General features: G+C 33.2%; 1 protein-coding gene across 1 annotated transcript; it reads left to right on the top strand.

Moving 5' to 3' along the window:
• The first annotated feature begins 14,188 nt into the window (after positions 1 to 14,188).
• Positions 14,189 to 52,212, top strand: LOC118196618 (serine/threonine-protein phosphatase PP1-beta catalytic subunit). Its single transcript, XM_035368088.2, has 8 exons — positions 14,189 to 14,328; positions 23,921 to 24,052; positions 30,590 to 30,820; positions 34,421 to 34,525; positions 39,143 to 39,214; positions 39,300 to 39,451; positions 44,804 to 44,938; positions 51,017 to 52,212. Exons 1-8 carry the CDS (start codon positions 14,277 to 14,279, stop codon positions 51,113 to 51,115), a joined length of 978 nt encoding a protein of 325 aa, XP_035223979.1. The 5' UTR covers positions 14,189 to 14,276; the 3' UTR covers positions 51,116 to 52,212.
• The last annotated feature ends 18,414 nt before the right edge of the window (positions 52,213 to 70,626 follow it).

The raw sequence follows: 70,626 nt of genomic DNA on the forward strand, positions 1-70,626 counted from the left end.
TGTTTGTTTTGTTTTGTTTTTACTTGGCGCAGCCCTTGTTTGTCATAAAATCTTGTCGATTAGGTGGATGGGGCTGCGCCCTATTTGTACCGTATATACTCCCTCTTTTAAGGGTGACTGACGGTTAGCGGATCCGGTCGACAAATCCTGGTGGTGACGAATTATTGTTCACCATATTTTAGTTCGGGAGTCATTATTATTGTTATTATTATTATTTTTATTATTTATTTTTTTTTAAATTTTATTTATTATACTTTTTATTTTTTATTTTTATTTACTTATTTATTTATTGTTGTTGTTGTTTTATCCTGGAGACTTGAAAAATTGGCAGTGCTCTCGTCGGAACTCGATCATGGACCTCTAGAATACCACCCGAGTGTGCTACACAACCAATGCATGCTACCGTTACACAACCAAAGCATGCTGGACCAAGGACCAAGGCTTTGGGTTACGGAGTACCTTTGCTTAAATAAGCAATTACCTTATAAGGTACTTCTCCCAGTTCCCTAAGGCGCCTTCGTGGTGTAGTGGTTCTGTACGCTGGGCCGGTACTTCAGAGGTCCGAGGTTCGATTCCCGGCGAAAGCGGTTGCTATGTTTCATCTTTCCTGCTTCCAAAAATATACCTAATGTCACTGCAGTGGCGCCCGAACTAAAAGGATGTTGGTTGAGGTTTCTCGACGCCTGGCATTTGGCGATTGGGAACCATGTAGCCTTATTGTTTAATTTCATGATAATAAAGTTTGTTTTCGACGAAACTGATTTTATTCTGTGAATAATCACCGAAGTTATAGTTTTTAAAGGACAGTGACTGTTTTAAAACTATGATGCGAGCCTTTAATTAAAGCTACTTGATGCTGAAGTGTGATTTATACTTGTAAGTATTGAAAGCTAGAAAAGTCGGTTACTTTTTTCTTATAAGCTTCAACAACTATGCCTGAAAATAACTAAACAGTCAAGGATAAACCTTTTTATATAAACAGAACTTAAAACCTAAATGCACGTTCCACGCTCTTGTTCTAACACTGTAGAGACATTAGGTATTTTGGAAGCAAGAGAAATTGAAAAATTAGCTACCGCCTTCCCCGTGAATCGAACCACGGACCTCTGGAATACCGGCCCAGCGTGCAGAACCACTACACCACGAAGGCACGCTAGGAAGGCGGGAGAAATACCTTATATACTTCCCTTTTTAAAGGGCCCCGACTGGGCGACTGGTTTTTTTTAGGGGACCCAATCGCCAATTCCTGGGTGTGGAGAATCCTCGTCCAACCCCCCTTTTAGTTCGGGCGCCACTGCAGAGACATTAGGATTTTTGGAAGCAGGCAAGAAATAAAACTAACAAACGCCTTCGCTGGGAATCGAACCACGGACCTCTGGAATACCGGCCAAGCGTGCAGAACCACTACACCAAGAAGGCACGGTAGGAAAGTGGGAGAAATACTTTATAACACTATCAACCACAACTCGTGATGACATAACTAAACGGAATAGTTAAATTCAATTTAAGATGTAAATAATAGTCAAAGTCTACACAATTAAATCTACTCTAAGGTGGCTCAGTAATTTAACAGAAGCATCAAAATCAAAGTTTCGGTAGCGATATAACGCAGAGGCGAATAATTACAACTTTTCACAGCTGGTAGGAACAAATCGTAGCATGCGCGAGCAGGCCAGACACATGCTCATTCATAAACTTCAGAAATCTCAATACAATTTAACTCATTTACATTATGGTGAAAAAACGGAAGGGAGAATATACGTTAAATTATAAATACAGGTTAATTTAAATAATAACCTCAAAAAAGGTAAATTAGAGTTTTCCCCCTTTATGATAGCATTATTATACCTTATTTCTCTTTTTGATAATTATTTATTATGCAAAATTTTTAATTTATTTAAAATATGTTTTATTTAAGAAATTTTAAAAATTTTTACAGACTGCTCTGAAATAAACAATGAATTCGGAAGCGCTTTCGTTGTATCGTTTCATGGGACTGAGACTGGCAATAGGAAATTTACATTAGATGGACTAAACAGTGGCGTAGCGAAGGTGGGGCAAAGGTGGGCATCTGCCCCCGGGCGCAGCATTCAGGGGGCGCCAAATTGATGTTACGAACTTTTAGAATGAAATTTTTCCGTTGTTAGCACAGAGAAAGGGGCGCAAAATCTTCAGTTGTCCCCGGGCGTTGAAAACCCTAGCTACGCCTTTGAGACTAAATACTGTTTTTCAAGTCGAATTGAGCGCCATATTTTATGCGTTGAGATAGTTAAAAGAAAATATGGGGTTATATGCAAACTATTTATGTGTGCTCGGATGCTATGCCTACTTTACAAGTGATTTCCAGTGGCAAATACGATAATCTGATTAAACAAATTAAAAACGATTTTAGTGATAATGGCAACATTTATTTGCATTCGATTGTAGGGATTTTATTTTGTTTTGCTAACAGTTATTTTTATTTTTGAACGAGCCTTTACTTTATCTTTTTAATTTCCCACCTATGTTTTCCTACTAGAATGAGTTTTCGGTATTACACTTTATGGAAACAAGGTAGAAAATAGCATTTCAGCTGAGATCAGGATTACTGAGATTGTGTTCTGTCTTTCGGCCACGTTGCTGCTATTAGCTAAAACTTGCTATTAATATTTGTGCTTAATACTTGTCTGCTAGAATACGCCGATTATTCTTAAAGGCCAACTACGAGCGTTTGATTCTGTGCAGTTTCGGCTGATTTAGTTTATCTAGCATTAGTTTAGTTTATATTTTCTATTATGACAAGCAAACCTTCTCTCTTTTGATATCAGTTTCCCGGAAACCCCGATTTTTCTTAAAGGCCAACTACGAGCGTTTAATTCTGTGCAGCTTCGGCTGATTTAGTTTATCTAGCATTAGTTTAGTTTATATTTCCTATTCTGGCATGTAAACCTTCTCTCCTTTGATACTGATTTCCCGGAAACCCACACATTTTCTGAAAGCTTATGTCACAAGTAGAAAAACTGTGAAATGTTAGGGGCAGAGGGCCAAGCGCTTAGGAGTTAAAGGGACCAAAACGTATCAGAAAATGTTGGAAACATGACACCCAAAGCCGCTAAAATGCTCGTTTCACGTGTTTGTTTAACTAATAATATGTTAAGAAGGTTCTATATAGCGGAAGAAACAAATCGTTGAAAAGAAACATTATACGTTGGAATGTTGAACATGTGACTTGTTCTTGACTTCAAACGAAACCTATTACAAGAGACAATAAATGTGCAATTCATAAAATAAAGAGTGAGACGGGAAGAAAGACAGTTCACAATGGGCACATCTTACAAAAGTGATAGCCTCACACTTTGCACACTCATCATTTGTCAATGAATCAAAGCAATAATCCATTGGTACAATCCACATTTCAGGTTCGCCGTCCAAGTAATCTGCCCTTACAAAAAGCATACTTAATCAAATTCTTAAAATGAGGAGCCTGAACTGATATAGTGAAAAGAACTACAGAGCCAATAACCTATCGGGATGCCAAATGTGCTCCTGCGTCTCAATAATCATTGTGTCCTTAATGTAACGAACAAAACATTTGTAGCGTCTGAAGAAATGAATATCCAGATGCTGGATCTTCCTCGTAAATTCTCCAGGTACCAATTCCTTTTGAAGGACTTTACCACCAGGTACTTCGGAAGCAGACAATGCATGAACATACAAGAAACTGAGACGTCATTGGAGGAAATATGTCCACCTATACACACTTCAATGATACTTTGTGGGTTCTGTAACTCCTAAACGCTTGTCTCTCCCTAAAACTTCACATTTTTTCTACTTGTGATATAAGCTTTCAGAAAATATATGGGTTTCCGAAAAACCGGTATTAAACGAGAGAAGTTTTACTTGTGAGTTCAAGCCCAAGTGGAAGACTTGTACGCCCAAGAGGGGTCATTTGTACATCTATATTGAGTTAGAATAAAAGCGAATTTTAATCCTTCTTTGGAGTTATTACTTACACAGCAATAACTCAGCGAATAGTTGCTACATAGTTCTACCAGTATTCTAGCCGCCAAAGAGATATATTTTAGTTAGGATATTACAGGACTAAAAGCCACATGGGATGTGCTGGAAATCTGATTGGACACACTGGCAAAAGTACCAGCCCTGGGTCGTACAGATCAAGACCTGGACTTATTATATTCTAGAAGAATTGTTGCCTTAATGAAACGAGAAATTATTGAACACTAGAGAGAATGCTAGGAATTGTTCAAAACAATGGTTACAATAGTTACAGAAGAAGTTCAGAGATCAGTCAAAGAATATATAACAAAAATATAACAATACCGACGCTAATCAGATTCTTAAGTTCTAATCACATTATGTTTCGTCTACGCGGGACTGAACGTCGAAAGGGACAATTCTCAGAACCCGCACATTTCCAGGAAACCCACGTAGCTAGGTTATCATTTTCACTTACTACAAAGATTTGAACGCCAAGCAGTAATCAATTATCGCTCAGATTGGGATCACATGATCCTTCAGAAGCAGAACTTTCTTCCTATTGGTTGATCTCTACCCGAGACAGGGGTCCAGCCGAGACATTTCCCGTGAGGTTTGAAAAAATCCGGCGTAGCCGCAACATCTTTAAGCTAAGCGGGACTTCGCTTCCAGTAGGGCTCTTTTTTTCTAGGTATCCTCCCGTTTAAACCAGTGCTACCGGAATCTCGTTTGTCAGAAAAGTCCCGTCTGGCAGGAACTGTTGCTAGAAGTGATAACCTCTTTACTGGTTACGGAGGATTCCCGGCCTGCTTATGTTGATTTAAACTTCAAGGAAATGGAAACTGTAAAATGTGTAATAGTAACAGGGGTAATACCATTTCATCAAGATCCGTCAGGCAACTAATAATGTCTTGCAGAATAACTCGACCCCTCTCCGGGACTCGAACCCTGGACGCCTATTCTATGGTCACTGGATCTGTCTACAACTTAAGCGAACAATATTGACTCAAAAAAACCGGTATAGACAGCCGTCACAACTTATCGGAGAAAGCCATTCTGTGGTCCTCAGTTGGTGGGCGGGTGGGTCCATTTGACTTTACTGAAAGGGGACAAGGCTTCAAGGAGCTTTAGACCAATCGCAGTACAGACGAGTGACGAAATTTATAGTGCGCGCTGGCTGAAGTTCTAGGAATACTCTCCCATTATTTCACTAACTCACACGCTGTATTTGTAATTCGAAAAAAATTGCACAAAACAGTATTATGACCAACATGCAGCAGAATATGCTGCTGTCTTATGTGAAGGAAAATCCCGTTTTTTAAGGGGAAAGTTAACGCAGGAATTTAGAGCTAAGAAATAAAGAGTGATATGGGATACCACGAAAGCAATGGTAAATAGATAAGAGTAGATGAATTAAGCTTACTTCAAATCCTTTTAGAAATAAACAATTTTAATCATTTAAATTTATAATATGATTAATTTGCATTACAGTCTAATAGCAAACTAAGTTTCCCCCTCCCCATGCTTACATTAAAACTGTTTTCCCGCAATTTATTTTACAGTTACTATTGGAAAAATATCTCTTTAAATAAGAAATTATTTCTTTCTTAATATTTCTTCCCTTTTTTTATTTTATTTTTCTATGAAAATTATTTCTTTCAGGAAAAGAAATAAAATTCATTCACTATGGCCGATTGCTGCTGCATTCAACTATCACACACGCATCAAAATGCTTTATTTTAAATAATTTATTCTATAATTAACATGAAAGAAAATATTTTTTCAATATAAAATATATAACCAAAATTAAACTAATCTATCCTGTATGTGTGATTAATTCGTTTTGCAATTTTTGTCACACAATTACTAATACCTTTTTTTTAATATTACATTGCTGTTATTTTAATTATATATATATATAAGAACTGCTTGCTCAGTTTAAATATTCTTCCTTCTCAAAAGATTTTATTCTGTGAAAATAATTAAAAGATAGTAATATTTTCACAATGCAGGTACTAAAGTAAAAATAATCAGTGTAGGTCTCCTGCAGTTGAAGTCCTTGTCAAACCAGCGTTTCGACACATTTTAAATAGAAAACTAATAATAATCAATGTAAAAATGAGAATGCTATGAACAGTAATTTTTTTTTTTTTTTTTTTTTTTTAAGTTTGCAAAGAAACAATGATTTTTGAATACTATAATAGGTTACAAAAGTACTATTCCATGAAGAAAACCCCTCAGTCTTATAGCATTATTACTTTATAGCATAATGCAATAATAATTCTACTAACAAGCCCACCAGCCGCCGAGCGGTAGAGTCGCTGAACGCAGGTAGTTTGGTCCGAGGTTCGAATCCCGCGAACGAGCTGGCCGGCGTTTTCGTGGCTTTCCCCATGTGTAACGTGTATAGGAGCCAGTTTCCCTTAGAAAGTCCTCACTTAGGAACCAGTTTTAAACATAATAAAATTTATACACACACACACACCCAAAAAAAAAAAAAAAAAAAAAAAAAAAAAAAAGTCTTAAAGTCTTCAGATTTTATATTACTGAATATTATATTTATATTACTTCAGATTTTATATTAAGGTCCATTTTTTAACTTTTTGCGTGTTACCTTTATTTATTAAATATCATGTTTTTCGCACTTAAACCATAAAATTCAATTCAACAGCAATATCATATAATTTTAAAAAAGCATATCTTTAGAATTTCCAATACATAGTCTCGCGCGCTAGAGATGAAAATGCTTTTTTTCCTCTTTTTTTTTTTTTTTTTACCCCCGTACAATGTTGGCATTGCTCGCTTTGAAATCGCTGGGTTTCTTAATCAAAAACTCATAAATGCTTTAAAAAATATGAAATAGATAATAAAACAAATTCCCAGTTCCAAATATGGGCCTCCAGATGCCTACATTAGGATGGAGGATTATGTTATTCAGCATTTCATGGCACTAGGTACCGTTGTTTTATCACAAACATTCATACATTCTGCAGATTCCTCATTATTTAATTTCTTTAAATATAATAGAGTGCGATAATACTTGGTGGCAACGATTTGAAAAGTGAAGCGCCACAAAATGGCAAAACGAAATTAATAGGCCCTCTGTGCTAAAACGTATTATTAAAAGTATCACACTAGTAGTAGTACAGCTACTGAAAAAAATATTTTAAAGCTATTTTATAGTTTTATAATTTTTTATTTTTATTTTTATTTTACAGTAGTGTGAATTTCGCGTAATGAACGACATTCCTTTTTGTGGTCACAGTATTATTCGTAAGGTATTCAACTGTTAGATTTTAAAGTAAACGTAATTCTTGCTGTACAAGAAGCTTATCGGATGTCTATATTTGTATTAACTGAAGAAGGTTTGTGTGCTTGATAAACTTGTTATCTTCTACATTTTTAAAGCATACAATTACAATTTATATCTATAATTTCAGGAACAGCATAACCTTTCTTTCAGTAGAAATTGCGTTCTTGTTTTCTGAATGTGGCTGCAAATACTTTCTCAGTTCATCGCAAATTAAAATAACTATAAATTTTGACAACCTGAAATACGCAATGAAAACATCTTTTGGCAGAGCAAAAGCATCAACATATTTTCTATAAATTCGCCACCGATTCAGATATCTACGACCGTATTCTTCGTTTAAATATGAAAAAATCAGCGGCGAAAACACATACAAAGCCATTGTCTACTTAGTACGTCAACTGCACAACCCTGATTGACGACGCGGCAACACTTTTTCACGCGCTTTCGACAACTTCCGTACTCAGAGAATATAGGATGTCGGGCAGACCTGTTTTTTACTAGCAGCGACATCTGGCGGCCCACAACTTGCTGTCGACTCTCGTAGCGTAGAATAACCGTCCTGGACCTCTCGAATACGCGTTGAGTATGTTTTCAATTACACCATGAAAAAGCATGCAGAAAGAAGGGAGAAAATATGCTATGTACTCCCTCTTTTAAAGGCGACTTGGGATTAAGGGACACAATCGTCAAATCCTAGTGATGAGGAATTATCGTCCAGCACCTTTCTCTTCGGGCGCCACTTGTAGAGTGAGTAGGTTTCTTGATGCTGGACCCGTGAAACTGAGCAATGCCCTCACCGAGACTCGAACGTGGAACTCTCGAATAGACACCGAGTGTGCTACCACACGACTGAGTTACACCACGAATGCATTCTGGAAAGAGGAAGAAAATACCTTATATCCTTATGTATCTCTTTTTGTAAATGTGTAACCAATTTTGCTTGAGTTTATTATTTTCGATTTTCTTATGTGGATATTAGATCTGATATGTTCATGTTCACCAGTCAAATTTTTTAAAGTTTTTATATAACTTTTTAAGTTACATTGTGGCTGCTGACTGAGCTATGGGTTTTACGGTAACGTAGGTTTGGCTACGTTAAAAGGTATTTCTCCCGCCTTCTTAGCGAGCCTTCGTGGTGTAGTGGTCAGCACACTCAGCGCGTAATTGAGAGGTCCGCAGTTCGATTCCCGGCAAAGGCGGTTGCTAATTTTTCATCTCTCTTGCTTCCAAAAAAATCCTAATGACTCTACAAGGGGTGCTGGGGATTGCGCCCCTTTTAATTACTAATTACTTTGTTCAAATAGTTGAGTCATAGATCAAAGAGGATTTATGCTTTTTCTCAAAAATTTGAAATTAAGAGATATTATAAAAAATTTTCGCTTTCCGCACTGCGTGCTTTCTTGGTGTATCGGCTGGTAGTCGAGAGATACGGAGTACGAATTCTGGCGAAAGCGCAGTGGAGGTTTCATTCAATGATTTCACCGAGTCGGCTGAACTTTCACCTTCTCGCATTCAGCTTGTCTTTGCTTTTTTAAATAATATCTTTATTTTGAATTTGATCTCAATCTGCACAAAGCGACATTTATCAACAAACCACTTAACAACACTGGGTCACATTTGTTTTCGGACGCCTTTTTAAAATTTATTTGCATAGATCTTGAACTAAATATTGAAACATGCACTCCTAATGTTTTTCTAACATACAATTTTTTTCTCTATTTAAACCTTGTTTGTTACAAAATAAATATCATCAAAATATTCTTTGTAGTAAAATAATATATTCATTCTGACACTTATATTTCTGAAATTTATTTGCTCAGATCTTGTGTACGAGACCTAAAAATTTTGAGTCTGTGGTTAAGCATGAATTCCACATTTTCCCCCATGCGTTATATTTTCTCTATATTAAGACTTTTTTTTATAACATAAATATCGTCAAAATGTTTTCTGGCGATAAAATAATTTATTCCAAAAGTTTTAATCAGTAACTCATAAAATAATAGTTAGACACTCGATAGTTTTGTTCGAATTCAGTCCGGGATTCGACGATGTTATTTATGTTAATTCTTAATTCCCCGAATTAAAAAAGCAAATTCTTATCGCTCCACAAGTGGAGACTGAAATAAAATAAATGGATAATAAATCGTCGGCACCTCGATTTGACTACCAGATTGTTTCTTTCCCAGTCGCCCTTTAAGGGAAAGATATGGGAAGGCTAGGGAAGAATGTAAGGTATATTCTCCCTCCATACTCTGCGTCTTCATAGATTAAATTGGAAGCACTGTAAATTGAAAGTTGTGATTACGTTTCACGATTCTATTTTATTCAAAAGTTGGAGAGCATCAATTAAATCGAGAATACACGAGTACATCAAGAGTGAATACATTTATTCCAGGAAAATTCTCACGTAAAGGATTCAAGCAACTCAAGAATTAAGGTTCCAGTTGAAAACAGTAATATTTAATGAAGAACTTATTCACCCCCTTTTTTTCCCACTTTTGGTTTGTTTATGGTATAGACTTGAAATATCGGTTTGAAATTACAAATTTGATCGCCAATGGACATACTAATTTTTGTAATTTCTGTATCCGTCTTCAGAGGTTATAAGTAGCGCGTAATAATAGGTGAATATCCTGAATAGATGAGTGTAGATATTTAATTTATTTACATTCAGTACGCATTCACAAAGAGTCAGAAATAGCTGCGGCTGCTGATATGTGGGCCAACTTTTCAGCAGTCGTATCCTACTCATGACTGACGAAGGGTCGAAAAGAACTTGCAGAAGATCATCGCAAATGAAGCGTTGTACATTGCTTAAAATAGTGACAGTAGTGCGCTGTCGAGAGAAAACTTCAGGAATGTTTCCATAAGAGTTGTCAGATCTTTAGTATCAAAACTTCAAAGATGCACTGCTGACAGCTTAAAATAGTGACAGTAGTGCGCTGTCGAGAGAAAACTTCAGGAATGTTTCCATAAGAGTTGCCAGATCTTTAGTATCAAAACTTCAAAGATGCACTGCTGACAGCTTAAAATAGTGACAGTAGTGCGCTGTCGAGAGAAAACTTCAGGAATGTTTCCATAAGAGTTGTCAGATCTTTAGTATCAAAACTTCAAAGATGCACTGCTGACAGCTTAAAATAGTGACAGTAGTGCGCTGTCGAGAGAAAACTTCAGGAATGTTTCCATAAGAGTTGTCAGATCTTTAGTATCAAAACTTCAAAGATGCACTGCTGACAGCTATAGTATCTGAGGTACGAGAGGGCCATGAACAAAATAGTCTCTCCTGAATCAAATTAATATACTGATGCTAGAACCACTACGACGTTTTGCAAATGTAATTGGCAGATAGCATTCCACACTGTAAAGAAAAAAAGCTCCAGCTGTCCTGGCCCTAGAGACTTCATTGAGAATCCTTGGAAGAATCATTCATAAAAAGCAATACATAAAAAGCAAAGTAATCATTCATAAAAAGCAATATAATCCTTTGAACATGAAAGCCCTAAATTACATTTTATAATTTGCAGAGTAAAATATAGTGAAAAGAATCTAATCTAATAATTAGTGAAAAGAATCTAAATATTAATTGAATTTTAATTAATAGAATATTATCTACATTCATAAAAATGTGTACAAATAGTTCTGTGTCTGTATCAATCTTGCTTTTTAAGCAAGAAGATGAGGACTTTGGCGAACGTCGTTTCCTCCAAATCCGTGAGGATTAATACTGAAATTAACAACAAACGTTTTTACAACTTTTTATTAAACATTTACAAACATCCATGCCTTCTCCTCGATTCGAACCCGGACCTTTCGCCACGGCAGTCAGCAACGCTAACCACTATACCTGTTGGGCGGAAATTTTGTACATATAGTTATAATCCAACGCATAAAAACGTAAAGCTTCCTCTTCCACTGCGAAGCTTGGCTTCCTCACAAGGCATATAAATGCTTACATTTGAAATAGCTAAAACAAAACTATAGCGCCATATAGTGATTGCGACATTTTTGGACCCGTTTGTCTACTATGCAGTTTCACCTCCTTCTTTATAATCCGTACTCCATGATTAAATCAGTTGGTGAATCAACTTCAGTGTCTTTCTGCACGGTGGATCAAAATTTAACTTTCAGTTGTGTGCACCGAACCTTTTGTCTTCTGTCACGCTGGCCAAATTGCTTGTTTGGGAATTCTAATTTCTCTAGGATATGTTTAAATCATGCTGGCTGATGTTCAACTTCCTTAAAATGGTATGTTCGAAAATTGTAAGAAAAATGACAAAACACTTTTAGATTGGCCAATAGACACTGAAATAGCATTCATGAAAACAGCTTTTGACTCATGTACCCAGCTTTTCTGAGTCATGTAAAGAGCTTTTGGCACAAGTCACAAATTTAGAGCATCCAGAACCAAAAACGATAATTGCTCTTATGTTCGACATCTCAGTAAAAGCTATAAGCACTTGCGTCCACAGCTTAACGTACTAACATGTTAACCACTAGGATACTTTTTGAGAAAATTGAGTGATACTGAACAGAAATGTAGTACGCATGGTAGAGAGCTTTTGACAATATTTACAACTATTAAATACCTCAGATATCTGCTTGAAGATACGAATTTTATAGTGTTTATAGATCATAAGCCACTCGCAAAAGCATTTTTCCAAAAGTATGACAAGCTCTCCCCAGAACAAGTTAATTAATAAATTAAATTAATCAACTTAATTTCATACGTCAATTCAGTACTGATATTCAGCATGTGAGTGGTGCAGAAAAGAGACCAACGGATCCACTTTCCCGTATCAAAATGATTACTAATGTACCTCCTATTAACTATGACTCGATGTCGCAAGCACAACAGAATGACACAGTACTCTAATTCGTTTTAGACAAAGAAAATTCATTTCTGCAATTAAAGAAGATAAAAATGCCTGAGAGTACCGTAGAACTATTTAGTTACATTTCAAATGTAAAATGCGTCTTTTTTTGTTCCAGACAGTCAAAGAAAAATTGTCTTTTCAGCTCTGCATGACCTTTCCTATCCTGGATCAAAAGCAAGGCTGAAAATGGTAAGTGACGGATTTGCCTAGCCTGGAATTGTCACGAGTTTCACTAAAACTTGCATACAGTGTGAGAAGGTTACAGTATCTCATCATAAACACTTCTCTTTAACTACTTCCGAAGCGTGTTCAGATCACGTCCGGGTCACCAGTTTGCGTTTTTAGATGATCATTAAAACCTAATTTATAAAGAATAAATTCTTCTAATAAATAAAAATGTATACATAGTGTTTGAATGACAGTAATATCAGCTCCTTCTAAGTACGCCTCATCTTACTTGTATCTTACTAATTTGAGCGTCGCCACTGGTGTAGTCCTGAAACATTTCATCGAGGACTTTTTCCTCTTCCTACACTGTTCCTGATCGACGTGATGTCTACTTAGGAAACTCTATAATTGCTTTTCCCTACGAGTTTTTCAATCTAAGGTTCTCCCTCTTCTATACTCGGGCACATTACAGATCGAAAATCGTCAACATGGTTAGCCCGGAATAGCGCTGCCGCGCGGGTGCCTTATATTTGTGAACTGCGCTCGCCTGAGCGTTAGAAGGGAGAATTGGGATACGACGTCAACGTTGAAGAAATTTGAGGGGGGGGATGTAAAATGCCACACTTATTTTCGTGCAGAAACTTTAATTTTAATTGCAGAAATTGTTTTTTTAATTGTCAAATATATTTGGAGTTTTATGTTTTTATGTATTCGCCAATTTTTAGCGAAGATGCTTCGAGTTTCTATATATTTTTGTCTTGTGGTGAAGTGACAACTGAATTGGTTGAGTGAGAAATATGAAATTCGAGGAAATATATTTAAATGAAGTGCAGCAAAAAATGTATGTATTTAATAGGCTGTACAAGTCATGTGATGTTAATCTTAGATATTTTATTTACCGTGTCCAATATCCATTCACAGTGCCTCGCATGCTATTTGTATACTCAGCTGAATTTGCATTCTGCGTAACAAGCATCTTTTCCGTTAAATCTTCAGTACATCTTCGAGTTATAAGCAATGTGTAACTATATTTTTTATACATACTCCATCCAGCCCAGAAGCTATAAATTTAGCTCTACATAGACAAACCCCCCCTGAGAACGGTTCCAAAGGTTTAACCTCTTTCTCCGATCTTTGGAGAGAGGGGTACTAATGTCAATACGCCGACACTGGTCATCTATTTGCTACCGGCCAGTCGCTGGGGCTCCCCGTCGCAGAGGGACATTTCCCAACGAAACTGGGGCGCTACTCCCGGGCAACTAGAGCCATCCTGCTCTAGGACTCGCTAGAACCACGGGATGGCCAATAAGTGACCTTTTCGGGGCCTTCTGAAGCGATAGGTTCATAAATTTTATACCCTGTGGCAAAAACTGCCTAGGTACAGATCCTTTGCCAGTAGCTTCGTAGAGTTCTCTACGTCGACCACCGGAGGGGAGAGATGCAATGCGTAAGCTCAATATGAGACTATAGTTTAAAATATTGAGCTAGTAAGAATACAAGCAGAATTCTAAATACTAGTATGCAGGTCCATGCTAAATTGTAATATATTAATGTAAGAGCAATGAACACAAACAAGTAATCGCTTATTCCTAGTCTATCCTGAGGCTACAATTTTTAAAGAAGTCTTCTGATATAATACAAATTAAAATATAGATAGATAGCTTGCAAAGTTTTATACTTTTCCCTTTCTTGTGGTCTGCACGAGATTTCCTTCTAGTCAAATCTGTAAATATTTAGATGGTAGACCAATAAAATTAAAAAAAGAAGAAATTCAATGGAAGACTTTCTTTAGTAACGTTGTAAAATTAAGACCGAGTTTGTGAGCCTGAGCATGAATTTTTTTTTTTTACACCTGTCAAAATATTTCACCCAGCGGGTTACTTTTACACTCATCATTTTTCTAAAATGGCAATGGTCTTACGTCCACTTGTCGTCATCATCTGAAAATGGCGGAAAGTGAGTTGAACGTAGATAGTATTATTTCAAGGTTATTGGAAGGTAATGTCATTTTATAAAATCTTAAAATGATGTCATTAAGTGAAATTTATTTTATGCATTTGATAACCACATTATGATATTAAGCATCCTTTTGTAGTTTAATCTTTTCGTATGTTTTTACTGCATAGTAAACAAAAATGAAGGAAGACAATGCTTTTAGTGTATTTGTTACATGTACACTTTCGTGAAATTTTCCGTACTTTCATATGATGCTGTTCAGGGAAATGCTGACTAAGTTAGTTTCTCGGATTATCATGTTTACACTTTTCCTGTCGATATGCTTTGTGACGCAGCTGTTAAAACTGCTGTATGTTGCCGAAATGTTAAAAGTCTCGGGCGTAGAACTAACAGCGAATTCTAATGCCTTTCCATGATTCATGTATATTTCATTTAAAACTTTTAATTTTTACGTTTTCGGATTTACTGTTTCGCTTACTAAATTAAATGTGATTTTGTTTTGTTATTCTGAATGCGAACATAAGCAGAGTATGTTTTCTGTTTGAAAAAGAAACCCTGGTGTCACTTTGTTTGGAAATGAGTTGGGCATTTCTCTAAAATTAGCTAATGTTAAATTTGATTTTTTTTAATGTTAATATACTGTATTATTTATCATAGAGTATACTTTTCTATTATACTGACCGCATGAAAAAACATTGCTAAAATATGTAATAATGTGAAGTTACCAACAATGTGATCAGCTGAGACATCTTAGTTTTTTGAGTGGAATTGAGCCAAATATTCATATACAGTACAAAGTCCGAAATCCGGATGTCCATTATCCAGAATAATCTAAAATCCGGACCTCAAAACCAACAATGTTTTTCTCCTTTTCTCCAGATTTAAACCCCCCTCCGCACATAATAAAACATCTGGAAAGTCCTGATTCTTAATTTCACTTCGACACTAAATAAAGTACCTTGTTATTGAAGAAACAAGTATTTTAGCATAAATTTGTACGATCAGTAATTTGGCTCCGTTGCTGCATATCTGCTTTTTGGCATGCATCTCAAATCAAAACATTCCACATAGATACGTTGTTGATCTGATGCCAACCTGACGAATCATTATTTATTATACTTTTCTTTCATCACTGCGTGTTTATATCAAAACATGACAACTTGAGTAATGACTCGTGTAGTGATGCCTAAACAATTTTTTATGTTAATAATTGAATAATAAAGAAGTATGGTAACTTTTTATGTTGACATTATGCTTGGCGATGATTACAGAATTAAGTTAAAAGCGCTAAAAATGTTGACAAGGAAAAATTTCTTTGCATATGCTAAAAATAGATTTTGTTGATGATACTCATAGACCCAAAGATTACATTTAGGGCTATTTCAATTAAGAATAACTGATTTGTCATGCACATAAACCCAGAACCAGCTCCAGGGCTCGTATGGCCGCAAGGAGTCGCATACTTGAGGACCCACAGAGACTGCCCCAGGCGGTAAGATATCTAGTTCAGAAGTCAAACAACAAAAATCAGCGTTATATTTATAAAATTTTCACAGGACTAGTTTCGATGGTTTTACCGAACCACCATCTTCAGCTGCAAAACCGCAAATGAACAAGATAGGAAATAATGATTAGATAAGATAAGAAAGCCTGGACAAGAATAAGCATGTGGCGCCATCTGTTGGTGAAACCAGAACTAAAACATAATTTCTTTAAAGGCCGAAGGCAAATTTGGATTGGAATTAGGATCGTTAACTAGAACAGAAAGATTTTTATGAATGTGAAATGCCTCTAGAAAATCCAGTTCTCCAATGGAAGATGTTTTTTAAGAATTTTGGCAGCAGAAAAACTGAAAGTGTGGTTTTCGGACCAACAAAGTTGAGCAACAGAAGACTTCTGTGTTTCCTTTTTTCTAACATGTGCCTCATGTTCCTTGATGCGAAATTTTGAGGCTCTCTTAGTTTGGCCAATGTAAATTAAGCCACAGTGGCAAATATGTGCGTTGCACATATTTTGCAGAAATTTAACTTTCGGGTTGTTTATTCTCCCATCAATGAAATTCCGAGTTCCATACTCAAGGACCCTATTCCGGATATGAATTCCTGGGGTATTTATAGGATTCCTTGCCAGTGTGGTTTAATTTACATTGGCCAAACTAAGAGAGCCTTAAAATTTCACGTCAAGGAACATGAGGCATATGTTAGAAAAAAGGAAACACAGAAGTCTTCTGTTGCTAAACATTGTTAGTCCGAAAAACCACACTTTCAGTTTTTCTGCTGCCAAAATTATTCAAAAAACATCTTCCATTGGAGAACTGGATTTGGCTGATCTTTACAATATGGTAACTGGTAGTTTGGCGACATTTTGGAGGCGATAAAGGTTACTACCTGGGACTTTGGTAATAATGTGAGCAGTACTCAGTTATGATTACGCATTATTTTGTGTGAGGGAAACGAGAGATCATGGGATATGTCATGTGATATTAATGGACAAATTACGGTTCTTTAATCGGAAAAGGGGGGAAATCGGGAAAAAATCCGGATTAATGACTTTTGACTGTATGTTCTTTTTCCGGGTTTAAAGATTCAGAAAATTGTTATGCATTTTCGTGAAATTTTTCTAATTTATGAGAAAAAAGCAGTGTACATGGATATAATGAAAAGTGTGCGCAATGCCATTTTTGTGCAATTCTGGGATGTTTTTTTAAGTAAAAATAAGTCGACGTGTACATGGTTTAGTGATATTTTAATTAAATGATAGTTATTTTGTGAATTTTATGTTTGTAGGAATTTGGTACACGTTTAAGTTGAAGTAAACGTGCATGGAAATAATTTAAATATTTGATACTAAGTATTTGTAATACTTGCAGTATGAATTCGTTCGTGACGTGTATAATATAATAGATGATTTAGAGGTAAAAGTTTTTGGATATTTTATTTATTTTATATGTGGAAATGTTCATATTTGGAAAGGGTATAAACTTTTTCGCGATCAGGTAATTTCATATATGTTCTTTTTACCGGGTTTAAAGATTCAGAAAATTGTCATGTATTTTCGTGAAATTTTTCTAATTTATGAGAAAAAAACAGTGTACATAAATATAGTGAAGAGTGTGCACAATGCCATTTTTGTGCAATTCTGGGATGTTTTTTTAAGTAAAAATAAATCGGCGTGTACATGGTTTATGTGTACGTGTTATTTTGAAAAACGCGTAAGGAGTATGGTATTGTGCACTTTTTCCCAATTTTGCAGTGAATATTTGTCATGATTAAGCAGTTTTGTTAGATAAAATTTCTAGCATAAGTGTAATTCGGCTAGTAGATTGTTGGAAGATGTGTTCAGTAGATAAAAAGAAAAGAAACATGTCTTTACTTCGTGAAGACAAAATGGCGGCGGGAAAAAAAAATAGAGGGTTGCTGGAGAGTTGGTCGCCAAATTTTCGCGAAAAAAACGCCAAGTTACCATAATGTAAAGATCAACCCTGGATTTTCTAAAGGCATTTCACATTCATAAAAATCTGTCTGTTCTAGTTAACAATCCTAATTCCAATCCAAATTTGCCTTCGGCCTTTAAAGAAATTATGTTTTAGTTCTGGTTTCACCAACAGATGGTGCCACATGCTTATTCTTGTCCAGGCTTTCTTATCTTATCTAATCATTATTTCCTATCTTGTTCATTTGCGGTTTTGCAGCTGAAGATGGTGGTTAGGTAAAACCATCGAAACTAGTCCTGTTAAAATTTTGTAAATATAACACTGATTTTTGTTGTTTGACTTCTGAATTGGTATTTGTTCGGCATGTTATTGTGTCTTAAGATATCTAGTGCCAGCCCTCAATAAGGCTTAAGTATATGTGGAAATTTATTTAGTCACAGGTCCTTAATTTTGGCCCAAATCAGAAGGTCCTTAATTTTAATCATCTGAAATTTCTGTCTGTTTTTACGACTGTCATTTTGAGTGTGAATTAGCATTTTGGAGGAATATTTTTGGTGATTCACTGCCATATACAGTCAAAAGTCGTTAATCTGGACTCGTCGGGACTTCAGCGATTCCGGATTATAGATCATCAGTTTAAATCTGGTAAGATGGCATGCAGAAGTTATAAAATTTAAAATATGAAACCGTAATTTATGAAATAAAGAAAAATTATGATCTAAAGGGTATCAAAATTTACAAAAAAAAAAAAAAAAGCTTAATATTTATTTGTTTGCTCTATTAAACATTTCTTTCAGTGTAAGTTGTTTAAGTTGCTTCGTTTTTTGTGTGATAATACATTCTCTTTAATTCTATAAACAGACATAATTTCTTGTTCAGTTACAAAGTTCCGTTCAAGTCTTATAATTGCTGTGTCGAGAATACCGACTAATTTGTCAATCGAAATTTTTTCATTTTCAATAACCTCTGTTATTTTTTTCGCTGTCGGAAGCGAATTATAATGACGAGGAATTTGATTTAAATCATATCAAAGACGGAGTACATCGAGTTGAAATACTACACTTAGTAAGGAATTATAAGCCAAATAAAAATAAAAACATCTGCCCAGAAGATAAGGATAGTGCTGACAGATCAACTTCCAATTCATTACGCGCCACGGTGTTAAAGATAAACAAAGTTTAGATAAATAAATGTTAAAGTTTAGATAAACAAAGGATATGCCTTTATCCATTTTTTGCAGCAATTCCACTTTTTGTTTAATGGACTTCGAAACATACTTTCGCTTTGTAGATCCTTTACATATTAGTAAATATATATCAGAAATTCTTTTTGACATAATCGAAAGTTCAAGCTTACTTTTATAAAATTGCTCTAACAGTCTGCAAAAAATAATAAGCCGAATCCAATTCGAAGATTAAGGAACAACGCAATCTGCAACATTTACTGAATTAGATAATTTTAGCTTAGCTTATACCGTCCGTTATATATGAAACGTGCATTCGTAAGCGCAGAAAGTTTGTAGCTTTGAGGTCTGAATTATAGATCATTCCGGATTATGGGTGTCCGAATTAACGACTTTTGACTGTATATGGTTATTTTTTCAATGGGTTCATCAGTTATAATTTGTTTTTATTTCTAATATAAATGATGGGATACTCAAGTTTCTAAGCAAGAAGTGAAACGTAAGCATTTCAAAATTCATTTTTTCTAATAAAGAGCTCTTAAACAAGTTTTCACTTTTGGGGATGTGAATTCTTTTATTAAACGGTCCTAAATTTGGCGACTTTTCAGCATTTGGCAATTTTAGGATTAGTTTCTGTAGAAACGTTTTAATTCCAGGATCTGAGAATTTTTCGACAATTTTTTTTTAAACATCGTAACATTGATAAATTTCATTAAAACAATGGTAATATATTGAAATTGGTTTAATCCTAGTATCCGGTGCTTTTTTTTAAACATCGTAACATTGATAAATTTCATTAAAACAATGGTAATATATTGAAATTGGTTTAATCCTAGTATCCGGTGCACACAGGATTTGGCTACTTTTGGTGACTTTATGATGAGCAGTAAAAGCGGGACATATACGATGAGTAGTTAACCGCTCATTCAAAGAAAATATACAGTTAAACATAGTATATACTATGTATATAGTATATATACTATGTGTGTATAGTATATATATAGACGTTCTTTGGGTCATTTTTGGTGTTGGCGATAATTTTCAAAGTAACTCCAAGGCTGCACCGTATACTAGGATTTTACCGAAAAATTATCCCTACCATTTCTGTAACAGCAAAAAGCCAGAAATATTTTGGAAAAAAGAAAAGGAGAAAGTATAAAATTAATTTTATAGAGAAACATGCACATTCTGAAAATTTTGAACATTCTGAAAAAATTACATGGGAAAATCTCTTACTATGAAAAAATAAAAACAAGACATTTTTAATTAATTATATAGCTAATTTTGCATTTGCTTGTGCTTTATAGCATTACACCTTGTTTATTTTTCAGATTCAAAATATTATATAATAAGTTGCCAAAATGAAACTTTATAATATGACAGCAAAAAATAAAAATGTTTTATGTTAATGTTTTTTAAAAAAATATAATTTCAAGGTAAAATCCTAGTATACGATGCAGCCTTGGCGTGATTTTTGAAAATTATCGCCAACACCAAAAATTACCAAAAGAACGTCTATGTATATATAGTGATAGTATACTATACACTATATACTATCACTATATACATAGTATATACTATGTATATATATATATAGTATATACTATTTATAACTACATATATTCTTTGAATACCCGTTTACTACTCATCGTATATGTCCCGTTTTTACTGCTCGTCATAAAAGTCGCCAAATCCCGTGTGCACCGGATACTAGGATTAAACCAATTTTTCTTTAGGATTTTAGACATTGCAGCTTGAAATGTTTAGAAGGATTTGAAGGCAAAATTTATAGACCCACGATTCTATAAGATTCGAGAAATATATTACAAAATGAAAAATGTCTGCATGGTAGCAACACGTAACGAATGTATTTTACAGAAAGTTTGCAATGAATGTCTGACTTTTTGGAGAGCATCTGGAAGTACAATAAAAACATAATATTTGAATGTTTTACTTCCGATACTAGAATCTTAACATGTTTATCTTCTCTTTATATTCTCTACTTTTCACTAGACACAAGCATGGAAAATATTAAAAATGCTTCTAATCTTATCACTTCAGCAGGCAGTATAGAAAGGGGTTTTTTTTTTTATTAATAAAGAAATTGAAAACTTACAATTTAAAAGATCCATCTAATATTATGTCTTAATGCATCATACACATAGCTGGCACTAGGCATTTTCCCACCTGATGAAATCTCTGTGGATCCTAAATTCTGCTGCCTAGTGCCTTTCTAAATTTTGCTTCCAGTGCCTGCTTTAAATTTTAAATGTTTTGCCATTTCTAGATTTTGTTCTTCAGTTTGTCACTAAATTCTAGAAATTCTGCCACATCAGCTCTGTAACTGGCCTTTACTGTATATATTTCATATTGCTTCTGAATGTTCATATTACTGAAGAAATAAATTAGCCGCTTTTCTGTACATTCTAAATGCATTTAATGTTTTTTAGAATAACAGAAATCTTAATTAAATCCAAAGATTCTAAAATGAAAAGGAAACGTGTTGAAGAAACTGAATACATAAAGAAAATTATTCTTCAAAGATATGTGCAGTTATTAATATGTAAATTACCCATTTGTTTATGATTTCAGCCTTTACTATAATTCCCCATTTCTATTTCCTCATGATAGAGTTATTGAACCAGATTAAATTTAAATTAAATTATATAATGTTTGAGAACTAGTCCACATTATTAGTTTGAATTTAACTCCTCCTCTTTAATTATGTCACTGTGAGCTGTAATTGATTTTGTTAGCATCAGAACATGCCTTCATGTTCTAAGTTCTTTTTAAATAAGAGGCTTATTTAAAGCTTTGTCTGATATTGTAGTTAATTTCATACATAACGATAATATGCTTCACGTATGTCAGGGGTTTGGACTATTTAATTTTTACCAGATCAATTAAACCCTCTTAGATACATTGTGGAGAGGTTGACAAGTTAGGAGATAAACACGCAGATACTAGCGAGAGCATTGTTTTGCACATTGAAACAAATCTCCAATTGTTAGAAAAGATGCTTAGAGAGAAGGAAATCGATATAAACTAGCCAAAAATGTCTGGAAGGGCTTCAAATTAAAATGACGGATAAATATTTTGTTGAGTGTTGTTGTTACAAAAGATAAATGTTTTGTAGCTTTTAATGTGTAATTATCGTAATATCATTTAAAAATCTGTGTCACATATTATATATATTTTAAACTGTGAAATTTTATTAGCTTTTGATTTTAATAGGGCTTTTTTAACAAATATTGTTAAAAAATAAAATTTAATAGTGGTCATGTAAATCCATAATGACTAAGGTTATCAAACTACCTAATGTAATTATTTATAACTAACTGCTTACCCTAAAAAATTATCTCTACATATTAAAGCGAGTTATTGCCTTTCATTAATATTCACTGTAGTCACAAGATAAAATATGAAAATGTAAAAATTCAAGTAAAACTTATTCTATGTATCTAAAGTTTTACAAAACAACTTGTCACCTCTGGTGCTTTAATGGCTTATTCGAACCTTAAAGTACTGGGTTTACAACCCCTGAAACTGTACACGAAGCTATGACACTAATTGCATCAAACAAAACTTGACTAACTTTCAATGCTTGCCAATCGTACCTACATCTGGCCTTTCAGGTTTGTTCTAATCTGCAGGTCTCTCTCTAGGCAAGCAGCAGTGGTGACAGCATTCAGTCTTTTGTTATGAATCATGCTGATTATGATTTTAATGCTCATTTTAACCTATGCTGTTTGACATAAAATCTACTTAATATTTACTAAACCTCTAGACTGAGCAAGTATGTGACAAAAGGAGACATTAAAAAAAAATTGTTAGTAAAACATAACTAAAACGTCACTTATCTTCTTTCAAATATGTCCAGTTATTTATTATAAGTGTAAAATATTTAATGCTACACGATAAATTTCATAATATTTATTTTATTCTCAAACATATTAATAATTATGTTAATTAAAATATATTTAGTAATAATGCATCCTGCTCACGGATCTCTTTTATTTTTAGGATGGTATTAAAAAATGAAGTTCAGGCATAGATATAATATTTTTAGTTGAATTTATTCAGTTTCCATTTGCTCATAGGTCCTTAATTTTTTCTTAAAAGTACGTAATTTTTGTGTGCAGAAATGTGTACGAACCCTCTATTCAGAACTCTGATAAGCCTTAAGAATGTGCAAGAAATAGCTATAAGTATAATAAGTAGCTAAACTAATGCAATTCAGGCTTAATTCTCTCAGTGTGCTGTAGACACAAAATTAAAATTAACGCAATAACTTGTAGTTAGTTGCCTAGCAAAACAAATGTGCAAAAATAGTAAAACAAAGGTGAAATTTTCCAATTAACGGATTTTGTAAAGGCCTCTTCTCTCATATACATACGCCCTAAAATCACCATATGTGGCGATATGTGTTCTGCGACGGTTTTGGGGGACGATGCTGTTTGTATGGCAACTCTTTTGGGCTGTACTTTTATATGCTCCCTAATTTCACCAAATGTGGCGATACGTATTCTGTGCTGGTTTTTGCGCAGTAGCATGTTATATGGCAACCCTGTTCATGATGAAAAATCTTTTGCTGGAGTGGTTTAATTGCTCGTTGGTTTGTGTCGTGTGTGTTTTGAAATGGCCTATGTTGCAATCATAGACGTGGTGGCAAAATTCGCATATTTTAGATTGTGTGAAAAGTAAATTTAGTATTAAAAGGTACAATGTTGTTAACGAGTCTTTTGTTTTGGGTGTGTTAATGAGGATCGAAGCGTATTTTTGGAATTTCTGTAGGACTTTTAAAACGGAGTCCGAAATGTGGAGCTGCTATGAGAACTCGGACGTAGAAGGGCGTTTCTGATATTTGTGTGGATTTGCAGTCAAATGGTTGCTGGTAAAATATGTACCTTTCAGCGGAGTTTAAGATTTGGGTATTGTTGAATTTAGTTGTGATTATAAAACTAGAATGGCTGTTTTAAGGTGAAATCTTTAATTGCTTTGTGTTTTAATTATTGCAGTGAGGGGTTGCAGGCCTGGGAAAACTGTTCAACTCACTGAAGCTGAAGTCCGTGGTCTCTGTCTGAAATCCAGAGAAATATTTCTCAGCCAGCCCATACTTCTGGAACTTGAAGCACCTCTAAAGATTTGTGGTAATGTATATTTCATCTAAAAGAATATATATAATATGTAAAAGAAGCTTTAAAATATAAGTACGCTGTGTATAGCTAACTCCTACTGTAAGACAATTTTTACTTTCCTGTGTGTAGAAATCGGGCCGAAATTAGTGAAAATGTTTTACTAAAATGTTTGTATAAACATTGTTTAAAATTAAATGTTTCTGAATCTGCAGAAGATATTTCCTATTTCCTAACTTATATTGTATGATGCTTTTTTTACTGCAGTTATTTAAAACGTTCTTTTAAAACACTGTTAATGGGCATATGTGCTTATAATGAATGGAATGCACACAGAATCAATGATAGCTTGATGAAATTTATTAAAAACACTACTGTTACTGAATTTTTCCCGCTAAAGTACTTGGACAGCTCTTTTCAGTATGATAGAGTACAGTCAGTAGTTATTTCAAACTGCTAAGAATGCCTGTCTGCTGAAAAGTTTCCAGTGCCTTTGAAATTACTTGACGGTATAGATAGTTAATGGCTGGATACAGTTACATAGTGTTCAGACTGAAATGGTCACAAAGCTTTTGCCAAATTTGGCAACAAAAATTAGCTGTTCAAATCATCGCCAGTTTAGCAAGATAACCCTTTATTCAATGTTAAATAGACTTGCCCCTGTAACCCTTATTTTGTGGCGATGCTTCACATCCTGAGGAATTTCATGTTACATTGTATAAGAGATACTATAATTTCACTAAAATTATTTAACATACGTACAAAACTGTTGACGATGCACCTGTGCAATACCAGTGTAAAATTTTTACTGTATTTTTTAAACCTAGACTTAAGGACACTCTCCTCAACTACTATTACTAATTCAGTAGCTTGCAGTCCATGATGGACTTTGGCTTTTTTTAGAATTTTGTTCCAGCCTGTTTTACTTTTGGCCTTAGTCTTTAAGTTAATGACCTTTAAATTATACATGTTTGTCTCAAGACAGTGTAGTCATCTGAGTTTTGGTCTCCCTTTCGTGTCCTTATACATTAATATTTTTTGGTAGTTATATTTTCGGGCTCTCTGGTTAGGTGAGAGTATCATTTCAACTTTGAATGCTGATAAAATTTATGATGTCTGGATGCTCATACATCGTGTAAATTTCTGCATTTCTTCTCTAGACCTTATATATTTCAATACCTCCAACAGTGTTTCTTAAAATGTCTCGAAGACTTTCTGTATCCTTTTCAGTCAGTGTCTATGTTCCAGCTCCATATGTCAAGACAGATATAATTAAACATTTGGAAATTGTCAGTTAAATTGTTCTTTTGATAAAGTTTTATTTCAGGATATGTCTTTAAACCAAAGAAGCATTGGTTCGTGAGTGTTACTTAGCAGCAAGAACTCTCAAAATTGATGCCATCCTTAGAAAGCGAGCAGGAAAAGGAGCAGTTATTGCTTCTTGCTATGCCACTGTAAAGGAATCTGATGATGAAGATTTTGTCAATTTGTTGTACGTTGCACAATAATGACTTTTCGCCAGTCAATACATACAGTGGTCCAGCCGAATCAATACCACTGATCTCGAAAGCTCCAGTACATTTTATACAGTCCGTTAGTAGGGAGCAATGGCAAGTGAATAAACTACCCTTTGAATGTTTTGCAAATAACACACTTTGAGCAATTTCTCTTCACAAGACGTCTCACATCGACAATCCAGCTATCTTCCTGCAAGTTGGAGATGAAGGTTCCTGTACCTGCATGTTGCAGCTGCTAATGTTTCTGTTCTATTATTCAATGAACTAGTATGTGGTTTTCCTGGCAGTAAAATAGGACACTTAAAAGTCTATGCCTTCGTCATTTAAAGCTAGTTTAGTTTTTACTCAAGTCCATAATCATCCTTAAATATATGCATCCCTTTTAAAGTTTTACTATCATTTTTATGAAAAGTTTTGACCTGGTTTATATATTTATTCTTCAAAGTCTACTTCTTCTGAAGTTAACTCTTACATTTTCTATTTTTACCACGAGGACTGCTAGTAAAAAGTTTAAATTCAATCTAATACTCTCACATTCTTATAATAGCTAGAAAATTGAGTAAATCTATCCGTAAAGTTTGAGGTCATACAGGTAATGCTAGAAACAGCATTTTCCTTTTTTTTTTAATTAGCTGTTCTTTCATCTACTTCTGACTCATAGATGGACGATTTATCTGGCTCTTGTTTAAACCAGTCAGGCCTTTCCCACTATCTGTTTTGTAGTGATATTTTGGCATAGCACCCTTCAGAAGGGGGGGGGGAAGGTCAGCCGGATTGATTGAATCTGGCACATAATGCCAGTATTCTGGATTTGTACATCTCCTTACTTCAGCAACCCAATTTGTTGCAAAAACACTCCAGTTGAAATCTCTTTTGATCCAGGTCAGAACTACAGACAAATCGCTCCAAAAATATGCTTGACACTGTTGATTGAAAAGCTTCAGTGACTTGACAATAAAAACGAGTAACTATAAGTGCTCCAAGCAACTCTAATTATTCATTTGGTACTTATGTATTATCACAACCATGTTGGCGCGATTTGTAAGTTTGAGTAAAAATGTATGAATAGAAAGAAAATGTACATTTATTAATTACAGATAATTTTGAATACAGTTTTTTTTATATTATTTTGTTTTAAAATATAAAATAGCAATTAAACCCTTTCGGTTTCGAATTTGAATAAGTTGCAGAATTATTTTTTCGGCGGAAATCTTTTGGCTATTGCTTTTAGCACTGACTGAAAACCGTCTTCGCCATTAACAGCTTGAGCTTGGCGCCATAAATTCGATAAGGTATGAGTCAAGATGATGACGGGCTGTTCCTCTCTGTTTTTTTGTTGTGCCATTTGGCTGAGCCCCACATGCGCTCTACATGTTGTGTGTGAACGCCCGTGTTGGGATCCACAAAGTTATATTTGTAATTAACAGTTCCATGCAGAAATCCAGCATTTTCGAACTCACTTGTATTGTATCCTTTCCAGCAATCCGAATAAATGATGCTTCCTTCCTTGATATTTTCGCAAATTTTTTTCCATGAGGGTAACGGCGCTTCTTTTAGGTACAGTAATGAAAAAAGTAATTAAAGTATTTCAGGGCATTCAATCTAACCAGTAAGAAAAATAATTTCTTTACGAAAAACTATGTATAACACGTAGGGTTGCCAAATTTGGTGATTTATGCAAATTTTGGCCTGGTTGCGTTAATACGTAAGTACCAATCTAGGTATAGTCACTTCTTTGGCAGTCGCTACTCTTGATTTACATATTACTAAATGTACAGAAGTTTTGGCTTCAAAATATTCATGTAAGGAAATGCATGTCGCATAAAATACCTTATTAGCATCACTAAAATAATGTAACATGATAGAGCATTCATCAAAAGGTCCAATAACATGTCTTCTAAAAATTTTACAATAATTAAAGAAATGTACCTTTTTGAGCCAAGCCTGAAATTCTATACCTTGCGGAAGACTTTCATGCTAAAAAAGTTGCATCTTCCGGTTTTTGTAGAATCAGTTTTAGGATTAGTTAGACTAGTAAATTCAATATGGTCAAACATTCTCTGTGGAGCTTGACAGCAAAGATCTTTTTGTATGGGCACTCTCAGAAAGAGTCAAAGGTGTTAAATTGCAATTAATTTCATCCTTTCATCAGTCCAGAATTAGAATGATCTTTTGATTGGAAGTCATGCTTGTGTTTTTGAATGGTGCAGCAATCCACCCATTAAGATCAAAACCTCCTGAAGACATCAAAGTTTAGGTTTCCTCTCTGAATGTGACTACTTCCTCTTTGGTTTCGAAACTAGCTATACAATTCTTGACATGAAAGGATTTCTTCAATCTGAGCACCGCTCTTTTTAAATCTTGTGGAACATTATCCAAATAGTGGGAAATTATTGCTGCCAGCAGGAATGGATTCAAAGAAATGCTGGACATGACATCACAGTGTGTGTAGGTAACAATTTCTGTTTCATTTGTATTTTTCCAACACAGAAAATTCAAGAGTCTGTGTCCCTAGCAGATAAGCTGATTTGTAAGAAGGCTTTCTTAGTCTCGGCATTAACACCATTTGCATGTTGGCGGGATTGTATCAAAAGTTTTGGAGAATTTCTATTAAATTCGCCCTCTTTGCAAGGCAAGCATTCAAGCAATTCCCTTTTTCATCCTTCAGCGATGCATCGAATATGGGTTTCAGATAGATAGTGACCAGTTTTACTATTCTTTTGAGTTATTTTGATTATACCTTCTTCCTGCCAGCTTTTAATAATACTGTCGTATTCTGCAAAATATCCCATCTTCTGAAGTCTTCGTGTATTGTCAAAAAGTCTCTTTTCTGTTTTATTTGTATTATCTTCAAGAATTTGATAACTATCCTTCCAAGGTAAACAGACTTCATACCTATTGCCCTCGATTATTTTGATGTTTTCTCGAAAGAATTTTATGGTTTCAGTATCTTACAGGAATGTAATTCTCCTTTTTTTTTCCCCTACTTTAATCTTTAAATGAATATATCTATTATAATATGTTTCATTCATGTCAAAATAAACTAAATATTCGCTTTCATTGTCATCTTTCAACAAAAGTTCAGAAATTTCTGATTAAATTTCATCTGAAGATGGCAGCTGAACTATATAGGTCAGAGTTGCAATGTCTCAAAAAACTCTCAGATTAACTACTGTATGGCAGGAGTTCTGCTGCCATGCCCCTCAGACATTGGGTATAGTCATTGCCCAATGACTTTAAAGCCTAAATATTACTCACAACTACAAGGTTTCATAAATTCCCTTTCATTTTCTCTCAAGAGTGGAATGTTAACTCTGGGCAAAAAACTGTCAGTGTGTTTTGCATAATTCACTTGCTTTCTAGAATTTTGCACTAATTTTGGCATCTGAAAGATACAAAATGTAAAGCAATGCAATGACACTGTAATCAATAAAAAGATTTTTTTAAACTAAAGAATATTAATAACTCGCATTAAAGAAGGAAAACCATGATAAAAAATGTAAGAAATAAAAGTGGCCAGTGATATAGATTAAATGATGAAATATTTATTTCAATACAAAAGGGGAAAAGCCATAAACTTGAAAAAAATAAATTAGAATATTCAAATTAAAAAAAAAAAAAAAAAAAGATAAGTCAGTATCAAAAAAGTACAACACGATTTCTTTAATATATAAGTATAAAGATAAATTGTTGCTCAATTGTTATAAAAAAATTAATGCAAATACCTGATTTGTGCAAGAGATGTTCGAAAATTTTTTCATGTATAAATAAAAATGGTGCTACTTGATATTCACAGTGCCCATCATCAAAATGGCCCCAAGATTATCCCTATGCTATTTAGATAGATTATGTAGTAGAGAATTTTTATTCCCTTTTTCAACCTCTTTACTTTCACTGTGTTCAAAGAGCACAGACTTAAGAAGCAAAACTACTTTTAAGTAAAGATAATGTGTTGATCATAATTTGTAATTAATTGCTTGATTACATTGTGGGTAACTTTGTGTATTTATCTATTTGGATATTGGTAAAAAGGTGGGGATTGTCAAAACTTAATTCATTTATATATACATAGGTACTTATCTGTTACAGGGAGCAGATTCAGAAATGTATGTATGTGTTCATGTACACATGCACATAGATACATACACATGTGGTCATCGTTATCTTTGAGCTAAAATTTATATGCAATATAAATACACACTAAAAAAATTCTTAGTAATTAGGTATAATACGTATACGATAATAAAAGATTATAGTTATTTTATTAGTTATAATTATGCAATATAAATACACACTAAAAAAAATTCTTAGTAATTAGGTATAATACTTATACGATAATAAAAGATTATAGTTATTTTATTAGTTATAATAATATATTATAATAAATTAGATTTCTTTTTGATTTTTGTGCTGTAATCAATGTACATTATTATACATGTTTGGGTTTTGGATAGAAAAAAAAAAAAATTCTTGCATAAAAGGTTGCATTACTGGTAAATGCCATGTTTCTGCTGAGATGGGGTGGAAACTTGTTGACTCTTCCCCCCCTACAAAAATAACAGTTCCACTTAACAATATAATTCCATTACTTTTAAGAGATTTAATTTTTTGAAGTAAACAACAAAGTATGCGTTATTCACATAATTCATATATTATGAAAACAAATTTAAAATTGGTTTGTAGGGTTATAAATCAGTGCAAATCTGCACCTTTTATTTCTGCGAATTTGAAACAAAGTTGCAAAAGCCGACTGATGACATAAGATCCCTAATGATACCAGGATTAACCCTCTTTCAGTATCAATTCCCTTTCCAACTAAGAGCAAACTCTTATGTTTAGGCAGAATTTACTGTATTTACGACAATCAAACTACATCAAGCTGATGTAGCTACTCGTAAAACTTCATCCATTTGTAAAATCAAGTGCAGTTAATCAAAGGGCTAAATTGTCATGATGTATTAATTTTGTTTGAAAAATTTGTATGTTCTGTTTTTTCAAATAACTGTATTTTTCTTTTTATCTATCTTTTATGAAGGTGATATTCATGGACAATACACAGATCTCTTGCGACTTTTTGAATATGGTGGGTTTCCTCCAGAAGCAAATTATCTATTTTTAGGTGACTATGTGGACAGAGGAAAACAATCTCTTGAAACCATATGCTTACTTTTAGCATATAAAATTAAATATCCTGAAAACTTTTTTCTCCTTCGTGGAAATCATGAATGTGCTAGCATCAATAGAATATATGGCTTCTATGATGAATGTAAGTTTATTTAAAACAAAATTAGTGCACTTTTGCAATTTAATTACCTATGTGTTAAAAATAGAAGTAGTTTGGATGTATAACATTTCTGCAGAAAAATTTTATGTGTGAAATTTAAAAAAAGTTATTAAAAATTCTTTTTAATTAAAATTTTATTCAAAAATTTACATAAAATTTTGAAATGCTTAATTTATGAAACTTTTTATTGTGTCATTGAATATGGCAATTATACATGAAGTATTAAGCTATATGTTATAAATATTTGAAGTTTCATAATATTAGTTTATCTGTTATGTATATGTCAAGTTACTTCAGATTTTTGTATATGGTTTATCTAATCATTTATAAATAGCGTATGAATGCTTTGATGTTCATATCCATTCAGTCAGATATAAATCAGCATTTTCTTTCATATAAGAGCCATTATGTAATTCAAAGCACATTTTTGTTAATTAGTTTAAAAAACTGGTAAATTAATGTCAGTCACTATGTTTTATTACAAGTAATTACAGCCATCAAGACATTTTAAATAATGGAAAGATTAGTAAGAGAGCAAATATATATGTAAAACCCTTCAAGTTTACAAGTAAAATATGTATATATATATATATATATATATAGCTGGAAAATGTGGAGGAATAAAGAGTGAATTTTTAAATAAATAGACAAGGTATGTTGCTTATGAGGCTCAAAGTTTTCATATGTAATTTTTTCTTATGACAAAATTGGTTAGATTACAAATGCAAAATGTTCCTGTGAAACCTTCCATAAACTGAAGTGTATCAAATGAAGCAGTGTAACCATGCATCTGTTATCATCAGTCATGTAGGTTGGGTGCATTTTGATAGGTATGAAAAATTCCACGTTTACATGTATATAGATTTTCTATCTTTAATGTATAAAAGAAAGGCTAATTCAGAAGTCAAACAACAAAAATCAGCGTTACACCCACAAAATTTTCACAGGACTAGTTTCGATGGTTTTACCGAACCATCATCTTCAGCTGCAATACTGCAAATGAACAAGGTAGGAAATAATGATTAGATAAGATAAGAAAGCCTGAACAAGAATAAGCAAGTGGCACCATCTGTTGGCGAAACCAGAACTAAAACATAATTTCTCTAAAAGCCGAAGGCAAATTTGGATCGGAATTAGGATCGTTAACTAGAACAGAAAGATTTTTATGAATGTGAAATGCCTCTAGAAAATCCAGTTCTCCAATGGAAGATGTTTTTTGAATAATTTTGGCAGCAGAAAAATTGAAAGTGTGATTTTCGGACCAGCAATGTTGAGCAACAGAAGACTTCTGTGTTTCCTTTTTTCTAACATATGCCTCATGTTCTTTGACGCGAAATTTTAAGGCTCTCTTAGTTTGGCCAATGTAAATTAAACCACACTGGCAAGGAATCCTATAAATACCCCAGGAATTCATATCCGGAATGGGGTCCTTGAGTATAGAAGTTGGAATTTTATTGATGGGAGAATAAACAACCCGAAAGTTAAGTTTCTGCAAAATATGTGCAACTTTATAGCTAATTGATGGAAAGAAGGGAATGACAACAGAATTTTTATAATCTCCTAAAATAAGAGTGTGGCTTTTAGTGTGTTGAGATGAGAATTTTTTAATTGCTTGATTAATTAATAATTAAAGGAATATCAAATCTTCGCAAATCATTTCAAGCAACTTAAAACATTCGCTTATCCCATCTGTTGCGAATTGTGCCAGATTATGTGCTCTTCCCAAAATTCATAAAAGTGGTATTCCTTTCCGCCCTATTGTATCAAATTTAGGTACTGTCTCGTATCCTTTAGCTAAATATTTAGTTTCTAGATTTTCCACTCTATTAGACAATAACATTTACACCATAAAAAATTCAATAGAGTTTGTAAAAAAAGGTTAAAAACATTTCTCCTAGTAATTTACTCATGGTTTCTTTTGATGTAAAATCATTATTCACCAATGTCCCAGTGGAGGGTGCATTAAGATGTCTAGAAACCAGACTTCGCGAATTTCATTTCTCTTGCATCGAAATTGATGAGCTAATTTCTCTCACTCAACTCTGTTTGAAACAAACACATTTTGTTTTCCAAAATAAATATTACAAGCAAACTGAGGGATTAGCCATGGGAAGCCCCCTCAGTCCCATCCTGGCTGATATCTACATGCATTATTATGAATCAAAATTGTTTGAAACTTTAAACTTCCCGGCATGGTTCCGCTACGTAGACGATACTTTTACCCTGTTTGAAGGTAATAAAGATGATTTAAATAAAGTTCTTTCAACAATGAATTCTATTGATCCTGCTATTCAGTTCACTTTTGAACTTGAGACTTGCAATTCTCTTCCGTTTCTCGACATTCTGGTCACTTGTAAGACATCCAACTTCAGTACTACAGTTTACCGTAAACCTTCATCGGTTTGCCTTCCACCACACTTTAAATCATGTCATCCGACTAAACAAAAGTTAGCTTCATTTTATTCCTATGTTTTCCGTGCTCTTCAAGTTTGCTCCTCCAAACTAGCCCTTGATGAAGAACTAAATTATTTAAAAGCAATAGCTATTGACAGGGGCTTTTCACCCAACATTATTAATCAAGCAGTTAAAAAATTCTCATCTGAACACACTAAAAGCCACACTCTTATTTTAGGAGATTATAAAAATTTTGTTGTCATTCCCTTCTTTCCATCAATTAGCTATAAAGTTGCACATATTTTGCAGAAATTTAACTTTCGGGTTGTTTATTCTCCCATCAATAAAATTCCAACTTCTATACTCAAGGACCCCATTCCGGATATGAATTCCTGGGGTATTTATAGGATTCCTTGCCAGTGTGGTTTAATTTACATTGGCCAAACTAAGAGAGCCTTAAAATTTCGCGTCAAAGAACATGAGGCATATGTTAGAAAAAAGGAAACACAGAAGTCTTCTGTTGCTCAACATTGCTGGTCCGAAAATCACATTTTCAATTTTTCTGCTGCCAAAATTATTCAAAAAACATCTTCCATTGGAGAACTGGATTTTCTAGAGCCATTTCACATTCATAAAAATCTTTCTGTTCTAGTTAACGATCCTAATTTCGATCCAAATTTGCCTTCGGCTTTTAGAGAAATTATGTTTTAGTTCTGGTTTCGCCAACAGATGGTGCCACTTGCTTATTCTTGTTCAGGCTTTCTTATCTTATCTAATCATTATTTCCTACCTTGTTCATTTGCAGTATTGCAGCTGAAGATGATGGTTCGGTAAAACCATCGAAACTAGTCCTGTGAAAATTTTGTGGGTGTAACGCTGATTTTTGTTGTTTGACTTCTGAATTAGTATTTTTTCGGCGTGTTATTGTGTCTTAATTAAAAGAAAGGCTGTTCTTAAATTTGTCCTAAGAATATCTCTCCTTTGCAAAGGTAAGCTATAATTTGGGCCAAGCAGAATCTCTACATATTTATCAGAAATTGAGCACTTTTTATTTCAATCAAACTGTAGTTATGTGTTTTATTTTTTACTAGTATTTTGAAGTATGACTTAAAAAATATTTATTTAAACCATAAAAATACATTCCCCCCTTTTTAAGTGTATAAGTAGTAACTTCAGTAATTTTTCTAGGTAAGAGGCGTTACAACATAAAGCTATGGAAAACATTTACAGATTGTTTTAATTGCTTGCCAATTGCTGCTATAATTGATGAAAAAATATTCTGTTGCCATGGAGGTAATGCTATTGTTTTTTTTATTTAATATGTGTCATAATTCTTATTATGTTACTTCCTTATAATATCAAAAAAATTAGTGTTCGTTTTTCAATGGAAATATCCATTTTCATTATTCCCCCCCCCCTTCTCCAAAATTCACTTTTTCTCGATGTGTCTGTACGTACATATTGTACCTTGCGTAATGAAAAAATAACTAGCTGTAGAATGTTGAAATTTTGTACATGGGACTGCTACACCATCTATTGTGCACCTTCCTTTTTCATTACGATTGGCAGAACGACTATATATATATGTATATATATAAAGAGAGAGAGAAAGGCCAGAGGAGTGTGTGTATAATACACACACCTACATGTATATAGGGGACAAACTTGGAGGGGTGGTTGAGCATACTAAAACATATGTTTTGTGTATAAAAATATAGATTTAAAGTGACATGTTAAGGCATGAACGCAGAAAATGACACAGGAAAAATGAGTTATATACAAAATCAACGCTATGTGCTTCTTTGCAGCAATACAGTATTTACAAGAAATGTTCAAAATTGCAACTACCAGCAGTAACACATGCTTAGTAGCAACTTAGAAGTGTTTGTCGAAGACTTTGAAAAATGTTAGACATTTCTCGTGCACACTTGGAGCCGCAACAGATATTGGTACAACGAGATCCTCCATTTGATCAAAGGGCGTCTGGTAAACGATGCCCTTAATATGCCCTCATAAAAAGAAATCCATGCTGGATAAATCTGGTGAACGGAGTGGCCATCGGACTGATCCAACATGCCCAGTCCATCACATCGCAAAATTCACATCCAAGTAATTCTTCCGCTGATGCTTTGGATCGCGGTTTGCCCAACTCACTTCCGCCCGCTACATTGCCAGCCAGTCACAGCTGTAGTTCGTATTACTGTTGGTAGTCGCACTTTTGAACATTTCTTGTTAATACTGTATTGCTGCAAAGAAGCAAATTTAATATATCACACAAGAAATGTGTTGATTATGTAAATAAACTCATTTTTCCTCTCGTGTCATTTTTTCCTTTCGTGCTTTAACATGTCAATTTAGACACTACGTTCCTATACAAAAAATACATGTTTTAGTAAGCTCAACCACCCCTCCAAGTTTGTCCCATGATCAAAGAATCACACTCTGTATATATAATTTATGTGTAAGTATAAACCCATTCTTCTGGCCCGGCTTAAAAGTCCTTACCTGGCCTTTGTTTTTGCGGTCATTGAACATAGCCATATACTTCCAATCACAAAAGTGCGTTAAGTGACGAAAATATTCATGTTTGGACAAAGTCAAATTTTGAAATAATAATAATAATTTTAGACAAATAATAAAATAAACTTTTAATGTGGTAAGAAGTTTGGACTCCCATGCAACAGAAATTTACCAAGGTATGTCGAAATTTGCAATTTTTGATGTAATTTTCAGTTTGCCTTGAAAAAGCAGTTAATTATGTTAGAATAATTCAAGCAAAGAAGTTTAAATGAAGTGCAGTAAAAGATATCTATAATTTTATATCCCATACAAGGAAGTTATATGGTGTCCAACCCAGATTTTTTTTCCCCGCTAATTTTTCATGACTAGAAGTTTTATTTTCAAAATTCAGATGTGTATTTGTAATTTGGTTTACTTAAAATTTTGGATAAAAGGTACTATGTTCACGAGTGTTGTTGTTTTACTTTGAACTAGCAGCTTCGCTGCCAGCCTTCGTGTGGCTTTTAAATGTACCGGAAAAATAGCTAAAGAAACACCAAACATTAAATTTAAAAACTGGATAGAATTTTACTTTGCAGATCAACTTCATAAAAAAAGTTATTACGTATAACAAAATTACAATAAAATAAGCAATATCGCTTAATACAAATATTAATTATCCTAATAAATAGATTAACCAACTTCCTTTTGCAAAATCTTAAGAACTCATATGGTATAAAGGAGGTTAAGGACTTTGTTTCCTAAAAAAAATCACTCAAAACTTTTCAGTGTCTTAAAAACAGTGAAATGAGCAATAAATAACATAAAAGAATATAAGAAACAAATTCTGAAAAGCAAAGTATAATTAGTGATATTTTATCTTATATTTTCAAGAGAAAAAAATTACAATGAAATAAGCTATATCCCTTAATAGAAATATTAATTATCCTAATAAAAAATTAACCAACATTCCGTTGAAGGAAAAAAATCGTACAAAACGTTTCAATATCTTACAGTGAAATAAGCAAAAAATAACATGAAAGCAACTCAAAAAACATAAAATTCTGCGCAGAATTTTACTCTACAGAACAACTTTATCCCCCCCCCCAAAAAAATCAATCGATAAAAATGCATTATATATATATAAAAATGACAATGAAATATGCCAATCTCTTAAAAACAGTGACATAAGAAATAAGATGAAAAATTGTTGCCAAACCTATATTTCTAAAAGAATGAAACTATTCAAAATGATGCAATTTCATCAAAAATCTATCAACAGCAATAAGACAGGGAAATTGCTGCCAAAATCACATTTTAAAAAATGTGAGAAGTATACTCGAAAGTTTCATTTAAAAAATTTTTTAAAAATACAAAATATTATCATTTTTCCAAAATTCTTTTTGTAAAAGCAGTCGCAAGGATGAAAGTTTAACGTGTCCAAAAATCAAAGAAAAATAAACTGTACATTTTTAAAAATAAACTATTTTAGAAAATATCTCGTTGAAAAGGTGTTAAGCTCCCTTTGTTAAATAAATCCGTATTTAATCGATTTATTGAAACACGAAATTTATTTTAAGTTCGTAAAATAGCCCACGTTTCATGACGATGTGAAAATGGAGTGTGTCGAGTAAAATCTCGCTTTCCTATAGCTTATTATGTCTCAAAATGATGCGATTCGTCACAAAACATAAAATTAAAAAAATTCTAATTCGAATTTCAAAAAAATCGCTTCAAAGTGCACTGGCTCTTGCCTAAATGCACGTATGTACCAAATTTCGTAGCCGTGGGTCTATTAGCTTATGCGCAGCGCAAACGAAAGACACACACACAGACGGACTCTCTTTTATTATATGTAGAGGTTTGGGAACTGTGTTGTTGTATGTATAACATTAATTTCATGTAGTAAAAATGGGTTCTTTTTGTTTTGTGCAGAAAAGCATTATTATTATAGGATTTAGCATATATTTTTATTTCTGTATATAAGCTGAGAATGTTTTTAACTGTTATTAAAGCTAAAATAGGGGGTCAGCTTCTTGCAAAAAGCATAGTTACTTTTCTGTTAGCTGGATGCAAGCAATGAAGAACCAAATGTCGTACTTTTTTATTTTTTATGTTTTTGGTAAAGATTCATATTAAGTAAGTTATTTGTGTTATTTTTGAAACTGTGATTTTATTCATAAGACTACTGTAAAAGAACATTTTTCATGGGTCTTTGTCTTCCCCAAAATAGTCTTAGAACCTTCAGTATCTATAGTGTCATTTGGCAACACGTCAAATTGCATGCAAATTTCATCCATATAGTTGATATGACAACTCAAAACCATATTCTTTTCATAATTTTATCACATGCTTTAAATTTTCTTTCTACCTCTGAAGGGAGTTTTTTGAAAGCTCTTTTGTATAAATTGTGCCTATTCATAAAACAAATGAACCAACCTACAAAGTCGGTAAAAGACACTGGTTTGCCAGGCTACTTCATATTTTGTGCCTTGATTCAGATAGCTGTGTGAATTACAATGAAACCATTCATTCACATTTCTTCAATCCATGTTGCAGATTTTTCCTCTCGTAGGCCGATAATCACATGCTGTCTTTTTTTTTATTTTTTCATCATTGCTAATTTGAGTAATTTTTTCTTCATTCTCATATTTGTTTTTGATTTGCGGAAAAATGCCAAGCAAGTTAGTTATACTGTCAGAATTTAGCAAATGAAATCACCTGTATGCTTTGTAAGATTTTTTCTTCGTGCTCATTTTTCAGACAAAAAATTGTGCAGAAAATAAGATTAGCAGAGATATCACAAATTGTATACAAGACAACAAATGAATGGGGAAATGTACTAGCCTCGGGTAAGGTTACCAGAGTTAAAAATATCATTATTCAAATGCTTTGTTTAACTTTACAGCACATTGATTCAAAAATATTCCACCTGTTTGGCGACATTTCTGCCCTGCTTTTGACACATTTAAACATTACAAGCCCCCCCCATTTTAGCTAACATACAGGTTTTGAACATTTGGAGATTTCCCCCCCCCAAAAAAAAATACTGTGACGTGAATCGGCTTATATTCGGAAATATGTGGAAAGGTGAAAGAGAAATTTCTTGAGTGTTTTTAATATTAAGATATCGCAAATGTGTAGATTTTCTTTATTGGAATCCTGGAAATGTGTTTATTTATTAGAATAAGGGAAACAAAGTCTAAATCATTGTTTGCTTTTTCTACAGTTAAAGTAAAATTGTATAAAAAATCTGTATATTCAGTAATTTGAATATGTTTCTGTAATCTGTAGGAATTACTTTATTTGTCATTAGTTTCAAGTGAAATATTTATAAATTACGGAAAACTTTTTAAATTCACTAAATTTTTATGAGATTTAAATAATACATATTTTAATTTGGTATTTTAGGCCTGTCGCCAGATTTGCAATCTATGGAACAAATTAGGCGAATTATGAGACCTACGGATGTTCCTGATACAGGTGTGTAAGTTTTACTGTTACGGTTATCAAATATTTGATAATTTTATGGTATATTTTTGCTGACCTTTTTGTATGTAATTCATAGGGTTGCTTTGTGATTTGCTGTGGTCTGATCCTGACAAAGATGTTCAAGGTTGGGGAGAAAATGATCGTGGTGTGTCATTTACTTTTGGTGCAGATGTAGTTAGCAAGTTTCTTAATCGTCATGATTTAGATCTGATATGCAGAGCTCACCAGGTGATTTTTAAAACCGTTTTATTGCTGCTTTTACCATTTTACAATTTTTGTAATTTCCTGTTAAAATTGTCTCTTATATACAGTAATTCAAAATTATCTGGCAGAAATGTAAGGAACAGGCAGAAGTAAGCTGATTTTGTAATGAAATCTGTCTAAGCAGAAATCGCAGATTAAAGCTGCACAGAATTGCTTTTGAGCAAATCAAAGCATTTTCCTTGACCCCCCCCCCCTTTTTTTTTTTTTTTTTTTTTTTTTTTTTTTTTGAGGCTATAGTTGTTTTTTCAAAATCTGTGTCAGTTTAAAATCCCTCAATACTTACGTGGGAAAAGAGCTAGTATAGTAAAAATTTTAAGTCCGTTAATGTTATTCAAATGCATTTGAGTTTTAAGATTTCAGATAAACTGATAGTATTGATCCACACTAAAAGCACGAAAATGTGTGTCTGAGTATTCTGAAGCATAACAGAAGCTAATAAAGTTGGTAGCAAATTTTTTTTTTTTTTTTTTTCATAAAAAAGAAAAAACATGAGTAAGCAAATTTCAGGTGGTCTGCATCGCTACATAAACATGGAGCTTGCTGATTACTTTTTATCTGTGTGACCGTGGATGGAGAGAGCAGTTGCCCAAAGGAGGTACTCAAGGAAATTTTTTGTGTTTCTTTGAGCTGCAGCCCCAGACGTAAAATGCAAGTTTGCAAGCCATTCTTTCATGCATACTGCTCAAAATTCTCATGGGAAATGATTTATCCAGCAAAATGCTTCACTTAACTGCCCAACATCATTTTGTACCACCTCAACACACTATTTCCATACATAATTCCGCAACAAAATTTGCTTATTTCAATCCATTCTGCCTGCTTTACATTTTTACCAGATATTTTAAATCACCCTTATGTTTTATAAATTAGGGAAAAAATAAAAGGACTCTCCTGAGTAAGAACGAATAAATATCGATGTGATTTTTGGAGGCATAGTTTCAATCTTGCAACCATTCTATTGTCTCAGTTAAACCTTTCAAACATGGAAATCAAATATTTTAGTCAAATGAGTAACTAAAGGTAATGGCAGCTTTTCACCTCAAGGATAAATGCAATGGCAGAATTTGGAAAACATATGCATGAGCCATGGAGATGTAGAAATTATTTCATGAGTAATAATTGCCCAAATTTCTTAAATCGGTCACAGTTAAACCATGTTATTTATAATTACTAACTAAAACTGGAGAGTGAAGCATGTTAAAACTGTCAAGCTCAGCTATTCATGCATCACATATTAACAGAATGTCCATATTTTAAGAGCCTTCATCTAAAGTACACTCTGTCATAAAAAAATATATGCACCCAGAAATTGAGCTACAATCACGAAACGCAAAAAGAATGTAGTCTGATACGAGGTAGGCAAATAATTTAAATTTCAACGCCAATGAGATGAAGGTAAACAAGCTGTGCGCATATGAGATGTGCAATGGTAGAGTTTAAAAGCATGATTACTCGTGCTCTACGGTTGTTCAAATAAATCTGTCGATTTGGATAGGCAGTTATGTGACTAGAGATGCCTCTGAGATGTAACCCGAGGCACTATGAACAGTAATCAGAATTTGAGAAAGAGGCATATAGTAGGCCTCAGAAAAGCAGGTTGGTCGAACAGGTGTATTGGCCCTCACCTTGGTTGGACCAACATGGTAGTTGCTCGGTGTTGGCGACAGTGGATCACGGAAGGGATCGCAGAGGATCAGAGCATTCCAGGAACACAAATGAGCACAGTGATCAAAGAAATCATAAAAGCGGTCACTTTTGCACCATCAACATCCTTAGCATCCATTCGATGTCACTTACCACTTTCCAGGCATCCAGCTGTATCAAGGAATACCATTTAGAGACTACTGGTATATGCTGTCGACATCCATTTAAAACACCTACCACTGACCCACATCATAGGCAGCGTTAACTGGATTTTTGCCGAACACAGGCAAGCTGGAGTGTGACAGACTGGAGGCATGTAGTCTTCAACAATGAATCCCGATTTAGTCTCAGTGCTGATGACCAATATACATGCGTGTGGAGGTGGCCAGTCCAGTGGTCCGATCTGGCATTTGTTGTCAAGCGGCATATAGCAATTACACAAGATGTGACGGTGTGGGGAGCAATTTGTTGGGACATGAATGACTTTTTAATGCCGCTTGTACTACCAAAATGATTGGTTAATTGCCTTTCGTAATCTGTTGTTTTACTTTTATGGGTAAGACATATGAACTATATTGATTTGGTTTTTATGTCTGAAATGAATTTTTACCCGAAATCTTGAGTAATTGTAAATGTAGTCTTTCGATAGTAAATGTAGTAAAAAAAAATTGTTTTTATAATTTTAGAGTGTAAATTCTCTCATTGATTTAGATTTTTTAACATGCATTCTGTTTATTATGTAGTCAGATTAAAATTAGGAGAATCAAAACACCTAATCCAGTTATGCGCTGATAGCAGCAGCAACTATATACAGGGTTCGTAGCGATCCTTATAAGTGCTTATAAGTCCTTATATTTAAAAATAAAATATAAAGGCCCTTATAGGTGCTTACTTTTTCTTTAAAGCCCTTATTTTTTGTTTTCAGTGCTTATTTTTTACTTTTAGTGCTTTTTTTTAGTGAACATGCATTCCCCCCCCCCCCCGCATTCTTCCTTATATGCAACGTTAGATGGTGAATCATACACCTGGAAATTGCTTTCCCCCCCCTTCTCTGCATTAACGTAACGTAAGGTGCGCGCGAGAGTACAGACAGGTGCACGTCGTTCTGTTGGTCAAAGAATTGCGAAAACGGTAGAAAATCCCGGTACATTCGGTATTGTTTTCCTCCCATCCAAATACTACGCACGTTTGAATTTCTATCAAGATTTTAATAATTTGCATTCTCGTTCCGCGTGGTCAGTTCATATTCGTGTTCATTATGATCGTTATGCTTATATTATGAGCATATGAATGAATATTTATAATAATATAGTTGCAGTAACTGGTGAAGAATAGATAAACTTCCAAAAATGGGTGTGTTTTTACATAGATTAGCTTTACAAGGAATAACATTCGGAATGGCTTAAATAAAAGGAAAGTAACCGAATAGTCAAATTTATTTTTTCTTTTTCTTTTTTTCCCCAATACATTATACAGTACGGAAGTTCGGAGGTTCTCCCCTTTCTCTGAAAAATCTCTAATATTGAAGCAGCGGACTTTTTTCTTTTGTCACTGTCCAATCTGGATTGAATAGTTTTTGCGGTCTACCCAACCTAAGTGAAGATTGATTCTATTCCGGAAATTTAACGCAGTCTGTTAAAATTAGAATCAGAAACACCCCAGATTAGTAAGTCTCTTTCTTTTCCTTTATTTAGTTCTTTATTCTCCGAATACCGGCAGCTATTGATTCCAATAGCGTAATATCATGTGTGGAAGATTTACACCGCACGTATTGCGCAATAACGTTTGCGGTATTTTGCAGAGATAATTAATTTTGATGTTCAGTCCGAGATTTGTTTAATAACACTTAAAAGAGTTTTACTGTGCTTTCTAAGCAGAATATTTCTCAGTTCTGTTGGTCTATTTTTATATGATGCACGTATCAAAATGTCAAAATCATTTATTTAGCCGAGAAATCTAAAGAACGGCTACAATCTCCCCCACTCCTCTTTTTCCAGTTACTATCCGGAATATTCGGCAATTTCCAAGTATGCGGGTTAGTTAAGCTTTTACTGTTAAAGGATGACTGCATGAAGCAATTTCCCGTCTTCTGATTTCAGAAACGTGCCTCTTTTTTACTTAAATTACTTTGCTTGGAATATATGATAAGGGAAAACTGTTATGCAATGAAAATTTACAAAGTGTTCAGAATTTTAATTTATGTTAAATTATTTAAATATTAATATGAGTGGAAAAATAAATTGTACTTATTATTAGGTTCCAAATGAATACAATTAATATGGCTTTTTATTATTTATTTTCTATATTTTGAACTGAAATTTCAATGCTCTTTCTTTTAATAAATATTGCATTGCTCATATTTTAAATTACAAGTCTAATTTTTCTTTTAAGGTTATGCAGTTGTATATAATGTAATTAGACAGGTGCTTATTTTTTCCTTAAAATGTGCTTATAGGTGCTTATTTTTTTAACTAAAATGTGGCTACGAACCCTGTATATATGTATATAATAGCCCACCAGCGACCGAGTGGTAAAATCATTGAACACTGGTAGTTCGACCTGGTAATAAAGGATACTTTCATAGGGTTCGATTCCAGGCTGGCTGCTTGGGCATTTTCGGGTTTTTTTCCCATGTGCAACATATATATGAGCCAGTATCTCGTAAAAAAATCCTCCCATGAAGGCAGCCTAGTCTTAGTCATAGGGAGCCTTGCCGTAATCTACCAAAGTAACCATATATATTAGAATTTTGATGAGATTTTATAAATTACAAATTTAACCTTTGTTGAATTTTGAAAAATTAAAATATAAACATTTTTAATTTTTTGTAGTTCCAAATGATTTTGATTTCCTTATTTGTATTTATGTATAAACCAACTATTTCTATCATATTATAATAAAATGTTTGTGTTTAATAAAATTATAAGTGAATAAATCAGTAAATATGTAAATTTCAAAATAGAGTAAAAGTACTTTTCATATACATAGTTTTATACACTTTGTAAGGTCTATATTAGCGACATTCTTGTCTTAAGACAGTACAGTTCCGACCGGGAGAAGACATTCAATACTTTTTCATGAAAAATAATTATGCAAAAATATTATGAAAAGTAACTTTTTTATGTATTTTCAATTATTGTTTTAATATTGCCTCCTCCCAAAGCAGTATAGCGAATAATTTGTTTGACAATTTCAAAAGAATTTTTTTAATAATTATAAAAAAAAATATGCACCGAACAAAAAAAAAAAAAAAAAAAAAAAGTCCCAGTGGTTAACTGAAATGATGTCTTTGACTATGCACATGCAGAACGAATTGTACAAGGTAATCATTGAAACTAAACATAAAGAGATAATTCTGCAGTTTTTAGTACATGTTCAGATGTGGCATATTTGCTTATTATACACACCTGCGTTGAGTGCGTTAGCAGTGCCATGCGTGGATAACCTGCAAACTGAATCACAGTGTACCCTTGGTTATTTTATATTACATATATATTTCTCTTTTTAATTACCATATAATAATAAATAAATAGAAACAAATCTATCAATATATATCACATGACATTTAGTTGTATCTCCCCTCATAGTTAGGAGGACTATTTTGTATTCCTTCTCAGTTCTTTTTTATTATCTTTTAATGATTGTAACATTTATATATTTAATGCTCTTCAGGTAGTGGAGGATGGTTATGAATTCTTTGCAAAACGACAGTTGGTTACACTGTTTTCTGCACCCAATTATTGTGGAGAATTTGACAATGCCGGTGGTATGATGTCTGTTGATGAGACACTAATGTGCTCTTTTCAGGTGAGTTTTGTAACTATAAGATTACATATAGATATATTCGGTAGCTTCAATACACAACAACATGCCTAATGAACTTTTGAAATGAGCCCCCTTCCCCCCCCAAGAAAAAAACACACCTTGGGTTAAAATTAATTTGAAAAATATAAAATATCCATGCATAAGCCCAAGGACTGTTACTAAAGTTTCAAAATTGTACTAAATCTACAAATTCAAAATACTTTGATAATTAAAATGAACAACTGTATTAATAAATGAGATAGTTGAAGTTAAATGAAAAATATACTTTTGTGTTTTACTTAATATACATTAATATTAATGTTAAATTAATGTATATTAATTATTAATTATAATAATATTATTATAATTAATAATTAATATACATTAATTTAACATTAATATCCAATTCAGAATTTCTTAGCAATTTTTGAAAATCTCTCAGTTACAGAGAAATGCAGATGAATGGCATTGTTCTCTGTTTCATGATTAATATCATCATATGTCTCATAGAAGAATCTACTACTGACTATTCCTTCCATAGCATAGCTAATGCACCATTTTTATAGTAACTCGATGACCATTTCTGACTTATTTTTGGAGTTGATGTCAATTTGGCACACGTTTTCAGCTCACAGGGTTCGTACGGTCCTTAAATTTTTTGGAATCGATTTTTGGTCCTTGAATTTGGCCAAAATCAGTAGAAGGTCCGTAATTTTAATCATCTGAAATTTCTGCCTGTTTTTACGACTGCCATTTTGAGTGTGAATTAGCATTTTGGAGGAATATTTTTGGCTATTCACTGACATATATGGTTATCTTTTGAATGGGCTCTTGGGTATTAATTTGTTTCTATTTCTAATATAAATGATGGGATACTCGAGTTTCTAAGCAAGAAGTGAAACATAAGCATTTCAAAATTAATTTTTTGTAATAAAGAGCTCTTAAACAATTTTCACTTTTGGGGATGTGAATTCTTTTATTAAACAGTTCTAAATTTGATGATTTGTCAACATTTGGGTGATTAGTTTCTACAGAAAATTTTTAATTCCGAAATCTGAGAATTTTTCGATGATTTTTTCGATGATCTTTGATAAATTTCATTAAAATAATGATAATATATTGTAATTATATTTAAAAAATAACATTAAAATAAAACATTTTTATTTTTCGCTGTCATATTATAAAGTTTCATTTTGGCAACTTATTGTACAATATATTGAATCTGAAAAATAAACAAGGTATAATACTATAAAGCAAAAGCAAATGCAAAATTAGCTATATAATTAATTAAAAATGTCTTGTTTTTAATTTTTTCATAGTAAGCGTATTTTTCATGTAATTGTCTCAGAATATTCAAAATTCTCAAAATGTGAATCAGTTTTCTCTATAAAATTAATTTTACACCCCCCCTGAAATATTTCTGGCTTTTTGCTGTTACAGTATTGGTTGGGATAATTTTTCTGTAGTATTTTTGACATTGAAGCTTGGAAAATTTAGAAAGATTTGAAGGCAAGATTTATAGACTCAAGATTCTAGAAGATTCGATAAATATGTGACAAAATGAAAAATGTCTCCATAGTATCAATGCGCAATGGATATATTTTACAGAAAGTTTGTGATGAATTTCTTGCTTTTTGAAGAACGTTTGGAAGAATAATGAAGACGTAATATTTGAATGTTTCACTCCTGATACTAGAATCTTTTTCTTAACATGATAATCTTCCCTGTATTTTATCTACTTTTCACTAGACACAAGCATGGAAAATATCAAAAATGCTTCTAATCTTATCACTTCAGCAGGCAGTATAGAAAGGGTTTTTTTTTTTATTAATAAAGAAATTGAAAACTTACAATTTAAAAGATCCATCTAATATTATGTCTTAATGCATCATACACAGAGCTGGCACAAGGCATTTTTCCATCTGATGCATTCTCTGTGGATCCTAAATTCGACTGCATAGTGCCTTTCTAAATTCTGCTTCCAATGCCTGTCTAAATTCTAAAAGTTTTGCCATTTCTAGATTTTGTTCTTCAGTGTGTCACTAAATTCTAAAAATTCTGCCTCAGCAGCTGTGTAACTGGCCTTTACAATATATATTTCATATTTCTTCTGAAATCCATATTGCTAAAGAAATTAAATTAATCACTTTTTCTATACATTCTAAATGCATTTAGTTTTTTTTTTTTTTTTTTTTTTAGAAAAACGAATATCCTTAATTAAATCCAAAAATTCTAAAATGAAAAGGAAACATGCTGAAGAAAGAAACTGAATACATAAAGAAAATTATTCTTCAAAGATATGTGCAGTTATTATTATGTAAATTACCCAATTGTTTATGATTTCAGCCTTTACTATAATTTTCCATTTCTGTTTCCTTATTGATAGAGTTACTGAGTCAGATTAAATTAAAATTAAGTTGTATAATCTTTGACCACTAGTCCACATTTTTAGTTTGAATCTGACTATTCTTGTTTAATTACGTGACCGTGAGAAGTAATTGACTACATATCAAAGCATGCATTTACAACTATCAGTGAGACAAATCATAATATAAATGTAAGCTAACATTGTTCCATCAGAATTTTTGAATATTTATTGGGACATGCAAAACCCATTGGTGGTGAGAGTCAAATGTAAACAAAGATAATTGGATAATTGCATAGGAAACTCACTTGGTACTATTAAAAATTACTGTCCATATATTTTGGAGAGAAAAAATAAATGCTTATGAACTTTTTTTGTCAACTGTTTTTCACTGTGTACTTAAAATACGCAAGACAGCTTCACCCCTGCAAAACATTGAATGCTACTCTTCTATTATTAGCATCAGAACATGACTTTATGTTTGTTCCAAGTTCTTTTTAAATAAGAGGTGTATTTAAACTTTTGTCTGATATTGTAATTACTTTCAGACATAGTGATAATTTGCTTCACGTCTATCGGGGGTTTTGGACTATTTAACTTTTACCAGATAAAGTAAACCCTCATATGTACATTGTGGAGAGGTTGACAAGTTAGGAGATAAAGTAGGCAGAAACTAGCGAGAGCATTGGTTTGCATATTGAAACAAATCTCTAATTATTGTTAGAAAAGATGCTTAAAGAGAAGGAAATCGGTATAAACTACCAAAATATTTGGGAAGGCTTCAAATTAAAATGACGGATAAATATTTTGTTGAGTGTTGTTGTTACAAAACAAATGTTTTGTAGCTTTTAATGTACAGTTATTTTAATGTCCTTTAAGAGTCAGTGTCATAAATTACATGTATTTTAAACTGTGAAATTTTATTAGATTTTTATTTTAATAGGCCTTTTTTAACAAATACTGTTAAAGAATAAAATTTAATAGTGCCTATGTAAATCCATAATGACTAAGGTTACCTATTTATCTAATTTAATTATTTATAACTAACTGCTTACACCTCTACATATCAAAGCGAGTTATTGCCTTTCATTAATACTCACTGCACAAGATAAAACACAAAAATGTAGAAATTCAAGTAAAACTTTTTCTTTTTATCTAGTGAGTCTTAAAGTAAAACAACTTATCAGCTCTGGTGCTTTAGTGGCTTTTTGGAACCTGAAAGTATATTAACTGGGTTACAACCCCTGGAATTCTACACAAAGCTATGACACTAACTGCATCAAACAGAGCCTGGCTAACTTTCAGCACTTGCCAACCGTTCTTGTATCAGGCATTTCAGGTTTGTTTTAATTAGCAGGTCTCTCTCTAGAGAAGCAGCAGCAGTGATAACATTCAATCTTTTGTTATGAATGATGCTGATTATGATCTTGCTTCTCATTTTAACCTATGCCATTTGACATAAAATGTACCTGCTATTTACTAAACCTCTAGACTAGTAGTTCTCACGTTACATGGTACACGTTAGTCAAAAGAATTCAATCTTTTGACTAACGTGTACCATGTAAATAAAAATTGAAAAACTTTAGTACCACCACTACAAAGTACTGCTACCACCATTACTCTTGAACAAAGCTCAGGTTGCATAAATTTATGAGTATTAGAGAAAAAAACTCAATCAGAATTTGGGGGTTTTAATTTTTGAAATAAATAGTTCAAAATACTTTGCTTGTTTCCTATTTTCCACCTATTTTTTCCTTGCGTATCACCGGTTGAGAACCTTTGCTCTAGACTGACCAAGTATGTGACAAAATAAGACATAAAAAAAATCAACATATAGCTAAATTATTAGTGAAACGTAAATGTCACATATCTTCTTTCAAATATGTCCAACCCATTCTAAGTGTCAAATATTTAATGCTAGTTGGTAAACTGCATGGAGTTTATTTTATTCTCAAACTTATTAATAATTATGTTCATTAATTCATGTTTAGTAATAATGCGTACTACTTAGGGATCTATTTTATTTTTAGGATGGTATTACAAAAGTGAAATTCAGGCATAGAATAATATTTTTAATTGAATTTATTTAGTTCCCATTTGCTCATAGGTCTTTAATTTTTTTCATTAATGGTCCTTAAAAGTACTTAATTTCCGTGTGCGGAAATGTGTACGAACCCTGGCTCATGAAATCTAAATTAGATGACCAGTTATTCAAACTTCTCTTTATATATACTTATAAGGCATTTTTAAATTTAGCTTATATACAGGTTTTTATGTTTTGGCTAAAAGTTTCTAGCAAAATGTTACATGGCAACATATGTTGATATATATGTGATTTTTAATAGTATTATTAAATGCTTCCGTGTTGGTATGAATATACACTGCTGAACAAATTTATAAGAAATGATTTAATGACTATAAGCAACTACTAGTAAATGTTCAACGCAATATAAAAACATATTTTCGAAAAGAACAGGAAAATCAAGAATGTTATGAATAATTTTGTTTAATCCCTTCATTATCAGTATTTTCTCATGACTACTTTAACATTCTGTTTGTTTTAATAAAGGGCACTTTCTTAGGGGTAGTAGGACAAATGTGTGTCTGTGGATTCTTTTTTAATGAGACATATGTATTGCGCCATTGATGATAAACTAATATTTTTTTCTGATTTATTAGGAAAAATCTTAAGATGCTTATAGAAAGAAGTGTTACATTTACCACTGAGACATATGGCATTTGTTAAAAAATTTAGTATCTGTGTGGCAAAGGCAATTCTAAGCACACCGTGAGCCGAATGCCATCTCGAGAGGTTTTGTGTGGTGAAAGAGTGTTGGAAGAGTTTGGACACTCCCAGAGTATTCTCCCTCAGAATTGGGGGGGACTGAACAGCTCTGTGCAGGGCTATGACTCTACAACAAATGATCAATTTCTGCTGTTCCACCCATTCTGTCTGTCATGTCAGCAAATTGAAGCATGCATTTACAACTATCAGTGAGACAAATCATAATATAAATGTAAGCTAACATTGTTCCATCAGAATTTTTGAATATTTATTGGGACATGCAAAACCCATTGGTGGTGAGAGTCAAATGTAAACAAAGATAATTGGATAATTGCATAGGAAACTCACTTGGTACTATTAAAAAAATGCTGTCCATATATTTTGGAGAGAAAAAATAAATGCTTATGAACTTTTTTGTCAACTGTTTTTCATCGTGTACTTAAAATACGCAAGACAGCTTCACCCCTGCAAAACATTGAATGCTACTCTTCTATTATTGGGGCTGGATTAAAAAATGTGTATATGTTTGTATGTGCATATATGTATATGTGTGTACACATATGTATATATGTATATACATGCATACATATATACATTTCTAAATCCGGTCCCGATAACAGAAAAATAACCATTGAATTAATGTGATAGTGGATAAGTTTTGGGCGATTTCTTTCATACTCCTAAAGATATTTCCTGAGTATTTTCATTTTGAATTAGTTATTCTAACTGAAAATACGCGGAACTCAATTTATTAAAAAATGAATACATGAATTCTGGTAATTCTTTCAACAATGAACTGCTGAGTACGGAAAACAGTAAAATGAGAAGTTGACATTGATGTATTTGTGTGTATATGCAGCTGTGTATAATTTTTTATTCTATATGTTTTATACTTTTTAATATAAATTGTTTAACATTTTCTTTATTGCAGATTTTGAAGCCCTCTGAGAAAAAGGCCAAATACCAGTATGGAGGGCTCAATTCGGGACGACCAGTCACACCTCCCCGTGGGCCTGTCAAAAAGAAGTAGTATATTCTGATGTACATTCAACTCCTCCCCTACCGCTTCCGATAACTTTAATTTGTGAAATTTTTCTTTTAAAGCTCTTAATGCTTTGTGTTTTATCTCACCGATTCCTTCATTTTTGTAAAGCATATCTGTTTGTATGAAAGAAAATAAGGGTTATTTGCACAGACTTACTTTAGGATGTGTATCTGCTTTTGTCTTTTCATGTTAATATGTCAGTCTTGGTAGCAGAACTTAATTTAGTTGCAAAATGACATCTTTGCCTTTTCATGTACCTAGTAAATTTTATCCATATAAATGCAGTCTTAATTGTATTTGTTTCTATTTTAATTAATTCTATTAATGCATATACAGGTTAGAAATCAGTTTTTAGTAAAACAGTTTTATTTAGCATTATCTTTTGAATAATTTTATGTAAAGCAAGGATATTTTATTCATGAGCTTTAATGTAACCATGATCCGGGGTCAAAAGATAAAAAAGTTTTCATCTATATTCTAAAATAAAGTATTAAAAGTAACCCTTTTTCTTTTATGTATTGTGAAATTTTTGCTGTAGTAGTGTGCTTACGTTTGAGGTTGTTCATCATTGTGTAAATTTTTTCATATGTAATAATTTGTTCATCAATGGCCATTTGTTTTCTGTTTGTATATTTTTTATTTCATGATTGTATAACTGATATGAATATCATGAACATCATTGTGTAAAAAAATTACAAGATATATTATACTTTGGAAGCTGATAGAATTTAAAAAGATTTAACTTTTCGTGAAAAACTGTACCTCTCTGCAGAGGATTCCGGCCATGTATATTATGTAAAGGCTGATTGTTTTTGAGTTTTTATCAGTTTCATTAAAACAGACAGTATCATAGGGTATTTAAATAAGAAGTTTGTGTTTTTGCGAATGGATTTTTACCTGAAGCCCTTTGCCATATTTTCTCACATTTGAAAGGGAATTAAATATTTTTTTTTTTTCTTTCGAAATATTCTAGATTTGTCTTTGCCTTGATGTTCATTAATGTAGAAACAGGAAATAATAAAATTTATGTAGAAATGTTGTGTTCTGAACCTGTATTTCATTAAACAAGTATAGTTTTATTATTCTGAGTTCTGCTTCTTTTTTTTAGAATCTTGTGGTTAACTTATCTATATCTCCTTATATTTTCATCGATAGGCATATTACATTGTCAAAAATTACTTCAAATATTATATTTCTGCGCATATTTTTCTCAACTTTTTTAGCACCCATTTCTGAAAATTTTTAATATTTACAGAATTTTCCACTTTCTGAGTGAATTTAGAGAATGAACTTCTATAAATTGTCATGTGGATTTTTTTCAAGTATTGATTATTCTATACTTACTGTTAGTAAGACAAGCTTATGCTAGAGCTACCTGCAAAAGTCACACCTAACCTTTCCCTTCTAACTATTGAACTTTACGCCAGCCTAATTACAAGAATGAACCCATCATGACAAAGCAAACACAAACTGACGTTCACTGTACAATTTTGGCTGCACATTCACTTTCTCTAATTATTGATAATGTGTAAGGAGTAGCAGAGACAAATTTAAGAATAAGTGAAGTTCGAGTTACAGAGAACTAGAAATGAAGATATTATTCTGGGCAAGTGGGTTTGTAAAGTTTGAATGCGCACAGTTCCCATGATAGACTGATAATGTTTTATCAAATGAAACACTTCATAGTTCTGGAAATTTCCACAAAAATAGTCATACAACTCTTCAGATTACCACAGAGTACAGTCAGTAGTTACACTTCAAACTACTAAGAACGTTAAACACAATGCAAAGCACATCTAAAGAACGTAGCTAAATTGGAGATATTTCAATACTTTCTCACACTGAGTTAACAACAGCTGGGGGCAGATGCTCTCTCCGGACATAACTACATAAGGATGTAATTTTCACCTGGCTGGCTGAGATATTTCTAGTACTTTCTACCTCAAAATTACTGGGAGGCAAAAAAGGTCTAGATATAGTTATAGCTAATATAGTGACCAATTAAATTTTATTCATTTACAATACCTATTATGGAGATAGAGGGACTGGACCATAATGTCACCAAGTTTGGCAACTTTTTGTAGGTTTCTTATAAAGAAATAATGCATCAGTTATCTGTAGTTTATCCACCACTATTATTTATTTATTATATTCACTGTAACTGTGTCCTTTGCAAATTAAATGAATTGTGCAATTTCAATTTTCATATAGGGAAATAGGCTATAAGTTTTCCAATTTAGCTGTAAAATATAATTAATTTCTCAGTAATTTACATTCAGAAGCTGCTACTGCTAAGATATTTCTCAATATACTGAAAATTGTAGATTTAATTATAAATATGACTGTCAAACATTATTATTCAACAGCTTTCTTCCTCAAATTATATTAACAGTATAATTGTGTCAATAAGTATACATTTAATCTGCAATGGTAGTTTAATAGTAAGAAATTCTAAATATCATTTACAAATTGCAAGTTTTGTAACTTTACCTTTCTACTAACAATCAAGTGATAAATAGAAAGGGCTAGTTCATTCCTTTGTTCGACTCCTCGCCGATGCAAGCCTAATGGGGGGACTTATCTGGCAGTAATCTGACGTCACTGTGATACACCTGTTCTGTTTTCCCATGTTTAAAACTAGTTTCATTCAGCTGCAAGACTATTTTCTAGAGATGACATATCCCAAATTAATTTTAATCGTATATATTTGTTTTCTAATAATGTAAATATTTAAAATAATTTATATATATATATATATATATATATATATATATGTAGTGGGGAAGTTGAAGATGCTAAATAACAATTCCAACGTTGTTTTCCACACCACAGAACATTTAATAAAGATAATCAGAAAAGGTACAAATTAGATTAAATACAAGTGCCGTTTGATACAAACAGGATTCTGTATAGTTTTACCAGTCTTATCACATAACCGATTAGTGCCTACTCGCACTTGCTGATGTATTAAACAGTCAATTTACCACCTTCGCGTGGAAAGCTACAGTTCCTTATTCTACACCTTCACGTGTAGACAGACATCTCGCCACCTTCGCGTGGGATAGCAGAAGAAAGTCTCTGTCATACTCCTCTTTCACCTCGCTGCTGGCGCATCGGTGAGGCCCTCTGGTGGTTGTGTCACACTTACAGATACTACATATATATATATAATTTTAGTCAGTTTTTATTTTAAATTCTATATTGCAAAGTATCGTTTGTGTAATTAGGCTTTTTGTGCTGTAGTAAAGTGTCACAGCACTTACAGAAGTATGAAAGGATGAGATATTTTATTTCGTGGGACCAAAGGAATTTGCTTTTGACGAAAGAATGGATACACAAATGTCAAAGACAAGATTCTATTAGCGTGAAGAGCGGAAAAATCTGCAGCAAACATTTTCTATGCGGTCTTTATGAAGATGCTAATGAAAAATCGCTTATTCGGATAGCCACAAAAAGAAACTGTTAAAATGAAATGTTATGTCGAAAGTAAATTATGATGGCAATAATAAATCAAATGTTAATGATTTTGAAATAAAACTCACAAATGAAAATGTGGATATTCCCGAATGCCCTAAGTTTAAGGATAAACAAGAATGCATTGATAATTTGAAGAACAAAATAATATCCTTGGAAAATTATATTAAAAGTATTGAAAAATTGTAGAATGTTTGTTCAGTGGCAAAGAAGGTGGATGACATCTATAAAGAAATTGGTATTAGAAATTAAAATCTCATATATCGAAATTTCGGGGGGGGGGAGAGCACAAATCAGAGAATTTGGAAAAACGTCTGAAGCCTATTTTTATAAAGATACAGATTAATGCATTGCCAGAAAAGAAGGAAAAAATCAGCTGGACTAGTGAAGATATTTCACATTGCATTGTCATAAGAGCTCTGTCATCTTAAAGCTATGGTTTTTGAAAAGAAAAAAATTTGAATTCCTTTACCTAGTATTAGCAAATTTAAAAATTGGTCTGCTAAATTTTAATGTAGTTCAAGAATTCAAAGTCATGTTCTTACTCTAAAGAAGGAAATAGGTGAATATTTGAATTCTGTTGAAAAAATATGCGTTCTCAGTTTCGATGAAATGCATATAGAATGAAAACTCTGCTATGGCTCTAAACTGGACCAAGTTCTTGGTTCTTTTCAAAATGTGCAGTTTGTTTTAATTAGAGGTCTCATTCCGCGCTCTGCCTCAAATTACTAAGAAACCACGTTTTAGATAAATGATTTGTTTTAGAATATGGAACTGTTTTAAATAGAGATTCGGAAGAAATCAAATTGTGTCACAAACTAAAACCGAATTATTTAATGGTCAAGGGAAACGAGACAAAAAGTCGCTCCAGCAAAAACATTATTTTCAAGAACTACCACAAAAGGTATACTCGCCTCGCAGGAAATCAAAAGGCATCTGACTTCTTTCAGTTAATCGATAATTTCTTCGTTATTACAAATAGTACCAACAAGTACTTGGCAAACTAATTTTGTTATGTACTTGTTAAAGTTATTCTTATTGTATCCTTTGTAACTAATTATTGATTCGATTTTTGTCCTAGATTAGCATTCTAGATAAAATATAATAATATAAAACATCAAAGTAATTGGCATAAAAAGACCTGCCTCCTTTACTCACACTTTTGGAAAATTTAATAACTGCTTTAGGTACTGTGAGTAAAGCTATTTTGTCAAAATTAAGGTAACAATCTTACATTTATTTAATTGTTATATAGATGTAAGTATAAATAACAAAATTATTTTTAAAATCTATTATATTGAATCAAAAGAGAAATATGCTAATGTAAAATTTACAGTTAGGCAAAAATTCAAACGTAGATTAGCAGAAATTTTGATATATATGTCATATGTGTTTAAAAGTATGTCAATGTATCCTTGTTTTTGAGTACAATTAAATAGCTTTTATTATAGTTATCTTAGAAGCAGTATAAAAATTCTTTCAGTTAGCATGCAGATAAAGAAATGATTATAAATAAAGCGTACATTAAATATAAAAACATGCAAATAATAATTTTAAAAAATACAACAGAACTTTATGTTAAAAGAGTAGCGCATTTTATCTATTATTTTAAAATTGAATAAGTATTGTTAAATTTTTTAATGGTTCAGTGTTAAATGCATGCAGCAGTAACATTGTCTCTTCCAAATTATAGCTGTCTTTCACACACAGCTCATTTTAAACGCTGGTTCAAAAATGCTAATTTCCGAGCTGTGAATTGCATCTTTGTGCTCAGTGTCATCATCACTTCTCACTTCTTTCTGCTTCAAGGGGGGAATAGCTCTATGAGCTAGCCCTTCTCTTCTAAGTCCTGCTAACAATCAGTGAATCTGATAAAAGCACTTCCATATGAATAATATTGTTGAAATTGCTATCTTCCAAACAAAAGAGCTCATTTGCTAGATCTATGTAATTTTTTGTATCGTTCTAATCGGTGGGAGGAAGGAAGAGAGCAAAATGTTTTAAGTATGAAGATATAAAATGCAGTTATGCCATTCAGAGATTTGAAAGCAAATTTGGAATTCAGTTTTTGAATATAACATGGCTATCAAAATCGTAAAAAACAACCTTATATTTAGCGTAGGTATAATGAAACACTCAATCGATTTCGAGGGCAGCTAAAGGTCCCTCCTCATCAGGAGAAAGAAATACATAGAAAGAAGAAACTAGGAATCACAGAAACACGTGGTGCTTATCAGCACTGCACGTGGTTATAACTAGATTTTTAATCAGAGTTGCACTGGCCGCCTACTTTTACTGAGCCAGGCTGTCTGATCAAGCATAAAGAAATATTAGCGAAGTTAAAATAGGGAGCGAGGGGCAAATGCACATTACGCTCAAAATCTGAACTTCAAATAATGGAAAGCAACCACTGAACGGATTTTTATACCCTCTGGTAGTACCAAGTGTGAGGATGTAACGCCATCTATCGGCAAAAATAATTGAATTAAGATAGTAGAATTTTAAAGGCATTAGGAAGGACTGGATTGGACTTCAAATCATTAACTAAACTTTCTAAATCTTTGTGAATGTGAAAAGCCTCAAGAAAATCCAATTCGCCTATGGAAGAAGCCTTTTGGATGATTTTTGCAGACCCAAAATCAAAATTATGGTTAAAAGTCCAGCTATGATACGCTATTGAAGACTTGTTAATTTCCCCTTTTTTGACATAAGATTCATGTTCCTTGATACGAAACTTCAACGCTCTTTTTGTTTGGCCAATATATCTTAAACCACACTGACATGATATACTATAAATTCCCCAAGAATTCAAGACAGAAACGCAATCTTTTAGAATCGAAGGGTGAATTTTATTAATAGGGGAGAAACCGACTTGAAAATTGAATTTCTGGAGAATCCGTGCAATTTTATAGCTAACAGAAGGATAAAATGGAAGCACGACAAGGTCAATGATATTATTCCTAACAGTGGAATGTCTTCTTTGATGGGAATCTGAAAATTTTTTGACGGCTTTATCAATAATCACGGGAGAAAATCCACGGTCAATCGCAACTGCTCTCAAATAATTAAGTTCATTGGTAAGCAAAGATTCAGAGGAACAAACTTTTAGCGCGCGGAAAACATAATAGTAAAAAGAAGCCATTTTTTGCTTAACAGGGTGGCATGGGGTGGTAAACAAACTGCAAAGGGTTTACGGTACACAGTGGTGCTAAAATCGGTTTCATTGCGGATTATAAGAATATCGAGGAAGGGGAGGGAATTGTTGGATTCAATTTCAAGAGTGAATTGGATGGCTGGATCAATTGAATTCATAATAGATAGAATCTCGGATAAATCCTCTTTATAACCGTCAAAAAGTGCGAAAGTGTCGTCAACATACCGAATCCAAAGACGAAAAGATAATTTATCAAATAATTTCATCTCAAAATAGTGCATATAAATGTCAGCAAGTACCGGACTGAGAGGATTACCCATAGCCAATCCTTCAACTTGACGAAAATATGCATTTTGGAAAACAAAGTGGGTTTGACTTAGAGAAACTTTAGTAAGCGAAACCAACTCATTAATTTCAGTATGTGTGAAGTGAAATTCCCGAAGCCTAGTTTCAAGACAATTTAGTGCTCCTTCGACCGGAACATTAGTAAACAATGATTTGACATCAAATGAAACCATAATGGAACGAAGTGGGGAAATATTTTTAAGTTTATCAATGACTTCAACAGAATTTTTTACAGTGTGAATATTGTTATCAAGTAGAGGAGAAAATCTGGAAACTAAATATTTGGCCAAAGGATATGAAGCAGTACCTATGTTGGAAACAATTGGTCGAAAAGGAATACCAGTTTTGTGGACTTTTGGAAGAGCATAAAGTCTAGCGCAATTAGTAATAGGCGGAATAAGTGATTTCTTCAACTGAGTTGGCAGAATGTGGGAAGATTTAATAGCACTTTTTACTTTCATGAGGTCCGAAGTTGAAGGATCTTTAGGGATCGAGCAGTATGGGCCTTCATTTATCAATTTAGAGACTCCAGTAATATATGTGTGTTTGTCCATAACAACGATCTGTCCGCCCTTATCAGCTTTAGAGATAATGATATTAGTATCAGAATGAATTTCACGTAAGATCTCATTTTCCTTTTTGCTAAGATTAGAACCCAAAGATTTATTGTTAAAATTAACGTTATGAGTAATTAGGTGGCGGATTGTATCCTTCTGCGTTTCCGAAGTTTTGGAGAATTTAAAGGCTTTCTCTATAGGAGCGATGATTTGAGGAATTGAAGGTTTAGATGTCTTTGAAAAGTTGAAATTATATTTTAATACTTTTAACTGATCCTCCGAAAGATTCCTATTGGAGATGTTAACGATGGAGTTAACGTTTACAGTGGGAAGATCAGCTAGATACTTGGGACTATCTGACTGGTGTGTGAGTTTTTGGAATTTAGAAATGAGCACATTTTTATGCCGTTGACAAACGGTATCGGTTCTAGACCAGGATGTATGTTCAAATAAGGAAAAATTTTCAGTGGAATTAGCAATTTTTAAATGGAGGTAATATAATTCAAATTCAATTTTAGATAAACGTTTGCGTGTGTCCCTTATAATGTGACGAAGAAGTGCCAATTTGAATTTATGCAAAATTTTTAAAACGTGAACGGAAGCTTTAAGGCTACATTTCACATGTGTAAATTTGGGAATGAAATTTTGATTTTTGCATTTAAGTAGAAACTGTAGATGATTCAAGAATTTCGTACGCTTAAGGCGTAACTTACAAAATCGGTTCCTGTCAGTGGACATATTGTGAAAAGGGCACAAGCAAGAAACAAGTGAACAAAAGAAATGTAATTCCGAAAGTCCAAACAAGTAATTACTTATAACATGAAAAAAAACACCAATAAATAATGAAGACAATTTTCATCAACAAATGACAAAAACATTCCAAAAGGAGAGAAACATCCAATACTGAAAACCAATAGCCACGTGGAAAGAAGCAACGAAAGTCAAAATCGTGCACGTGGTAAACCGAAAAAATATAGAATTACCTCGAAAATGCCGGTTGATAGCATGAACAAAATCCGAAAAAATGATGGCCACGTGGAAAGAAGTAAATAAAATGGTGCACGTGGTAAAACAATAAACAGTAAAATATTCTCGAAAATGCCGGTTGATAGCACAAACTAGACTAGAAGAGAAACACGCTAATGTGACAATCAAAATCGTAGAAAACAACCTTATATTTAGCATAGGTATAATGAAACACTCAATCGATTTCGAGGGCAGCTAAAGGTCCCTCCTCATCAGGAGAAAGAAATACATAGAAAGAAGAAACTAGGAATCACAGAAACACGTGGTGCTTATCAGCACTGCACGTGGTGCTTATCAGCACTGCACGTGGTTATAACTAGATTTTTAATCAGAGTTGCACTGGCCGCCTACTTTTACTGAGCCAGGCTGTCTGATCAAGTATAAAGAAATATTAGCGAAGTTAAAATAGGGAGCGAGGGGCAAATGCACATTACGCTCAAAATCTGAACTTCAAATAATGGAAAGCAACCACTGAACGGATTTTTATACCCTCTGGTAGTACCAAGTGTGAGGATGTAACGCCATCTATCGGCAAAAATAATTGAATTAAGATAGTAGAATTTTAAAGGCATTAGGAAGGACTGGATTGGACTTCAAATCATTAACTAAACTTTCTAAATCTTTGTGAATGTGAAAAGCCTCAAGAAAATCCAATTCGCCTATGGAAGAAGCCTTTTGGATGATTTTTGCAGACCCAAAATCAAAATTATGGTTAAAAGTCCAGCTATGATACGCTATTGAAGACTTGTTAATTTCCCCTTTTTTGACATACGATTCATGTTCCTTGATACGAAACTTCAACGCTCTTTTTGTTTGGCCAATATATCTTAAACCACACTGACATGATATACTATCAATTCCCCAAGAATTCAAGACAGAAACGCAATCTTTTAGAATCGAAGGGTGAATTTTATTAATAGGGGAGAAACCGACTTAAAAATTGAATTTCTGGAGAATCCGTGCAATTTTATAGCTAACAGAAGGATAAAATGGAAGCACGACAAGGTCATTGATATTATTCCTAACAGTGGAATGTCTTTTTGATGGGAATCTGAAAATTTTTGACGGCTTTATCAATAATCACGGGAGAAAATCCACGGTCAATCGCAACTGCTCTCAAATAATTAAGTTCATTGGTAAGCAAAGATTCAGAGGAACAAACTTTTAGCGCGCGGAAAACATAATAGTAAAAAGAAGCCATTTTTTGCTTAACAGGGTGGCATGACTTGGCATGGGGTGGTAAACAAACTGCAAAGGGTTTACGGTACACAGTGGTGCTAAAATCGGTTTCATTGCGGATTATAAGAATATCGAGGAAGGGGAGGGAATTGTTGGATTGATCAGGTCGTTGTTATGGACAAACACACATATATTACTGGAGTCTCTAAATTGATAAATGAAGGCCCATACTGCTCGATCCCTAAAGATCCTTCAACTTCGGACCTCATGAAAGTAAAAAGTGCTATTAAATCTTCCCACATTCTGCCAACTCAGTTGAAGAAATCACTTATTCCGCCTATTACTAATTGCGCTAGACTTTATGCTCTTCCAAAAGTCCACAAAACCGGTATTCCTTTTCGACCAATTGTTTCCAACATAGGTACTGCTTCATATCCTTTGGCCAAATATTTAGTTTCCAGATTTTCTCCTCTACTTGATAACAATATTCACACTGTAAAAAATTCTGTTGAAGTCATTGATAAACTTAAAAATATTTCCCCACTTCGTTCCATTATGGTTTCATTTGATGTCAAATCATTGTTTACTAATGTTCCGGTCGAAGGAGCACTAAATTGTCTTGAAACTAGGCTTCGGGAATTTCACTTCACACATACTGAAATTAATGAGTTGGTTTCGCTTACTAAAGTTTCTCTAAGTCAAACCCACTTTGTTTTCCAAAATGCATATTTTCGTCAAGTTGAAGGATTGGCTATGGGTAATCCTCTCAGTCCGGTACTTGCTGACATTTATGTGCACTATTTTGAGATGAAATTATTTGATAAATTATCTTTTCGTCTTTGGATTCGGTATGTTGACGACACTTTCGCACTTTTTGACGGTTATAAAGAGGATTTATCCGAGATTCTATCTATTATGAATTCAATTGATCCAGCCATCCAATTCACTCTTGAAATTGAATCCAACAATTCCCTCCCCTTCCTCGATATTCTTATAATCCGCAATGAAACCGATTTTAGCACCACTGTGTACCGTAAACCCTTTGCAGTTTGTTTACCACCCCATGCCAAGTCATGCCACCCTGTTAAGCAAAAAATGGCTTCTTTTTACTATTATGTTTTCCGCGCGCTAAAAGTTTGTTCCTCTGAATCTTTGCTTACCAATGAACTTAATTATTTGAGAGCAGTTGCGATTGACCGTGGATTTTCTCCCGTGATTATTGATAAAGCCGTCAAAAAATTTTCAGATTCCCATCAAAGAAGACATTCCACTGTTAGGAACAATATCATTGACCTTGTCGTGCTTCCATTTTATCCTTCTGTTAGCTATAAAATTGCACGGATTCTCCAGAAATTCAATTTTCAAGTCGGTTTCTCCCCTATTAATAAAATTCACCCTTCGATTCTAAAAGATTGCGTTTCTGTCTTGAATTCTTGGGGAATTTATAGTATATCATGTCAGTGTGGTTTAAGATATATTGGCGAAACAAAAAGAGCGTTGAAGTTTCGTATCAAGGAACATGAATCTTATGTCAAAAAAGGGGAAATTAACAAGTCTTCAATAGCGTATCATAGCTGGACTTTTAACCATAATTTTGATTTTGGGTCTGCAAAAATCATCCAAAAGGCTTCTTCCATAGGCGAATTGGATTTTCTTGAGGCTTTTCACATTCACAAAGATTTAGAAAGTTTAGTTAATGATTTGAAGTCCAATCCAGTCCTTCCTAATGCCTTTAAAATTCTACTATCTTAATTCAATTATTTTTGCCGATAGATGGCGTTACATCCTCACACTTGGTACTACCAGAGGGTATAAAAATCCGTTCAGTGGTTGCTTTCCATTATTTGAAGTTCAGATTTTGAGCGTAATGTGCATTTGCCCCTCGCTCCCTATTTTAACTTCGCTAATATTTCTTTATGCTTGATCAGACAGCCTGGCTCAGTAAAAGTAGGCGGCCAGTGCAACTCTGATTAAAAATCTAGTTATAACCACGTGCAGTGCTGATAAGCACCACGTGTTTCTGTGATTCCTAGTTTCTTCTTTCTATGTATTTCTTTCTCCTGATGAGGAGGGACCTTTAGCTGCCCTCGAAATCGATTGAGTGTTTCATTATACCTATGCTAAATATAAGGTTGTTTTCTACGATTTTGATTGTCACATTAGCGTGTTTCTCTTCTAGTCTAGTTTGTGCTATCAACCGGCATTTTCGAGAATATTTTACTGTTTATTGTTTTACCACGTGCACCATTTTATTTACTTCTTTCCACGTGGCCATCATTTTTTCGGATTTTGTTTATGCTATCAACCGGCATTTTCGAGGTAATTCTATATTTTTTCGGTTTACCACGTGCACGATTTTGACTTTCGTTGCTTCTTTCCACGTGGCTATTGGTTTTCAGTATTGGATGTTTCTCTCCTTTTGGAATGTTTTTGTCATTTGTTGATGAAAATTGTCTTCATTATTTATTGGTGTTTTTTTTTCATGTTATAAGTAATTACTTGTTTGGACTTTCGGAATTACATTTCTTTTGTTCACTTGTTTCTTGCTTGTGCCCTTTTCACAATATGTCCACTGACAGGAACCGATTTTGTAAGTTACGCCTTAAGCGTACGAAATTCTTGAATCATCTACAGTTTCTACTTAAATGCAAACATCAAAATTTCATTCCCAAATTTATACATGTGAAATGTACCCTTAAAGCTTCCGTTCACGTTTCAAAAAATTGTGCATAAATTCAAATTGGCACTTCTTCGTCACATTATAAGGGACACACGCAAACGTTTATCTAAAATTGAATTTGAATTATATTACCTCCATTTAAAAATTGCTAATTCCACTGAAAATTTTTCCTCATTTGAACATACATCCTGGTCTAGAACCGATACCGTTTGTCAACGGCATAAAAATGTGCTCATTTCTAAATTCCAAAAACTCACACACCAGTCGGATAGTCCCAATTATCTAGCTGATCTTCCCACTGTAAACGTTAACTCCATCGTTAATATCTCCAATAGGAATCTTTCGGAGGATCAGTTAAAGGTATTAAATTATAATTTCAACTTTTCAAAGACATCTAAACCTTCAATTCCTCAAATCATCGCTCCTATAGAGAAAGCCTTTAAATTCTCCAAAATTTCGGAAACGCAGAAGGATACAATCCGCCACCTAATTACTCATAACGTTAATTTTAACAATAAATCTTTGGGTTCTAATCTTAGCAAAAAGGAAAATGAGATCTTACGTGAAATTCATTCTGATACTAATATCATTATCTCTAAAGCTGATAAGGGCGGACAGATCGTTGTTATGGACAAACACACATATATTACTGGAGTCTCTAAATTGATAAATGAAGGCCCATACTGCTCGATCCCTAAAGATCCTTCAACTTCGGACCTCATGAAAGTAAAAAGTGCTATTAAATCTTCCCACATTCTGCCAACTCAGTTGAAGAAATCACTTATTCCGCCTATTACTAATTGCGCTAGACTTTATGCTCTTCCAAAAGTCCACAAAACCGGTATTCCTTTTCGACCAATTGTTTCCAACATAGGTACTGCTTCATATCCTTTGGCCAAATATTTAGTTTCCAGATTTTCTCCTCTACTTGATAACAATATTCACACTGTAAAAAATTCTGTTGAAGTCATTGATAAACTTAAAAATATTTCCCCACTTCGTTCCATTATGGTTTCATTTGATGTCAAATCATTGTTTACTAATGTTCCGGTCGAAGGAGCACTAAATTGTCTTGAAACTAGGCTTCGGGAATTTCACTTCACACATACTGAAATTAATGAGTTGGTTTCGCTTACTAAAGTTTCTCTAAGTCAAACCCACTTTGTTTTCCAAAATGCATATTTTCGTCAAGTTGAAGGATTGGCTATGGGTAATCCTCTCAGTCCGGTACTTGCTGACATTTATATGCACTATTTTGAGATGAAATTATTTGATAAATTATCTTTTCGTCTTTGGATTCGGTATGTTGACGACACTTTCGCACTTTTTGACGGTTATAAAGAGGATTTATCCGAGATTCTATCTAATCTATTATGAATTCAATTGATCCAGCCATCCAATTCACTCTTGAAATTGAATCCAACAATTCCCTCCCCTTCCTCGATATTCTTATAATCCGCAATGAAACCGATTTTAGCACCACTGTGTACCGTAAACCCTTTGCAGTTTGTTTACCACCCCATGCCAAGTCATGCCACCCTGTTAAGCAAAAAATGGCTTCTTTTTACTATTATGTTTTCCGCGCGCTAAAAGTTTGTTCCTCTGAATCTTTGCTTACCAATGAACTTAATTATTTGAGAGCAGTTGCGATTGACCGTGGATTTTCTCCCGTGATTATTGATAAAGCCGTCAAAAAATTTTCAGATTCCCATCAAAGAAGACATTCCACTGTTAGGAATAATATCAATGACCTTGTCGTGCTTCCATTTTATCCTTCTGTTAGCTATAAAATTGCACGGATTCTCCAGAAATTCAATTTTCAAGTCGGTTTCTCCCCTATTAATAAAATTCACCCTTCGATTCTAAAAGATTGCGTTTCTGTCTTGAATTCTTGGGGAATTTATAGTATATCATGTCAGTGTGTTTTAAGATATATTGGCCAAACAAAAAGAGCTTTGAAGTTTCGTATCAAGGAACATGAATCTTATGTCAAAAAAGGGGAAATTAACAAGTCTTCAATAGCGTATCATAGCTGGACTTTTAACCATAATTTTGATTTTGGGTCTGCAAAAATCATCCAAAAGGCTTCTTCCATAGGCGAATTGGATTTTCTTGAGGCTTTTCACATTCACAAAGATTTAGAAAGTTTAGTTAATGATTTGAAATCCAATCCAGTCCTTCCTAATGCCTTTAAAATTCTACTGTCTGAATTCAATTATTTTTGCCGATAGATGGCGTTACATCCTCACACTTGGTACTACCAGAGGATATAAAAATCCGTTCAGTGGTTGCTTTCCATTATTTGAAGTTCAGATTTTGAGCGTAATGTGCATTTGCCCCTCGCTCCCTATTTTAACTTCGCTAATATTTCTTTATGCTTGATCAGACAGCCTGGCTCAGTAAAAGTAGGCGGCCAGTGCAACTCTGATTAAAAATCTAGTTATAACCACGTGCAGTGCTGATAAGCACCACGTGTTTCTGTGATTCCTAGTTTCTTCTTTCTATGTATTTCTTTCTCCTGATGAGGAGGGACTTTTAGCTGCCCTCGAAATTGATTGAGTGTTTCATTATACCTACGCTAAATATAAGGTTGTTTTTTACGATTTTGATTGTCACATTAGCGTGTTTCTCTTCTAGTCTATAACATGGCTGTTAGATGTTGAACCTTTTTATTAGAAACGCCTCCGTCATCAAACCACTTTCTTGGAAGACGGTGTGCTAATAGGATGCGCTGCTTTGTTGGCACAGATAATTTGTAATGCTAGGCCCAGCTTTCATAAATTAAATTTATGCTCTAATTGTTCAGATTTTCGGCGATAAATATGAGAAGAGCACTCAGGTAGTTGTCAGAATTAATTTGAAAATTTTATCAGCATTATTGTTTTTGTCATTTGAAGTATAAAATATGTTTCGCTAAATGATGGACAAAATATTCCCCTCAATGTTAGACAAAGTCTAAACGAATAGGACATATATCCTTATATTGCTGGAAATTAAAACAAAATATTCAGAAGCATTGAGAACATCACCATGTGTTTGTATCAGCTGACATAGTTAAGAGCCAGCTGTTTGTTAAAATTATTCAACCCAGGATTTCTTCTCAGATTCTGAAACAAAACATCAAAAATTAAAAATACTGCATGAGATGGTCAGCATCCTCAAGTCTTGGAAATAAATGCTGCAGATTGTTGTGCACAATGATTTCTAAAGTATTGTCTAGAAAGAGAAAGTTTTCAATAAGAACTGTTAATAAAATTTAATTACAGTTCACACATGAAATGTATAAATTCATTTAAAACTGGGTCCTCAACCAAGGGAGAATGCAGTCACCCATTTATTTACGTGTTAAATATTAAGTTTTAGTTTCATGAATATACAAAGGTACTTTTATTCAAGTTTAGGTATTTGTCAATATTTACTATGCTTGTCTTGTTTAATTTATAAAGCACATTAAAAAATAATCTAAATTTAAATAAATACAGTCAAAAGTCTTTAATCTGGACCTCAAACTACAAACTTTCTGCACATGCGTTTACGCATGCGCATAATACCTTTACGCATGTGCGTTTAATGTATAACGGACGGTATAAGCTAAGCTAAAATTATCTAATTATCTATTTCAGTTAATGTTGCAGATTGCGTTGTTCCTTAATCTTCTAATTGGATCAGGCTTATTATTTTTTGCAGACTGTTAGAGCAATTTTATAAAAGTAAGCTTGAACTTTCGATTATATCAAAAAGAATTTGCGATTCTGGAGCTGCCAAAGGATTTATCTACAAAGCAAAAGCATGTTTCAATGTCCATCAAACAAAAAGTGATTGCTGCAAAAAAATGGATAAAGGCATATCCTTTGTTTTTCTAACCGTTCCGAAATCTGTTTATCAATTTCACGCTGCTCTCGGGGGGAGGGGGGCCGTCGTGGCGCACAACGAACTGGAAGTTGATCTGTCAGCACTATCCTTATCTTCAGGGCAGATGTTTTTTATTTTATTCAGCTTATAATTCCTTACTGAATGTAGTATTTCATCTTGATATGATTTAAATCAAATTCCTCGTCATTATAAATATTACGAATACACATCAAATAGTTTTCTGGTTGCAATTTTCTAATTTTGACTATGTGTAATGTATGCTTTACACATGTGTGCGTTGAAAGAAATGTTTAATAAAGTAAACAAATAAATATTAAGCTTTTTTTTTTTTTTTTGTAAATTTTGATACCCTTTAGATCATAATTGCTCTTTTTTTCATAAATTACGGTTTCATATTTTTTATTTTATGATTTCTGCATGCCATCTTACCAGATTTAAACTGATGATCTATAATCCCGAATCGCCGAAGTCCCGATGAGTCCGGATTAAAGACTTTTGACTGTATATGTATTTTTTGAGTTTTGGAAAAGGGGAAAGGATTGTATAGCAAAGGTGAAATGGATGCATGGGGCAAATAAGGTTGCCCATCACAAAAATTTAACTTTTATATACTTTGTAATTAATTTTTTTTTTCAAAATATTTTATCTATAACTTTAAATTTATGCAATCTGTTAACTAGAATGAATTTCTACAAAATGTAGCAGTGCTTACTGGCAACCCTAAATTTTTTTGAATAACTGCAGTTTTTCATTTTTAACAATTACATTATGACATTTTTTGCATTTTGCAAGAGAACATTCATAGAAGAAATAAGTGATCAATTCTGTTGCTTCTTACTTATTTGTCAAAAGATAAATAATAAGTATGTGCTTTATGTTGTATTGTAGGTTTATATTTTTAAGGTGAAAACATTATTTGTATAACAAAGTATTTGAATGGCTCTTGTTATAGGGTCCTAATTGTGTGATATTAATTTAAAATCCTTAATAGACTAGTAGACTGATAACCAAGTTAACCCTGCATCTGAAAATATACAATAGCCTCGTTCACATGCAACGCTCCTTCGCACAGCTGCCGTTAGCAAGAGGAGAAAAGGGAGACATGAAAGAGTTTCGTCTTAAGGACCCGTTCAGAAGACCACCGTCTTCCTTCCCTTTACACCTACGCCTCTGTGAACAATCCCGTCTCCAAATTGGCAGATTTCTAATAATGTTTACACATTTTTAACGTGGTTTACTGTTGTTAATTTTGTAATCTGTAATTTCGCAACTAGTACCTGAACTTTCCTAATGGTTCCTGAAAAATATATGCTTTTTAATTATTATTATTATTACTTTATAATCTGTTATTTCTTTCTTTCTTGAAGCTTGTCGCTATGGTTAAAAGATGGTCATGGATTTTTAAACTGCTTCCCGATAAGATATAGAACTCAAACTTAGTACATACACTGCTTGTGGGATGTGGTGTCACGCTTTTGATTTTTAGAGGATTAGATTTTTTTCAAATTTAAAGTTGAAACGATTTTTTGCAAATATTAACAAATAAAGTGAGAATCTCATAATATTATAGTTTGCACCATAACACACTGTGAAAGAAAAAAATTAAATGAAATTTTTAGCATAATTGTTTTTAAAAATATTTTGTGAGAATTTTTGAAAACCATTCATATTTTTAGACTTTTTGATGCCCATTAATTTTAAAATTTCATATCTAAAAATATATCGGTTACAAACTTTCGACATTTTCCCAGCTTGTAAAACAAACATTTCACATTTTAAAAAAATTATAAAGGAAATTAATTAGATGTTTTTTTATTTTTTTGAAAGATATGCAATGAAGCAGAATGGGAAGTATTGGTTCTTCTTGGGCGTCAATTCGAAATTATTATTATATTTCAAAGTAATAATTTCGGTTTCAAAATAATAATCTCATTATACCACACTATTTTTATGACATTATTTATGCTATATAAGTTGTTATTGTTGCCAGTTGTTAGTTCAGCGGGAGATTGGAGATATTTCTGAGTTAACTTTCTCTTAAGATGCGTTTTGCATTCCGTTGTGTTTAACATTCTTATTAGATTGAAGCATAATTACTGATTATACTTAGTGATATTCTAAACACTTGTACGAGTATTTCTGTGGAAAATTCCAGAACTTTGAAGTGTTTCTGTTGATAAAATTAATTTAATTAAGCTATCATCGAGTGCAATGACAATCATTTACGAACTATTATCAATCTATTACAAACCCGTATGCACGCAACAATATTATAATTAATTAATGCATTAAAATTGTTTTGAACGTGTTTTACAAAACAAAAACAGGTAAAGAAAAATTCTGCTTGCGTTTTATGAGTTTTTGCAATTTTTCTGGCCACATAAGGTTTTAAAAATAGGTTTATAATTTATGTTTATATTTACCAATTGAATAAATAGCACTAGATTTGATTTATATATACAGTCAAAAGTCGTTAATTCGGACACCCATAATCCGGACCTCAAAACTAAAAACTTTCTGCGCATGCGCCGCTTTGACGCATGCGCATAGGCGTTTAAGCGTGCGCGTAAGACCTTTACGACTGCGCATTTGCGTGTGCACAAGCGCAGAATACGTTTTCGCTGCGCGTTTAATGTATAACGGACGGTATAAGCTAAAATTATCTAATTGTCTATTTCAGTTAATGTTGATGATTGCGTTGATCCTTAATCTTCGAATTGGATCCGGCTTATTATTTTTTGCAGAGTGTAAGAGCAATTTTATAAAAGTAAGCTTGAACTTTCGATTATGTCAAATAGAATTTCCGATGCTGGAGCTCCCAAAGGATCTACGAAAACGAAAGTATGTTTCGATGTCCATCAAACAAAAAGTGAAATTACTCCAAAAATGGATAAAGGCATATCCTTTGTTTATCTAACCGTTCCGAAATCTGTTTATCAATTTCATGCTGCTCTGCGCGGGAGGGGGGGGTCGTGGCGGCGCGAAATGAACTGGAAGTTGATCTGTCAACACTATTGTTATCTTCAAGGCAGATGTTTTTATTTTATTCGGCTTATAATTCCTTATTAAATGTAGTATTTCATCTCGATGTACTTCGTCTTTGATATGATTTAAATCAAATTCCTCGTCATTATAAATATCACGAATACAAATCAAATAGTTTTCTGGTTGCAATTTTCTAATTTCGGCTATGCATAATGTATGCTTT

The sequence above is a fragment of the Stegodyphus dumicola genome, chromosome 11, assembly GCF_044657685.1.
Source record: "Stegodyphus dumicola isolate Sdum_Otavi_A_Nest chromosome 11, ASM4465768v1".
In the NCBI taxonomy this organism is placed as follows: Eukaryota; Metazoa; Arthropoda; class Arachnida; order Araneae; family Eresidae; genus Stegodyphus; species Stegodyphus dumicola.

Coding starts and splice junctions, on each gene's coding strand:
- LOC118196618 (XM_035368088.2), top strand. CDS start 14,277: ATGGCGGAAAGTGAGTTGAACGTAGATAGTATTATTTCAAGGTTATTG. Junction 24,053..30,589: donor AGCACCTCTAAAGATTTGTG/GTAATGTATATT, acceptor TCTTTTATGAAG/GTGATATTCATGGACAATAC. Junction 44,939..51,016: donor CACTAATGTGCTCTTTTCAG/GTGAGTTTTGTA, acceptor TCTTTATTGCAG/ATTTTGAAGCCCTCTGAGAA.